This window comes from Crinia signifera, chromosome 9, assembly GCF_055691185.1.
Source record: "Crinia signifera chromosome 9, ASM5569118v1, whole genome shotgun sequence".
NCBI lineage: Eukaryota > Metazoa > Chordata > Amphibia > Anura > Myobatrachidae > Crinia > Crinia signifera.
Window position 1 is genome coordinate 95,336,250 of NC_139225.1, and position 72,089 is coordinate 95,408,338.

Here is a 72,089-nt window from a genome sequence, read left to right on the forward strand (position 1 = left end):
GCACTCCTGGGACCGCTGGAGGCGCCGGAGAGGATGCTGAAGGCCTGCCCTGGACGCCGGAGGACTTGGTAAGTATTAAAAGAGGGTTGGGGGGGGGGGGGGGGGATGAATTTTTCCAAAAAAACACGGTTTTTGGAATAATTCGGATTCTGGATGCCCGGATACGGGATACCCGACCTGTAGTAAAAATAAGCACAATCATAAATACAATAAAAATAATAAAACAATATAGAAGCAAGTGGCCACCTGTAAAAATTATGAAAACGAATCATAACATTATATAGAATCAGAAAAGAAAAAAAATCTAGTTAAAAATTGTTCAACAGATGACTTTTATAGATAGCCTGACCATGTAATTAGTAACCTTTATGCTGTGCCTGATGGCATCTATAATGGTCAAGGAAAAGTCAATGTTTGTATCCTTTTGAATAGCAATTCAGTCAGCTGTTTGAGAAAGCCCCAAGTGGAGCGAAACGCATCAGCGGATTCTATTTCAACTCTTCCTAATCAGCTGTTACCCGATTCAAAGAGATCTAGGATTGCACCACCCAGAAAACCTATCATTCATCCATTCATCTTGCTGGGATTTAGATTTGCATTTAATAGGGAATAATTGTAAACTTAATGGTTATTACAAAACACTTTAATAAAACTATATTAAAGCAGCAGATACAAATAGTTACCTACAGTATAAAAATATTCTAATACTATTGCATACTATCATTTTATTTAAAAGCAATGGCAGCCAGACTGAAGATGCAGATGAACCAATGTCTGTGTATGCAGGGACGATTACAAACATTGATCAATGGATCTTTAACTTAAGTGAAATCATTAAATAAGCCTTCTTCAATTTAAGACTAAAGAATTTTTTTTTTAAATGGCCTTTATTGGTACATAATCTGTTATGATAGAAACATTTTGATACAATGAATAAATATTAAATACACTAGCTTCCTCCTCTATGAACTTGATTTTTTTTATTTTATCTTTTTAAATTGAGAATCTCAAAATCAAGCTTTAAATGATATGCCGGACCAGTTATGTGGTCACTCTGGTCATACAGATGGAGTGTCAGCCATCCTTGGCCGGCACTCGCTGCGCTGGCGAGTGCCGGCGATAGAGACTGGGACGCACGTGCGTCCCAGTATCACGGCGGCTGGGCAGTGTCTCTCTGCCTGTCTCCGCTTCAGGGAGATGCTGCCCAGTTCGGGGGGGGGGGTGTGTCGGAGTGGCGAGGGGGACCAGCGGGGGAGGCGGCGGGGACCGGCGGCAGGCTCCGGTTGCCAAGGGGTGCACAACGCATGCCCCTGGCGGTAGCCGGTCGCTGGCGGGGCTGGCGATAGAATCGCCACCCCCTGCATAGTTGAAGCCGTCTCCTAATCTGTTGTTTTTACTAAATACCGTTTCAGAGCCATTCTCACTGCATAAAAAACGGCTCTGAAACGTGTAGGACTCTGCTTTTTTAACGTTTTGAAATACCGGTTATCGTTAACCGGGAAATCAACTCTGGCGCTTTCCTACTGCAGCCTTAAACATTTTGAAATGGGGAAAAAAACGGCAATATACCGTTTAACAAGTGCGGTGTGAAAGGGGTATTAGTAAATAAACACCTAAGGGGATTATATACTAAGATAGGTGTTCTATTTCAGATGGAATGTTGCTATAGGTAACTAATCAGAATCTATTATTTATTTAGCACTGTCTAGATAATAGATAGATCTGATTAGTTACTCATGGTAACATCCCATCTGAGATAGATCTCCCATCTAAAGGCCCCCATACATTAGGCCGACTTGTCCTTAGGACAAGTCGGACCCAATTCTCCTGTGAGCCGCCCCCGGCAGCTCCCCGGGAGGCTCACATACAATTTGGCACTTGATGAGCCAGTTTTTACATGTGATAAATCGCTTGCGATTTATCACATGTAAAACAAATGGGGAGCTGCAGGGCGGTGAGGAGCAGTTGGGCGGGTGGCGGCTCTCAAATGAGTTCCCGGCGGGTGCCGGGTGCGGCGAGTGATGCTGACCTGGCCGGGCATGCTGTGATCACAAATAGCAGCGCTGCTGCCGCTACGGGACGGGACGCACAGTGGCGGCTATTAGATTTTTAAAATACCTGTCAAATGACCGGCCGTTCTGTGATTGGCTGAGAGAGCTCTCAGCCAATCACAGAACGGCCTGTCATTTGACAGGTATTTTTTAAATCTAATAGCCGCCACTGTGCGTCCCGTCCCGTAGCGGCAGCAGCGCTGCTATTTGTGATCACAGCATACCCGGCCAGGTCAGTGTGTCTGCCCGCCATGCTCCCCAGGTGTCTGCATGCATATGCCTGTCAGGTAGGCAGGCATATGCATAGCATACAGGGAGGTCGGATGATCTTATGTGCTGACCGTCCGACCTCTCTGATCCGGTTCGATGCACACGGGACCGCGCATCGGATCGGATCATATATCACACACCTGCGATTTTGGGGCGATTTCATCCGGTTATCGGCCCAAAGTGCCGAAATCGGATGAAATCGTCCCAAAATCGCATAGTGTATGGGGGCCTTAAGTATATAAACTCCTTAAATATTTACTACACATATGATGCAAATAGTCTTTATTACATCTTCCTCATAAACTTTAAAGAATGTATCACTGGTACTTGCTTTACCCTATAGATAATAAGGTAATCAGTAAACATTTTATTTTTTTCAAATTATTTTTATTTAGGATTGAGCATCATAGTATTAAGGTATATCTGTGTTTGTTACAGCAAAGAGATATGATATAAATTGGATTACAGCAAAATACATAGTAATTTCTATTCTTTCTTTTATCATGTAAACAGATAACAAAAATGTGGATGAACACGGCCCAGAGGCCCAAAAAACCCTGAAACACTTCATGTTGAAAGGTCTATAGGAGCATCTCCCAAGAGATTTCTAGTCTCGTACCATTGTGTAGATTGAAAACATTTGTCAATTTGTGTCTTAAGATCGCTTGATAAGGAATCAATAAAACCCTCCCATATTCGAAAGAAGTTCTCCGTGCGTTCTTCCTTCTGGAGGGATGTCTCTATCCATTCCATCTCTTATATATTTGGCTACATCTGTCACTCAAAGTGTGTCTGACCCTCTAACGCTGGGTGGAGCCTCTGACTCACATGACAGAGAACCAGCCCAGTGAGCCCACAGTCATAGGAGGGACACATTGCTCTGCTCCTGCACTTTCCTTTTAATGTATGATTGCCATCACCTGTGTTGAAGCACCTTTCCTATCAATTAACCTGTTCAACACAGATGGAGGTAATCATACATTAGGAAGAAAGTCCAGCGGCAGAGCATTGTGTCCCTCCTGGCATGGGTCATGTTGGGAGGTATGCACAGTGCCAGACACCCTCTGCCTCCCCATGTTACCCAGCAAAGACACAGCTACTCACTAGACACACCAGGTGAGCGCCCCCCGCCACCCCCCCCTCCCGCGATTCGCGGGGCCCCTTCCATGATTTGCGCGCTCCCCCGCGAACCCCCCTACCGCAATTCGCGGCACCCCCCCCCTACGATTTGCGGCAACCCCAGTCCCCACGACCCCCCCTCCGGCGATTCGGGGCACCCCACCCCCTACGTCCCCCCCTTCTGCGATTCGCTGCAACCCCGCGCCCATCCCCCCCTGCACCTCCCGTGATTCGCGGCACCCCCCCTGACCCCCCCCCTCCCGTGATTCGCAGCAAACCCCCCGGCCCCGCGCCCACCCCTCCCGCAATTCGCAGCACCCACCCCCGCGACCCCCCCTCCCCCAATTCATGGCACACCCCCCCGCCACCCCCCCTCCCGTGGACACCCCCCACCACCCCCCACCCCCAGCCGCCGCGATTCACAGCCACCCCAGGATCAAATTGCACATGCAAAACACTGACATGGCTATGGTCGACGATGAAAAAGGTTGACATGAGTTTTTGAAGATTTATTTTTTATTTTAAGAATGTTTTCATATTCATTTTCATGTGTCGACATGGTCACCAATGAAGTGCCACACTTATGTCAACATTTAATGTGTTGACCTTTCTGTGTTGATTTTTTCTTGTGGCGATTTGTGGCACCCCAGCGACCCCCTCCCGTGATTCGCGGTACCCCCCCCCCACGCGACCCCCCTCCCGCGATTCACTTCACCCACCCCCCACGACCCCCCCTCCCGCAATTCTCGGCACCCCCCGCGCCCCCCCCGTGCAATTCGCAGACACCCCCCACCTCCCCCCCCCCATTCACGGCAACCCCACGATTAAATGGCACATGCAAAACACTGACATGGCTATGGTTGACAATGAAAAAGGTTGACATGAGCTTTTGAAGATTTATTTTTCACTTTTTGAATGTTTTCATATTCATTCTCATGTGTCGACATGAACACCAATGAAGTGCCACACTTATGTCAACATTTACATGTGTTGATTTTTTCTTGTGGCGATTTGCGGCACCCTCCCGCGATTCGCAGCACATCCCCAGCGACTCCCGCGATTCGCGGCCCCACCCCGTGACACCCCCCCCCCTGCGATTCGCCGCACCCTGCGACCCCCCCTCCCACGATTCGCGCCAACCCCCCCGGGCCCCTCCTCCCATCCACCCACAACCCCTCCTCCCGTTATTCGTGGACACCCCTTACCTCCTTCCCCCCGCGCGTGATTCACGGCAACCCCAGGATTAAATGGCACATGCAAAACACTGACACGGCTATGGTCGACAATAAAAAAGGTTGAGTTTTTAGAAGATTTATTTTTCTTTTTTTGAATTTTTCATATTCATTCTCATGTGTCGACATGGACATCAATGAGGTGTCACACCTATGTCAACATTTACATGTGTTGACCTTTCTGTGTTGATTTTTTCTTGTGGCAATTTTTTTCCAGTGACAACTATGTGCACGTCAACCTAGACATCATCAACCAATTCTTTGTATAATATATAACACCTGTTCTGTTTTACTGTAGGTGCTTTAAGTCAGATCTTTTACTGCTACTATTACTGTTTAAGTAAATACATTCTGAATGACAGCAACATCCTACCATCCTTCTACAAGAAAATATAACCAACTAGGTTGATTCATTGCGCCCCGTGCCCCCCCTCCCGCTAATCGCGGACCCCCCGCGCACCCCCCCTCCCGCAATTCACGCCCCCCTCCCACGATTCAAGTCACCCCCGCGCACCCCCCCTCCCGCAATTCGCAACCCCCCCTCGCGCGATTCACGCCCCCTCCCTTTGGGCCGATAAATCGGATGAAATCGGACGAAAATCGCATGTGTTTGACATCTGATCTGATTTTATGCGCGGTCCCGTGCGCATCAGATCGGATCAGGGCGTCGGACCTGCTGAAGATAAGATATATCGGAATCTGGGCACATCTTGGGTGCTTTTTAGCACCCACTATGTTTCAGATCCGATATATCTCCTGGTACCTCCCTCGGGCGCTGTGGACCTCCTCCAGCCCCCAGTGTAGAAGCAGCAGCAGCTGTAACATGTCACAGGAAGTGACAGGCACCACGGGAAAGAAGAGGTCAGAGGGCGGCAGGGAGAATCTTCCATGCTGCTGCTAGATGTCAACTTAGCACACGCAGCAGAGCCCTCAGCCTGGACTTCCCCCCCTGCTCTGCTGATATATGCCAGCACTCCCCCCTCTCCTCTGCTGCTGGATGAAGGCTCGGTTAGCAGAGCCCGGACTCCCACTAGAGTGTGAGGGTCTAGTGATGAGCAGGTTAGACGTTTTTGTTTTTTATCTGTGACTCATTTACTTGTTTGCTCTGTGTGTGTATGTATAATATATATATATATATATATATATATATATATATATATATATATATAATCACAGAGCAAACAAGTAAATGAGTTACAGATAAAAAAAAGTCTCATCACTAGACCCTCACCACACTCTCTGTACCCTATAACTGTGCCCATACATGAATGGGGGGGGGGGGGGGGGAGATAGTGTACCACACTATATGTTCCCTATAACCCGTCACTGGGCCCTAATTCCCATGTACCAAGCCGTATGCCCCCTATACTACATCGCTGAGCTTTTACCCCATGTAGCACACTCTATGCCCCCTATACCCTGTCACTGGGCCCTTATCCCCATGTACCACACTTTATGCTCTTTATTCCCTGTCACTGGGTCCTTACCCCCATGTCCTACACTCTATGCCCCCCATACCCGGTCACTAGGTCCTTAACCCCATATCAGGGCCGGCGCTACCCGCTCAGCACAGCCTGCAAAGCAGGTAGGCGCCGGCCCTTAAAGGCGCTTCCTCCCCTCCTCCAAGTCTGTACACTCAGTAGTGTAACTGCGGGCTGTGGGCTACTCAGTAGTGTAACTGTGGGCTGCTGGCTGCCACAGCCTGCGCCTGTCAAAGTTTATGACAGGCAGCGGCAGGGCAGACACGGAGCGCTGCACAGGGGGAGTGGGGGCATTTAATTAAATTTCGGCACCGACCACGGCACTCTTTGCCGTTTTCAGCCTGCCGCTTAACTCACGCTGTCCCGTGGCTCCCGCCCTGTTGTGTGCTGCTGCCCGGCTCCAGTCCTGCCCGACATCATTATGCTGTGACGGCACGCACGGAACTGGCCCCTCCCACCTCCAGCGCTGGGGAAGGTAGGTAGAGCGATGGAAGCGATTAGGGTTGCAGCTTTCTGATTGGTTATTTCTTCTTTCACTGTGGACACAGTGGTCTGAAAGCTACGTTTCGGTCTATTTAATGACCGTTTTCAAGCTCATATAAACAGTAAATGGTACATACCTAAATAATCTCCACCAACGCCGCGCCCAGGTCGTCAGCTCCCCGCTGCGTGTCCGAGTCCAATGACTTCACCGTCCAGCGATGTATACCTGCCAGTTTGGACAGTGACGTCATTGGACTCGGACATGCAGCGGGGAGCTGACGACCTGTGCTGGTGGAGATTATTTAGGTACTGTTTGTATGAGCTTGAAAACGGTAATTAAATAGACCAAAATTTAGCTTTCAAACCCCTGTGTCTTTTGTGTGATAATGAGCAGAACAGTAATACCTGCAAGGTATAGCACCGTTTAGGCCACTCCCTAGAGCCATCCCATCAGATAAATCTCATGGCACATCCAATTTGTGTCAGATAAATCATGTGATTTATCTGACGCAAATTGGATGAAGAAAATGGCACATCAAGTGTCAAATTGTATGTAGGCCTCCTGGGAAGCTGCTGGGGAAGTTCAGGGGAAATCAGATGCAATTTTACAGGTCAGATAAATCTCATAGTGTATGGGGGCCTTAAGGCATTAGTCTTATCAGTAGGTGAGAGCTGTTTTAGAACTGAACTCGCGTAGTGCTGAGCTTGGTACATGGCGAGAGCCTGCGACCGGGAAGTGTGTATTTGTCAGCTATGTCATGAACCTTCAAGGGAACTGATGCTGCTTCATTTACAAGGGCCTTAAGGTGCATAATTCCTTTCCTTTTTCAAAGGTTGTATCGCCTGACCATCTTGGAATTCTGGGTTCCCATTATTGGTAGAAATAAGGAGTGTTGGCTATTCATATTGTGTTTATTTCTCGTAAAGCGCCAGACCATCCAGGGCGTTAGCAAAAGGGGATTTTGAGCTACTAGAGGTGGTATCTCCTGTTTATGGCAATGTAAAAATGATAATAAGTGTGGATGAGGTAAAAAAGATTGGTCTATGGCCGTATCTGTGTGGTTAGAGGTTTCGTGTATCCAGTCCCTGATGTATCTAAGGATGCATGCCTGGTTATAAGTGCCAGATTAAGGTCTAAATGGGCCTGGAGCTGAAAATTATCATGGCCTATTATGTGCAATACTAGGGGTTGTGGCCAGCACCTAATAATGTGGGGGGCATGACCAGTGTTTATGTGGTCTGCTCATGGGTGTGTCTCTGTATGTGTAAATACTTCCAACTAATTATACATGCCTGGAAAAAGCAGGGGGCTGGCATAGGAAAAATGCAGGGAGATATATTGGCGGTTGCCCTCCAAAGGTGCACCCGCATAATGCCTATGTCCTAAGATACTTGCGGGGTAAGGCGGCACTCCAGTCATAAAAAAAAAATACTGAAAGCCAAAACTTGGTAGACAACATTTCAGCACCTTTTATGTGGTTACCTAAGTTTACCACACCACATACCCCTTATACAAATCATGCAACATAATAGTAACCCCCTTATACTGTACTTCTTACACATTATGCCACATGGAATGAGAAAAAATTCACACCGACTGAGCCAAATTTCACACTATGGCACACAGATTGAGTCAAAATTCACATTATGTCACACAGATTAAGGCAAAATTCACATTTTGCCACATTAATTGAGCCAAAATACACACTATACCAAACAGATTGAGCAATAATGCACAATATACTTCATAAACAGGGGCATTGCGCGCCAAAGGCTTGCATTAAAAATTACACCATAATGCCCATTACATGTTTTTTTTTTTTCCAAAACGTTTTTATTAAAGTTTTGCATGTAAAAGTTGTTGTACATAATTAAACATCAAACTCTTGTTTGAGACATTCAGCAAATAAAGTACATTTCTTTTTGAAAACCATGTATAATTGGTGTTTCTTTCCATGGGTGTTTTCCAGTCAGGTGTAAAACATTTCCTTTCTTCAATCTCTGAAAACTCGCTGTTCTTATTACACCACTTTCCCTTCTCACTATATGACCCCTCTTTCTTACATAGAGGTGTGATCAAAGGAGTAATCCTTTAGTTTCCTCTTCTCTACATACATTCGCCTGATTTCATGTCTAATTCAACTTATTCCTTATACATTTCAACAACTAATCAACTACCCCTCCTACAGTAACTTCCCCCCATCCCCCCTCCCTCCCCTGCCCGCCCACAACTAAGACTCGGTGCGCCTTAACTATCTGTTAGTGATCTAAGCAGGTACCAGGTTGTGCCTTCAAACACTTTCATAACATGTTTCCTTTCATTTTCCTCCATTGACATTATGTATACCCCCCATTTAGCATGGAATTTCTTGACTCCTTCTTCCACCAAAGGCAAAGTGGCTTTCCTATCAAAATACAACAGTTGCGTTAGCGTGGACTTAACATCATGTAGTAATGGGGATGCTGAGGTAGTCCAGTTGCGTAAGATCACTTTCTTCGCAACTGTCACTATCATAGTGAGAAATGGAAGCAATTCTGTTTTCCTGCCGTGGAGGTTCCATTGTGAAAAATTCGCACATAACATAGCCAACGGATCTTTAACTAGGTGTAACCCACATATATTATTTATATACATCATCACCTTGTCCCAAAATTTCCTAACTTTCCCGCATTCCCACAAATGGTGAAAGAACGTTGCATTTGAGCTTTTACATTTAAGACATATCCCCAGTTCTCCCGGGACAAAGTGCTTTCTTTGGGCTTGTGAGATATATGCTCTATGTAGCGTCTTTATGTGCACTTCCTGCAGCATAGCCGACTGCAACACCTTCAATGTTTTTTCCATGTGTTTATGTAATATATCTCCCGAACCCACTCCCGGAATGTCTGCCTGCCACTTAAGCCCCATTGCTTGCCATACTGCTTCAGATGTGGCTGGTATTATATCGCCATATATATATTTAATTCGGAATGGCCCAGTAGAACTTAAAGCAAACACTTGCTGCATTACATCTTGTCTTTCGGTGTCTATCATTGGGTTTCCTTTTGACTGGATAAAATGCCTGATTTGCAAATACATAAAAAAGTCCCTATTTGGTAGAGAGTATTTAGCTGAAAGCTCTTGGAATGAGAGCATATGCCCCCCCCGGGTCGAACACATCCTTAACTGCTAAAATTCCTTGTCTTTTCCATCTTTCATACCCCTTCTCTGTCATCCCGGGAGTGAATCCGGGGTTTCCCCAGAAGGTGTCATATTTTGTGTTTTGGAAGTTTCTGCCCATGCACTTGTTGATTGCCAACCATGCGGAGTATGTATCCCTAACAATAATGTTATCCCGGACCTGCTGTGGCAACTTTGCCCGCAGAACGTGGAGCAATCCCGCTAAAGAATATGGTGAGACAGTTTCCTCCTCCAGAAATCTATGGGTATAGGAGCTAGTTCCCTGGAGCCAGTCCAGGGCGTATCTCATGAAGACTGCCTGGCTGAAGGCCAACACATTTGGCATTCCTAACCCCCCGTCTGCCTTTTTGAGGTATGTTTTAGATCTAGAAATCCGAGGTTTCTTGCCCTGCCACAAAAAAGAGAAGAAGGCCGTATTTATTTTCCCTATATCTTGCCTAGATACCCGGATTGGGAGCATTTGGATGTAGTAGGATAGTTTGGGGAATACTATGGCCTGTAGTACCGCAGTTCTTGGAAAGGAGGGTTTGTGAGGGAAATCTGCACTAGGTGGGGTTAATTAATTTTCAAATATTTTTTAAATGCGGATAGTGGATTGGGAATATAACTGACTATAATTTAGGGAATGCCTTCCACAATTAGCATTACAAACAGGCTGCTGTTTTTAGCTTAGGGCCTGATAAATGTAATGGTCAGTGGTGCACCCCCGAGTTTATTGGAAGTTTAACATGAGAAACAAAAAGAAAAAAGAAACTCGGGTGGGGTGCACTCTTGATATCCCAATCACAAAGTTGTTCAAAAGATACTCTATTAATTTTAATAAAGAAATTTTTTTGTGTGTTTTTTATTATTGCTGAGTGTTTATAATAACCAAACTTATTAAGTAATATTAGAACAAAAAAGTTTTTTAATCAATAACTGATTACTAATTAATAATCAATAAATTTGTCCTGGCGATTTTTTAATTTTTATTTAGGATTTACCTATTATGCGTAAATATACACTGAGAAAGCTGACCATCATATATCCTTTTTGCCTTTATCCAAAAGGCAGTCTCAGTTTAGTCTCAATTTAATATTGAGATAAGGATTGTAATCATAGATCAGCATAACTCAAAATTCTAAAGAGAAACAAAGCATAATAATAATTTTTAAATACGCATAAAAAATCATTCACTTAATGTGCAGTATATCTTAATTTCAATGATTTTATAATTTTTGATTTTTAGTTAGATTCTCTCCCCTGGTTGCTATGCATAATGCAATTTATTAATGCACTTGCTCAGAGCAAGTGCATTAATAAATTGCATTATGCATAGCAACCAGGGGAGAGAATCTAACTAAAAATCAAAAATTATAAAATCATTGAAATTAAGATATACTGCACATTAAGTGAATGATTTTTTATGCGTATTTAAAAATTATTATTATGCTTTGTTTCTCTTTAGAATTTTGAGTTATGCTGATCTATGATTACAATCCTTATCTCAATATTAAATTGAGACTAAACTGAGACTGCCTTTTGGATAAAGGCAAAAAGGATATATGATGGTCAGCTTTCTCAGTGTATATTTACGCATAATAGGTAAATCCTAAATAAAAATTAAAAAATCGCCAGGACAAATTTATTGATTATTAATTAGTAATCAGTTATTGATTAAAAAACTTTTTTGTTCTAATATTACTTAATAAGTTTGGTTATTATAAACACTCAGCAATAATAAAAAACACACAAAAAAATTTCTTTATTAAAATTAATAGAGTATCTTTTGAACAACTTTGTGATTGGGATATCAAGAGTGCACCCCACCCGAGTTTCTTTTTTCTTTTTGTTTCTCATGTACCGCAGTTCTTCCCAGCAATGAGAGTGGCAGTTCCTTCCACCCCTCCAGCAACTTTCTGATATCTTCAATTATAGGAGAGAAATTGATTTTGTATAAGTCTCTAATTTTGCCTGGAATATTTATGCCCAGATATTTAATGGCATCTGTACTAAGCTTGAAGGGAAGGGTATCTTGCGCGGAAAGCTCAACTGTCTGGGGACCTAGCACCTGCAAAATCTCTGACTTATGGAAATTTATCTTATAACCTGCAAAGGACCCGAACTCTTCTATCAGTTTCCTGATGGCAGGCAAGGATTCAGTCAATTTTGATACAAAGAGAAGCATGTCATCAGCAAAGAGACTGACCTTCAGTTCTATTGCTCCCAATGTAATGCCCCTGTAGTGTGTACTCTCTCGTAGAGCTATTGCTAAGGGCTCCAAGGCCAGAGCAAATAGCAACGGCGACAGTGGACACCCTTGTCTCGTCCCTCTTTGGACCAGAAACGGGGGGGATATGTGACCATTACATGACACCTGCGTGTATGGTTGTGCATATAGAGATTGTATAGTTCCGATGAAGGCTGGGGGAAATCCAAACTTCTTCATCGTTTCATATAGATGGTCCCAGGTGACCAGATCGAACGCCTTCTCAGCATCCATAGACAGAACGACCCGGTCACCTGAACCCCCTCCCCTCCCAACTGTTGGATTACGGTCAACAATTTGCGTACATTTACCACCGAGTGCCGACCACTTATCAATCCAGTTTGGTCCTCGGAGATAACTGTAGGCAGGATATGTTTTATTCTTTCGGACAATATTTTTGTGAACAATTTGTAGTCAGTGTTCAACAGTGAAATGGGCCTATACGAGCTCGGCTCTTCTGGGTCCCTACCAGGTTTCGGAAGAACCTTGATTACTGCTGAGTTAAAATACAATGGGGTTGGTTGGCCCTGCAGTATAGCATTAAACACCTGCACTAAAGTGTCTCCCACCCTTGCTTTTAGTATCTTATAAAATTCCCCAGAGTATCCATCTGGCCCCGGGGCTTTAAGGGGTTTAAGCTTAGATATAGCTTGTGTTACTTCCTCTATTGTTATAGGCGCTACAATACGCTCCGCTGCAGAACTAGATATTTTGGGTACTGAAATAGAGGCCCAAAAATTTTCCTTCTTCTCCCGATTAATTTCCCCCTGGGAATACAAGTTTGAGTAGAATCCCCTAAGCGTATCAATGATATCAGATCCCCTATGTACCCTTGCTCCTCCCGGGGTTTTGAGGGATTTAATATATGCTGATGATCTAGTGCCTCTCATTAGATTGGCCAGTAATCTCCCATTTTGATTACCATGTTTATAAAACTGGAAGTTTGTATTGCTTATGCACCGCAGCGTCTGAGATTCTAGCAGTGCCTCGAACTGAGTCTTGGCCTGGAGATATTTCTGTTTATGGACCAAGTTAGGGGATGAGCTATAGGTAGCGTATGTTGTTGTTAGTAGTTCCTGGGCCTTGACTATGTCCTCAGATCTTTCCTTCTGATATTTCTTGACAAACGAGATTATTTCCCCTCTAAGCACCGCTTTAGCCGCCTGCCATTTTAAAAACGGATCTACCTCATGTTCCATGTTGTTATGTTGGTACTCCATCCACTTGGCCTCTAAAGCATCTCTAAAAGTTTTGGAGGACGCCAGATAAGAAGGGAACCGCCACTGACGATGTCCCCCTACATCTAGGGCTGTCTCCACTAGTACCCATATCACAGCATGGTCCGACAAACATATCGGTTCCATACCGGTATCGAGTAACCGGCCGCAGAGACCCGTGGATAGGAGTATGTAATCAATGCGTGACATTGTTCCATGTGCTGCTGAGATACAGGAATATTCCCTGTCTGTGGGGTGTAGCAACCTCCAGCCATCTACCACCTGGAGCTGAGTTGCAATTTCACCTATCCCCAATGCTGGTTTTGCAGGGCTTCTTTTTGGTTTAGAGGATTTATCTAAGGACGGTTGGGCTACCATGTTAAAATCTCCCCCTATGATTAAGCGGGAGTCTGAATATGGCAATAATTTTGTCAATAGGTGGGCAAAATTTTTTTTTGAATATACATTGGGCGCGTACACACTGCACAGAACAAATTGTTCTCCATGTATGGTCATCTCTACTACAACATAGCGTCCCTCCGGGTCCTTGATGGTGTTGCTGACTACCACTCCCAGTGTTTTGCGTGACAGGACTACTACCCCTCTAGCTTTGGAGGTAAAGGAGGCATAAGCCTCAACTTTAAACCCCAAGGCTCCCAATTTAGCATGTTCACTATCAGTGAGGTGAGTCTCTTGAAGTAGAGCTATGTCTGCCTTTTGTTTTCTAAGGTATAAGAGTAGTTTTTTCCTCTTAATCTGGGAATTGATGCCTCCCACGTTCCACGAGCAAAATTTTATATTAGCCATAACACATTAGCACTATGATACTTCCTAGACATTGACGCACCGAGTCCCCATTCCCACCCCCCTTTCCCCCCCCCAACTTCCCCACAAAATATACATAAAACCCTGAAGGACAGGTCCCTGTGCCTTCCCCCCCTCCCTACCAACAATAAGAACAAAAATAACTTTTCCCTTGAGAGAAAAAAAAACTCTCAGATAACACAGCAATATATTCCCTATTCCTGCAGCGAGGAGTAGGCCCCACCAGTGAAGCCCCTCCCTCACCAACACCCCTGTTTTGGTATTTACCTGACTTCCTTTACCTCTACGCCCCTAGATTAAACCAGTTTCCCGGGCGGCGTAGCAGGGACGGCACCCCTATTATCTAATTACAATATACTGTCAAACAGATCACAATCCCCCCAATATTAGTTTTATAACCTTACTATAACTGTATATATTAGTGTTAACTTTTCCACACTCATAACGGCAATAATATCTCCCTGCGGCTGTCTTAAGCTGGTAACATTGATAGGAGCATGCTCCTAAAATACCTATGCAGTCCCGCTGGATAACCTTAGCATGAATCCATCAAGTCATATATATCACATGCATGTTCTCACGGCTGTGCAGTTTCTGTAAACTCCATCCTGAGATATTCTCTCGCATCTGCCGCTGTAGAGAAGTCTCTGAAGGTGTCCCCCTCAAAGACCCTAAGTCTGGCTGGGTAAAGCAGCGCGAATTTCTTCTTTTCTGCGATTAATTTAGAGCAAATGCTGGTGAACTCCTTTCTGGCCCTAGTCACTTCAGCAGAATAGTCCTGAAACAGGTGTAACTTGTGGCCTTCCCACTGTAATGCTCTCTGCTTGCGTGACGCTGTCCATAATATTTCCTTATGCAGGTAGCTCAAGCATTTAAAAATCGTGACTCTAGGTCTCACATTCACCCCCTCCTTTTCAGGTCCCAATCTGTGGGCTCTTTCTATGACCATATCAGTGCAATCACTCTCTACCCCCAACAATGTAGGCAGGGTGTTGCGGACAAAGTGTTGCAGAGCGGGGCCCCGCACTGTCTCTGGGAGTCCCACAAGCCTGAGATTAGATCTTCTCGACCTATTTTCTAGGTCGTCAACCTTGTTGGTGAGGGCATATACAGTTTTCTGGAGGGCGGCATTGTGATCCTTCAATTCTTGTACCTCATGGAAAACCACTCCAACTTGTGACTCGGTACTTCTTTACTTTCACGGCGCCACTAGAAATCGCGGTCATCGCGGGCATTGAATGCACTAAAAAATCGGGTGCGACGCGATGCCCGCGATGCCCGCGATTTCCCATAGGGACCAATGTTAAATTTCTCAATGGACACGATTTTCTGTTCAATGCCTCAATTGACACGATTTTTCCATAGGAAACAATGTTAAATGGCCCACAGAGGCCAAATAGGCACCCTCAAGTGTGAAATGGCCCCCACAATTGTTAACGCCACCCCACGATCAACGTCAACCAGAAGCGTGGCGAGGGCAGCGAGCCCGCGAGGGGCGGCGGTACGCGTCCTCCGACCTTTTCATGCCCTACTATCCACTAGGGCGTGGAGTGAGAATAGAATAGTGTGGCGAGCGCAGCGAGCCACCGAGCCCGAAGCGTGGCGAGCGCACGCGGATACCTTCACAGGTAAACGCGTCCCTTCGCGGGCTTCACAGGTATCCGCGTCCCCTCGCGGGGCTCGCTGCGCTCGCCACGCTTCGGGCTCGGTGGCTCGCTGCGCTCGCCACACTATTCTATTCTCACTCCACGCCCTAGTGGATAGTAGGGCATGAAAAGGTCGGAGGACGCGTACCGCCGCCCCTCGCGGGCTCGCTGCGCTCGCCACGCTTCGGGTTGACGTTGATCGTGGGGTGGCGTTAACAACTTGAGGGTGCCTATTTGGCCTCTGTGGGCCATTTAACATTGTTTCCTATGGAAAAATCGTGTCAATTGAGGCATTGAACAGAAAATCGTGTCCATTGAGAAATTTAACATTGGTCCCTATGGGAAATCGCGGGCATCGCGGGCATCGCGTCGCACCCGATTTTTTAGTGCATTCAATGCCCGCGATGACCGCGATTTCCTATCTGTCCTAATCTAGTGGCGCCGTGAAAGTAAAGAAGTACCTGTGACTCATTATGGGAAACCCTCTGTGAGAGCTGTGAAATGTGTCCCTTCAGGTCATTAAAGCTCACATGAAATGCTGCTGCCTGTTCTTTAAACATAGGCGCAATGGTTGCTTTTATAGCTTTCACCATACTTTGGTATGCTGCAGTGTCCCTGTCTTCCTCCTCTCTGGTTATGTCCCGCAAAAAACATTCAGGGGTACCCTGGAGTGAGTGGGTAAGGGAGTCTGAGGTGCCCAGTACCTGTAGCTGCACTGTCTGTTGCTGGCAGGGTTGTCCGGGCGAGTGCTGTGCCTCAGAGCGCGTTCCTCCTGCTGCATGGGACAGAGGTGTGGCCGCCATCTTGGGCTGCTGTGGCTGCTGCTTCACTGCGGTGCGACGGCTCTGGCGCTTCGGCATGGGAGAGAGAAACCTCTCCATACACTGCGCCCCACTCTCTTAATGCTCTGCCTTCGTGTGAGAAGCAGGGGGACCGCAATCCGGCAAGGTTGGGGTGCCGCCCGTCCCGCCGTCCACGGAGCTCAGCTCTCACGCGGCCGTCCTGTAGCTAGCCGAAACCGAAAGTCCCTCATGCCCATTACATGTTAAGCCGCACACCATAATGTCCATTATGCATTATGCCAAACATCATAATGCCTATTAAAAATTATGCTACATAAGTGCTGCTTACCTATATGCTCATTGCCAGGGATTTCATGCTCATTGCCAGGGGTTCCATGCTCATTGCCATGTGGGATTTCATGCTCATTGCCAAGGGGGGATACATGCTTGCAGTAACTGGGGGACAGCCGCAGTAGGGCAGAAAGACAGCCATTGACAGCCGGGCAGAGAACAGGGGGCTGACCGGCTGTATTCAAAGCAATGCAGGTCCTGGCTATTTAAAATAATACCCCTTTGACACCAGAAAATGCAGGGATTTACCCGGGCTGGCCCCTTTTTTCACCAGTCTAGTCCCTGCATTTTCTGGTATGAGGAGGAGAGAAAACTACCCCCCTCCCTTTAAACAACCAGCTATATTTTTGGAACCAACTGACCCATTTACATGTGGACTTCAAATGATTTTCAAATGATTTTGGTCCTGTGAAACTGGGCCATTTGGTTCCAGAGAAATCCATGCTCAAACAACATGAACAGCCATAAAATTACATTTCAGAAATGAAAAAATCTGTTTACCCTCAATATCTCTAGAACCAATGAACCCATATGGATCAGGCAGGTATCAGATTGAAGGCCCAGCTATTTGTGTTAGACTGAGATAAACTTCGAGCTTTTGTGATGCTGTTGGAACTGGGTGGGGGTCGGAATTAGCGGGTCCCATGTTATCCTATGGGGAAAACGTTCCAGGTTTGCCTGGCGGTATCTCCGGTTCCCGGGGGGCTAGCGATGAGGGGCCGGGCTTGTTGGAAAGCCTATTTGGAGAGTGGGCCTGGAGCTATAGCTCCATCAGGCCCATTGTAAATCCGGCCCTGCTGGTTATAGATGCAAAAATTCGTCGAGATACAGACAGTGGTGCCGAGAGTGGGGAATACTAGTTACCAAATCTGGGTTTGTTGAAAGGGTCCCTTCTCCCCTCTCACCCTCCTCTTCATGACTCTCTCTTGCCCAGCATGGGTTCTGTGCACTGCTGCTGTGAGTTTATGGAACTATGCCTGCAGGGCTGTTAGCGATCAGTGGTGTAACTAGAAATTTTGCTCCCCCTGCCCAAAAAAAAATCTGCCCCCCCACCACAATTTTCCTTACACATTAGACTGCAAGCCGTAATGCCAATTACACCTTACTCCTCATGCCATTTACATATAACACCTTACTCCTCATGCCATTTACACATATATATATATATATATATATATATATATATATATATATATATACCTCTGATGAAAACTGCTGCCATGCAGTTGAAACAGCTGTCAGGTGAACAGCTGTCCGTTTGTGCAATAATGTTTGTACAATGTTTGTACAATAAACCACGTGTGCCGGTTCCCATCCTTTCCTGTAAGAGGGGGTAAGTTACATTTCATTTATGTTCCTGGCACCGGATTATTATCGTCCACCAGCCATCGTGCCATCCTGTGATACATCTCTTTATATATATAGATAGAGATATATATCTATATATATATCTATATATACATATATATAGATATATATATATATATATAGATATATATCTATACAGTTGTAGCAGGATAGCACACCTTTAACATGCAGTAACAACAATAGTAGACTGTATGGACGGCACTCATATGCAGTGGATAATAGCCAATGTTTCAAAGCAATTTATTCTCCTTCCTCTTCAGGACAACATCGAAGCAAAATAAATTGCTTTGAAACAATTGCTTTGAAACATTGGCTATTATCCACTGCATATGAGCTGTTTATTTTGAGTGCCTTCCATACAGACCCGGTCAAAATCCCGAATGGGTCAAAATACCGACAAGGACAAAAACCTGACAAGGTCAAAATCTCGACATTTAAAATCCCGACAAGGAATAAATCCCGACATTTAAAATCCCGACATGGTCAAAATATCGACATATAGAATGTACAGGTGAAACAGTCAACATGACTTTGTGTCGACAGGTCGCGAGGTCGACATGGTTTTTTCCACTGTTTTTTTTACCCGAATGTCGACATGGTCCATATGGACACAGTTGAAAGTTGAAATGCTTCGGGCACGGTGCCTCGCTGCACTCGGCACACTATTTTATTCTCCCACCATGCCCTAGTGGATGGTAGGGCATGAAATACACATGTCGGGTCCAAAAACAGTGAAAAAAAACATGTCGACCTCGCGACTTTGTCGACACAAAGGGGGAGATTCTCTAAACAAGAAATGCGGTAAAAACCCCGTTATCAGGGTTTTTACCGCATTTTGGGATGCTGTAAGCGTTAACCCGGCGGGGGGGCATCGCCAGAAAAATCTGGCGATGCCCCATAGAAGCCAATGGGCTTCTACCGCATCCCCCCGCCGCCCCGTGCCGCCCCCCCGCCGCCCCGCATCGCCCCCTCCCCCCTCACCTGTGTCCGGGCAGCACAGCGCAGTGCTGCCCGGACCTGTGACCTCCTCCCTGCACTGATCCTCTACCGGGTGCAGGGGGGAGGAGAGCCCGGCGCAGCAGCAGCAGCAGCGCCGGGTGTGTGAGGGAGGGGGGAGCCGCCGGGACCTGCTGGGACCCGGCGACTCTCACCGCAAAGGACAGCTCTTAGCGCAAGAGCTGTCCTTTGCCTTAATTATCGCATATGTTAGAACATATGCGATAATTAAGTATGCGATGGGCGGCGAAGGGGGGCGGAGATTCTTAGAGAATCTCCCCCACAGTCATGTTGACTGTTTCACCTGTACATTCAATATATCAGGATTTTAAATGTCGGGATTTTGTCCTTGTCGGGATTTTAAATGTCGGTATTTTGTCCTTGTCTGTATTTTGTCCTTGTCGGTATTTTGACCCATTCGGGATTTTGACTGCATCCCATACTGTGCATGAGTATGTAATGAAGTTAATACAACTGGCAAGTAGGATCTAACGCTTGTGACGTGTGAAGGAGACTTTGGCTTTAGGCTGGTTCTGTAGCACATAAAGCAATGGTTCCATCAGTAAGTTAAATTGACACAGCCACCTGGCAGTCAGCCAAAAGGTGCCCATACACGGTACAATGTTCCTATGCGTTTTGAACTAGATCGCATCGCACGCAAATTGCATGCAATTCGGATCTTGATCAAAAAGCACGGTCTGCACAGACTTTGGGCCTTCTTTCTACATCTTTCGATGGTCTGTGACCTTCAAAATATGTGGGAGGTTCTCCCTGCCCTGTGAATGGATGTTACTGTGTAACATCCATTCGCAAACCCCTGCGAGAGAGTCGCCCTTGCAAATTGGTGGCGTCAGCCAACCATTCGCAAGGCAGAATTTGGTGGACTCACAAGTCTGCGAATTCACAGCCTTATGAATGAACCAGAATAACCCCCCTTATGAGCTGTGCGATGGGATGCCCGCGGGAGCATACATCGCATCGCACAGCACGCTCGCACCTTAAGAACCTCCCACAGTATGTCGGGACAGGTGACAAGGTGACAATAACAAGTATGGATTATATTAGGCCCTAATTTTATCCCTTGGCTGTCTCCTGCATGGTGCCCTCCCCCTCAGTCCTGGTGCCCTAGGCTGCAGCCTGATCAGCCTATTTTTTTTTATGACATTGTAAGACAAAGCAAATTCATATTCCACATAGAACACTTTGATTAGGTTCCATTGGGCTGTTCTCTTCTAAGTACATAAACACGTGCAGAATATCCATATTCATAGAGGTAGCTGACAGCCCTGCAGCATAATTAATTCATAATTGTAATATGATTTGCAACACACAGAACACAGGTATGGCATATATTTTTGGTTTGTGAAGTTCTGCACAGTGAGTAATGTCACCACTGCAATAATAATGCAAAGTGCCCAGACAGCTATTGCTGGTACAGTGATTAATATCATGTGAGGGAGATGCATCTCTTAAGATGGCAAGTGGAGAACTAATCAGATTCAATCTAGCATGTATAGCATGTAATGTGTAAATAATATATAGAATGCGTGGTTGATATATGAGCAATTCTCTGCGTATCCACAGATGCTGCTGCTCCCAGAAATGCATCTGGGTGTAGCCCAGTGCTGCAGGACATATCACACTGCAGCACCCAACTCCTGTCACTGCAGAAGAACCGGCACTTTGGTGTCACCTCTTCTGAGGGTGAAACCCGGGTGAGTGCCCCTCATGACTTGTGATGCCACAGCAGTAGTTCAATCTGCCGATTACCACTGATTATATAAGGGGCTAAGCAGAGGCGTACCTAGATATTCCTAGGCCCCATAGCAAAAGTTTGTAAGGGCCCCCTATTTAGCTACTGATGGTGATAAAGTATGTAAAACATATTAGTTAGACAGCAAAAGATGGGCCCCTTCAGCTCTGGGCCCCATAGCAGCTGCAGCCCTTGTACCTTGGGTCTAAGCATTATCTATGGTGAGAAAGTGTCTGATCCTGCACATATATCTAAGATGGAAAATGTTAGACTGCGAGAGGTACTCAATATGGGGCAGATGTATTAAGCCTTAACAAGAGATAAATGCAAGGGTGATAAGGAGAGATAAATGTTCAGCCAATCAGCTCCTTACTGACTTTTTTCAAACACAGCCTGTAACATGGCAGTAAGCAGGTGATTGGCTGGACGTTTATCTCTCTTTATCACCCTCGCATTTATCTCTTGTTAAGGCTTAATACATCTGCCCCTATGTGTTTTAAAGGGGAGGATTCAAGGATAACTCCAAGGCAATGCATACTTCACAGCATTTAGCATTCCAGGATCGGGACGCCCACGATCCTGGAAGGGGGCGTGGTTTCCTTTAAAAGGCTGTGGCTTCATGGAATGTCCATAATCATGAGCCAAGGCCCCAGTTTCACCATTGGGGGCATGCCCAGAGCTCCTGACCATGCCCCATGTCCCTCCATCGTCTGTAAATAGATGCGTCTATTCACTGCTATGACAGTGGGACTCCCAACTGCCCCCCATCCGCGGGGCACTGCCGGTCCTGCGTGGGATGCAGGACAGTCACCAAAAATTGTTACATCTTTGTTTCATTACCTATACAATTATCAGGCTGATCATGCAATTAATAGCCAAATAATTGTATAGTGTGTACATAGTGGTTGGCAATTGGACAAAGGAGGACACCTGCAGCCCACAAATACTGCACAGCTTTATTATTACACTTATCACAAGTGGAGTTAAGTTAGGATCAGAGACGTAACGTGAAGCCATAGCACCCGGAGCAAGATCATGTCACTGCATTGACCCCACAAAGAAAAAAAACACACACAATAGCCCCCACAGGGAAAAAATTTTTGGGTGGATCATGATCATTAGACTGATGCTGTTCTACAAATGAAAAAATAAATGTCAATAAATGCAATTTCTATACATGGCACTGTATAAGTCTATTTTAAAAATGTTTTCAATACTATGAATGCTTATACTTCTAATAACAACACTATCAAAGCAGCACACAAAGACAAGACAATCACCACCATGTAATAATAACAATGTGTTATTTATGAAGCACTTGTATCTCATAGGACTCAAAGTGCTTTACATTCGCCTTTACAGCAAAAGAACAAAACAAGCTTAGCAGTGGATATTAGTGAAATGCTTGAGAGAATAGGAAAGTCTTGAATCTATTTGTGAAGGAATTCAGAGTGGGTGCCTCTCGCACTGTGCAGGAAAGAGAATTCCAGTTTCAGAGCCTTATACACCATTACACTATTTTTCCTCACAGTAGTGCTCCTTATACACATTATGACACACACACATTAGAGGTCCTTATATACGTTACACCTCACATTAGTGCTCCTTATACACATGATACATACAATGCCATGATGTCAGTGTTTTGCCTCATTTTTGGATCAGAGCCTTGTAGAGAGACCCAAGCTGGGTCTCGTAACCCTTGAGTTTGGGTGTGTTTGCATGGAAACCAATCAGCTTATCTCTATCTGTGGGTAAGAGTCCTGGCATGGTGCCCTCTGAAGTTTTCTGCGCCTGGAGCTTGTGCCCCATGGAACCACCCTTGCCATTCCCATGGATAGGGTGTTAGGATCCATACCCTTAAACTGTCCGCACATTTATATGTGCCTCTTTTGCAGTAAAACAATAAAAGCATACAGGGGTGGCGCATAGGGTTCAGAACAATAAAAGCAGTTATTGCACAGTATTTAAAAGTATTTTAGGCAACCTTTTCCTTACGACATATTCCCAATTGCTCACTTTTTCATTTATAAGTGGAGTTAGATTATACCTGCCTACTTCTGTAAAACTAGTTTTAAGATTATAGTTGGTAATTTAGCATGGCTCACCACTGAGGGAGGCGTGTCATGATCCACCCAAAGGGCGTGTCTAGCTCCATATATGGGTGTATATGTGCTTAAATGCTTGCTGCAAAATATCTCTATAATGCATTATTAACATATATATATATATATATATATATATATATATATATATATATATATATATAATGTTCCGTGATCTCCCTGCACTCCTTCTCCCCCGTGGGGCTCGCTTGCTCCGGTGCCCTTCTCAAGGCACAACACTGTAGCCAATAAATAATCCAATAAAATAGATGGCACTCGGAGGCTTGTAATGAGGTGAAAAAAAAAAAGGTGCTTTTAATCCAGCATGAGCGACGTTTCGGGGACTATGTCCCCTTCATCAGGATACATTTAATAAGTGACACATCATTGCCTTAAATACTAACACTTACCAATCGGCGTCTTCCATTCTCCCGCCCGCGGTTCGTGCCGCTCGTCCGCGGTCCCCGCACTTCCGGTATCTCGGAACATTCAGCCGGCGGAAGTGACGTTTTCCCGGACGTCGGGCCTTCCACATTGACGTGGGGAAGAATTTCACCATGGCAACCTGGATAAACATAAACAAACATACGGTGAATAACGATTGCGTGGTGTAAGAGGGCAAGTTTGCCCATAGATACATTTCAAGTGACGCTTTGCACAGCGTATTATACATTTGATACTGTGTTGGCACTTCTGGTAGCAAATACAAAATAAAAACAGTGAAACAAAAAAATGAAAAAACATGTGACATGCAAACTGTGCTGTAGCCTCGTTGCTGGTGGTAACATGTACTGCATTGGCTCCTTTCATTGTAAAATTTTATGAAAAAAACTGACTTTACGCAGTTAAGCTTCTCTAATATTTGTTTGGTTTAACATGGATATTTGTCCCTGATTATCTGAAAATCCTTGCCATTATACTGTTGTGCGGCTTGGATTATATTATACAAAGTGGATCAACCCCAAAGACTCGTTCAGCCCTTTGGGCTTTAACGTGTCTAAGCGGAAGATCCATCTTGTTTCAAGCTGTAGAAGCTGTTTGGACCTGTCGCCTCCCCTCACATTGTTGGGTACATGGTCTATTGCTTTATATTGAAGGGTGGCCATTCCATCGCGATGTTCTGCGAAGTGTCTGGCTACAGGCTGATCTCCTGTGCCTGATGCCAGTGCCGCCCTAATGGCAGTTCTGTGTTGGGCCATCCGTGTTTTTAGTTGACATTCTGTTTTCCCCACATAGTAGAGTCCGCATGGACATATTATAACATATACAACATACTTGGTACTACATGTGAGGGGCCATTTGATGTCATGCTTTCTGCCGTTGTGTGGGTGAACGATGTAGCTGCCTGTCATAAGATAGTTACATGTTGTGCAGCCTGAACATCGATAGCACCCGTTTTTGCGGCTTAAAAAATGTGTGCTTTTTGCTTTTTTGAAATTGCCAATATCTGTTTTCACAACCAAGTCCCTGAATCAGAGACAAATATCCATGTTAATCCAAACAAATATTAGAGTAGCTTAACTGCGTAAAGTCAGTTTTTTTCATAAAATTTTACAATGACAGGAGCCAATGCATTACATGTTACCACCAGCAACGAGGCTACAGCACAGTTTGCATGTCACATGTTTTTTCATTTTTTTGTTTCACTGTTTTTATTTTTTATTTTGTATTTGCTACCAGAAGTGCCAACACAGTATCAAATGTATAATACGCTGTGCAAAGCGTCACTTGAAATGTATCTATGGGCAAACTTGCTCTCTTACACCACGCAATCGTTATTCACCGTATGTTTGTTTATGTTTATCCAGGTTGCCATGGTGAAATTCTTCCCCACGTCACTGTGGAAGGCCCGACGTCCGGGAAAACGTCACTTCCGCCGGCTGAATGTTCCGAGATACCGGAAGTGCGGGGACCGCGGACGAGCGGCGCGAACCACGGGCGGGAGAATGGAAGACGCCGATTGGTAAGTGTTAGTATTTAAGGCAATGATGTGTCACTTATTAAATGTATCCTGATGAAGGGGACATAGTCCCCGAAACGTAGCTCATGCTGGATTAAAAGCACCTTTTTTTCTTCACCTCATTACAAGCCTCCGAGTGCCATCTATTTTATTGGATTATATATATATATATATATATATAATTTATATATATATATTGGTAAATTTATATATAATATTGTATAAAACAAGATTGAGTTGCATGTTCAGATGACGGGGTGTATTTGTCTGGCATTAACGATGCGCAGGAGCGTGCATCCTTAATGATATGGAGCACACACACACCTCATAAAACCTCACTGATGCGAATATCAGTGGTGGAAAGCACCCAGTGGGGGTGGGGGCGGCATCGACAGACGCATACACACTTGCTGCGACAGCTGTCCTGCCACATAAACGGTGTTGCACTATTTAGAGTTTTTTTTCCCATTATTATATATGCATTGGAAGAGTTGGTTTTGTAATTGAGGTGGAACCCACATCGGACAAGATGACCTACAGTAGGACAAAATTCTGCCATTGCCCTCTCCATCTTAAGCTTTGTATATTACAGACATACACTATGGGATATTCTTCCTTTATGTTTGGAGTATTTTCAGCTACTATATTTATTTTATTTTATATGTAATCCTGACTGTAGCGCCTGAAAACCAATGTGTAAACCCTTGTTTTTTCACGATTTACTGGTGAAGTGCTGGTGACACTTTTTACTACTGGTCCACAGCTGCTTCTTAGGCGCACGGGTTTACTCCATCACTATTTGATTATACAAAAAAATGAAAGGCCTAGTACAGTACGCCTGTTTTTTTTTTGCTAACATCCACTGGATCCATCAGAGCTCCCACATTGCATTACTCGCTCCTCATATATATGTTAAAATAGTTGGCAGGTGCTGATGCCAATTCTCCAGGGCTTCCATATTTGTGAAAATAACGGGGCATCAACCGAGAAATGTGATATATGACCATTACAGCCACCATGGACCGTGCAAGACCTGACAAACAACACATCCACTTTCAATTCTATTTTGTTTTTATATGTACACATTGGAGTTAATATTCAAATATTAGTAGTCAATTAAATACATTGGTAATTTGAATGTGTGAAACATACTTGCAGGGTGTCAGTATCCTGTGTATTTTCAGTAATATTTTAAACCTCTTTTATAAGGTAACAGAATGCATAGGAATGGTGATTTACCTCTTCTTATGTTTACTCATCTAACTGTACTTTCAGCTCCCCTCCAGTTTCAGTATCATTATTTGGGGGTCCTGACAGGCATTCACCCGACGTCGGGATCCCGACTGTCAAAACACTGACAGCCGGGTTCCCGACGGCTGTCGGCTATTTTCCCTCACGGGGGTCCACGACCCCCATAGAGGGAGAATAGAATAGTTGGCTCGCGTAGCGAGCCACAGTGCCCGCAAGGGGCTTTGTTGCGCTCGCCATGCTGTCTGGGTTCGGTCAGTTGGGATCCTGACGTCGGGATAATGACTGTCGGGATCCCGACTGTCGGACCCCTATACCACACCCATTATTTGGTATGGCTCATCCCCGGAAATCATTTTTCAGCCCAGTTATAGGGTGAGCTTGGAAACTATTTTGTATCAAGCCAGTCATAGCAAGATCACGGCAATGATACAAGGGAAGATGTACTACGCCTTGGAGAATGATAAAGTGGAGAGAAATAAAGTATCAACCAATCTGCTCTTAAATACCATGTTTTGGTCTGATTATATCACCATGAACTCCCATGAATTTGACAATCCATGGCCGTTTTGGACAAAATAGAACCGACGAGTTTCAAAGTCAGATCTGTTTTGTTGGAGTCTGCCTTCAATGCTGTTGGCAGCATTGAATAGGCAGTGGCCGCTATTTCCCCTGTAGGAAATAGCGGCCATGATTAAATACCCGCCACAATCTTACGTGACTATCCAACTAGCGACGTAAGATTATGGAGGGTATTCAATCATGGTCGCTATTTCCGACAGGGGAAATAGCGGCCACTGCCTTTTCAATGCTGCCAACAGCATTTATCAAAATGGGCAAAGCAAAAAGCCTCGATTGCGAGTAATTGAATACCATCCTGTATTTGAAAATATGAATTACTGTAGGAGCGGATTGGTTGGTACATTGGGGTCTATTTGCTAAGCATTGGACAGAAATAAATGAGCAGCCAACCAGCTCCTTACATGTTGCAGTCTGTGTTTGAAAATGTCATGAGCTGGTTGGTTTGTACTTTAGCTCTCTCCAAGGCTTATTACATCTTCCCCACAGTATATTACACAAGATTGCATAACTGTTTGTCTGTTTTGAACTTATGCAAACAGCCTTTGTTTGCTTCTTGTGACAATAATCCTAGTGCAAACATGACTCATACACCAGCATGGAGGTTTTCCTGTGCTTCCTGAAATGTTCTTCCATACAAACTTGTTTATTCAACGCGCAAAGTACACAAAGTATATGTGGAGAATTTTTTTTTTTTTGTAAATGAAAACAAATCTCTGATAAAAGGAAATAAATATAGCAGCTAACAACCTTTTTTTCTTCATTTTTTTTTTTACAAGGAATCATAAAAGCAGGAAAAATGGCGATGAAAAAATAAATTATTACATATATAGGATGATCACAAATCTGTACAAGTCTGTAAAAACTCAGATTTTGTATAACAAAACTTTATCAAAATGGGATGCTCAAAAACAAAATATCTGTATACTGCATCTCTTAGAAAAGGCATCCAGGTTTTGCACTCATCAATTGAAACAAAAAGCAATAAAAAAAAAAATAAAATAATTGTAAATAAGTTAATTGGTAGGACTGAGCCTAGTAATAGGACATACATTTCTGGCACGTATAAAATGTATGCACATGATGGAATGGATTGAGCATGATGGCTTTATTTTCTACGTGAATGACACATAAAGAGCAGGACACGTCGAATGCTTGTCAAGCGATCTTTCAGCGATGTCATAGCGAGGAATGGCAGCTGTGCCCTGCTCTCAAGAGGAAGAACGGCTAGAATCCACCAGCACCAGGCAGGACCATTGGGGTTTACCTAGAAGATACAACGGCTGATGAATATTTGCATAATCCTGACTATGCAATGTTAACAATATAATTAGACACACATCAGGTCCAGCAGAGTATTGTAGGAAAAGAAACCTTTCCCCGGCTCAGTAAAATATTGCTATTCTCAGCTCTGAGAGGAAACACAATCTGTGTTTAGCTATAATTGCTGTTTGCTTGTATTCTACAGAAGATTCCCATTTTTCACTGTATATGCGGAGTTAGAGAGGTTCTGCCTGGAGTGGGTAAAGTAAGGTCATCAATATAGACGGGAAAACAAGTGGTCGGTGTAGTAGACTTTATTAATTGTTTTGAACCTCATATAACAGTGGTTCCCAAACTTTTCGAATCATGGCACCCTACAGTATAAGAATGTTTTTCACGGCACCCCTAAGCTAAAACTTGTTACTGAGAATTTCAGAAAAAAAAATATTAAACGAAATAAGTTGTGATTAAATTTTATCCTTAGGTCCAGTTATGTGGTGAGGAACACGATTCACTTCTGTTTACCCACATAATTTATAATTGGAAGCCACAAGCACTGATTTTGCCTATTTCATTGACCATAAATTATTTGAATTGGTTCTGGACCACCAACCTGAGGCACCCCTGCAAGTGCTCCGAGGCACCCCAGGGAGCCTAGGCGCACAGTTTAGGAACCACTGTCCTTTAATATTATTGGTTTATATTTATTTGTACATCATAATTGGGGTGCAGCATTCTAACAACCAAAGCCTGCCTAAAAATATAGAGTATGCCTATATGGCTAAACTGTACAAAATTCAGCTACCTGAGGTCAAGTGTCGGGATCATTTACTACACAGACACAGGACCCCTTACTGCGGTCAGATGGCGGCACACTCTTCTCTATAAAAGGTGGAAATAGACACTAACCCATTAAGTTCCTGGCACTGTGATTGGTGAACATCTAAGGGTTAGCTAGTATACTGCTGCTGGGCTAAATGTGGTAGTAATGTACAACATTATTAATACAATGCAGTTGAATACACATAGAGAATAAGCTTATTATAGCAGTTCACCTGTAAATCAGACTCCTTAGCAGGCATCGGTCCAAAGTGATTCAGAATGCGACCTTTTAATGCTGGTTTCAGAGTGCTAAACCAGGTGTGAGCCTGGTCGTACACAGAATCATGTAACATGAGAAGATCTGCATAACTGTCTCCCTGTACCTGCAAGGCAAGACATGCATGTCATTTCACACGCTGGTCTAACAGACAGGACATTCACATTCAGAAGTTATCCTAATAGTCCGGACATGTCTGCCATTCTGCATACCATCTTACTGGAGCCTAGGGCAGCTATTGCGTCATTTAGTATTTTGTCGGTTACAGAGAGCTCTTTATTCTCATCCAAACAGGTCATCTACGTACATTGTGAAGACATCAATTTCAGCCCAAGTTGAACATGGGAGCCCCTGGGCTAGCAGACCTAAATTGGCTCAGACCACTGTCCACATGGACATCTATTGGGAGTAGTAACCTTTGACAAGCAGAGAGAGCACCTAGCCCAAAGTGTGGCAAGGGAAGCAAGCTCCCGAGGGTATGCATTGTGAACAAGTTAAATGATGTTCTGAAGCAGTTTAGTTATCATAATCCAGGGGTTCCATGTTCCGAACCTGAACTATAAATTTAAATATTCAGTTATGTAAAAAAAAAAAAAAAGCTGTTGTGGGACCTTTACACTAGTTCTGACATGCAAAGATCAACGCACAATAAATTTACAGTTTGCCAAGTGTCATGTGACTACCGTGGCAACCAGTCACATGGTGTCTGATGTAGTTTTCACAGCACAATCCCTTTGCCTTCTGCTGCTATCATGCACATTCAGGGATGGCTCTGACTTATAGATCACTAGTAAGTCCGCTCAAAGCAAATGCTTTGAAAGCTAGTCTGCTACCTTGCGATTGCCTCTGTGTTTGTGCATGTGCGAGAGAGAGAAAGAGATGTACCGTAGTTTCACGCTCTGCCAACAGATGGTAGTGTTTTGGAGACACACAATCAGACACTAGATGATATGACCTTCTCCTTGAGAAACCGCAATGAATTAACTTGGCTGTATTTATTTATACTAACAGAACAGTCCCTGTGAGCGGCGCTGGCATGTTTAGCGGATATTTTGAGGATCTCTCACAGCGACATTGGCACTCAAAGGGTTAAATAAAAAAAAAAAGCGTATGTGAAATTAGCTCTTAATGTATATATTTACCTTTTCATCCTCAATGTATTCAATATCAGCTGTGTTATAGCCATCTCGCTGGCTGTGCTGAATAACTTTAAATCTCCTCTTTCCAATACTGTCTACAACTGAACGACCGTCTGCGAAGAACTCTACATTCCGGATCTCCAACATGCAGCCATAATCTGCAAATCTGCAATGGGGAAAAATAGTCAAGTATAAGTGGCATATTCATTAAAAAGAAGTAAATAGTTTAAAACGTAATAATTGGTCACAAAACTGATTTTTTTTTTACGGGCAACCAATCACAATCTACTTTTTATTTATTTATTTATCTATCTAAAAGATAGTATCTGAAAAGAGAACTCCCATCTTAGTAATTCTCCCCCCCCCCCCAGACTCTTTCTTTTTGTGTGGCACTACAAGTCTCTGCATGGTAGCACCTCTTATTACATGTCCTTAGGGTGTGCAGTCTATGAACAGTATTTGTTTTCAGCATGACATGTTAGATTACTCTATCGCACCCTGCAGTCGCTGATGGAGAGTCCAGTCACCCGTCGCCTCAGCTAGCTACACATCGTTTGGTGTGTAGCCGACTTTAGTCCTCATCTGTAAACCAGGGTCACTGGCCTGATAGCAGCTACATTTAAGTGACGGTTCACAGGGGAAGCTGCGATTACTAACAAAACTAATTTAAATTGTTTTAGCATTCTCCGTCATGCCCATTGCCCTTCACCTTAGATGGGTAATATATAGTTGTTGTTCTAGTGCTGGGTGACCATTCCTTTTTAGTGCTGTTGCACCCAAATGGACTGAGTTTAGCTGCGGAAACTATTGGGTACACCAGGGAAAATGTCTGAAAACTTTTCGCACATTTCTACTATGCAGTAATAATGGGCGTAGTAATAATGGGCGACTGCAGTATTTCTGCCCAGGCAGAGTACCAATCACAGTGCTCCATCATCAAGATTATGATCCACATAAATGTAATACAGAAAATCACTTTACTCACCCTTTCAAAGAGTCTCCGATACACATGCCAAACTGCTTTGTTCCTGTTTCCATGCATCTCCGAATCATCAAGCGATAGCAAGGCTCAAATATGTGCAGTGGGCATGGGACAGTGGGATAGGCCATTGTACACACAAATATGGGGACATTTTTGTTCAAGCTTAAAAGAGAAGAAAAACAGAATAAATTAATATATCTTCAAGACTAGGTGGCTCAACTTTAATATGAAAGTGGCTAGCTCTGCATGGAATAACTGAGCTTGGCCTTATTGCGGTATTTAACACAAAGTACCTTATTCTGGTCCACACGCAATGATGTGAATTTCACAGCGTTGCGTGTGGACCAAACGCCGCCGCTCCCCACCACGATCCCCCGCATAATCATCCATTCGCAGCCGGGGAGAAGTCATTCGATGTTCGGCAACCATCAAATGATTTCTCCATCGCTCTTAGATCAGACACCTCTATCCATTGATGTCAGCTGCCCACCCCCCGCACCAGCATCACCGGGTGATTACCATGGGAACGCCCATTAAACGCTGGCCATTCCCATGGGCTATGCCCCCGCTGTCTCCCCACGCCTCCACTGCTAGGTGCGAGCGGTTAGGTGAACATGTAGATCATACACCTGCGCAGGTATATGTAATCAATATCTCTGAAATCTATTATCATGTAGTGTTCAATTGGTTACTAATTACTAGTTACTAATACCATTCAGTGAGCTGGGGGAAACAATGTCTTTTTTCACTTACTCAGTATTAACCCCTCCATGCACCTCATTGGTATTACTGAACTAATTGAGCATCTACCACTATCCATATGTATGTAGTTCGCCATGCCCGCTCACACCGTGTGTCTACACAAGTGCAGAAATGTGCAAATGCTAAACATTGGAGCGCGCGGGGGACCGAAGTAATCAGAATAACCCCCAATATGCGAAAAGGCTAGGCAACAGTGGGTAAATCCTGGCAAATGAGTCTATAGAGATGAGGGGCGAGATGTACTATGTCTTGAAAAGCAATAAAGTGGAGAATGATAAACTACCAGCCAATCAATGTCTAACTGACACAATACAGACTGGGTTTGAAAAATGACAGTTAGGGACTGATTGGTTGGTTCTTTATCACTCTCCATTTTATCCCTTTTCAAAGCTTGAGTACATTTGGCTCGCACTCTCTTATTACATGTAAGGGGGCTGGTACGTATGGCTGGCTGTAGCCATATAGGTCTATGTTTGTGCATGTAACTTACTTAGAGAGTTCTGCTTGCTCCTCTTCATAGATTATTCTCCTTTCTTTAAGCTCCTCTGGGAAGAAGATGGATGTCAGCTCCTCCATCAGCTCTGTTTTACAAAAGTTCCTCATGGCCAGATACTGAAAGCACACAAACAAAAATCTTACGATAAATGGGCTGTAGACACTTTAGCTGGAAGAGTAGAAATATTTAAAATATTAATATAACACTCAATGTGCATCCTTGTGTTGATGTTTGGCTGGGTACACAGTGATGTTCGGCTGGGTTCACATTGTCTAATGCAGGCATGTCCAATCTGCGGCCCTCCAGCTATTGTGAAACTACAAGTCCCATCATGCCTTGCCACAGTTTTGCTATTAGGGAATGCTAAAACTATGACAAGGCTTGCTGGGATGTGTAGTTTCACAACAAGGGGAGGGCCACAGGTTGGACATGCCTGGTCTAATGTATACCCTGCTTCACTAAATAACTGCAGCAGAAAAGAGACATACCATGCTTGACAAAGGTAACCTGTGTCTCCTTCCCTGTAATTTCCAGCTAAAATGTTATAGACCATTATATAGATTAGCTGTAGGTATGCGCTGCCCTGTGACATGAAACTTTAACAAGCACTCAGCAGCCTTGCACACTGCCTACAGTTTGATAATGACTCCGTTATCATGAGTGTGGGGAGCACCCTACTTTCAGTAGAAGGACCATTACTAATGACTATGGGCATCATTCAGACCCGATCGCTTGGCTCTGAAAACTCGCAGCCCAGCAATCGGGTCTGAATCAGGCCCTATGCTTGTGGCCAGAAGATAGCTTCATGCAGGCTTGTTAAATAGTGAATTAAGAAGAAAGTATACATATAACTGCTGTGCTGCTGCTCTAATAACCTGCACGTATCGGATATGCTTTCTCATGCAGTTACTGCATTATCTGCAATGTGTAGTGACATCACAACTAGAGGTAACCATGGTGCAGTGTCTATAATACAGTATCTTCTGAGGGAATAGTACACAGTAGCATGAGAACCGCTATAGAATTCCAATACTAACCCACCTCACACAGGTCTTCTTTGCATAATGGACACTTGGGGTTGTGGTCCAGACATCGTTCCAGACACTTCAGGCAATACATGTGTCCACAGGGAGTGGTGACTGGTTCATAGAGTAACCTGAGCACAAGAAGAGTAAATAACAATATCTTACAACAAGAAATGTACTTAGTAGATCCTCTCTGACCCTGCAGAAGGGTTATCCCTGTCTGAATTGTAATCCTATACATATTGGACATTGTAAATGAATGTTTGGTGTGTCAATAATACCTATTCCATCCAGGTTATCTACTCTCTCTTTTATATAATATACAATAGCAATTTGGGGTATAAATACATGGGTACCAATCACTACATTGGCACACAGACCACCAGTTACAATTATACCTAAAATCTCTTCTGAATGTTAATGTATTGCCTGTACTGTAGAACTGGGTTAATTCCAGCTGGAAAATGAGTTATTGGGTTAATCTAGAGACTACATGAGTATATAACCCGTCTTCTGTCAGACTCATAGTTCATCCATTAAATACACCCTTGGTTTTTACAACTAGAACTATTGTACAGAGGTGTAAGGTCATATGAAAGCCTACAGGTCTATCACTTTCATTTCCCATGTTTCACTAGAACGCTCATTCATGGCTTAAATCCCTTTTAAGAGTGATGGGCATGGGACAATTTGATTTGTGAGTGAATCTTTTACTATACATTCCTGGAAATGTGGATTTTATTTAAAAACAAGAAACAGAAATCCTGTCAGCTCTGAGCTGCTGCAAACTCCAGGCACTTTTGTTGAGTGAAAAAAAAACCTTGTGCCCCCTGGGCTTTAGCAATGGCCTTATATTTCATTCAATAACCCTGCTGTGCAAAAAAAATATGTTGTTTCTGCAGTACTCTGTTAGGTATCAGCACTAGGTATTCCCCATTGTTATCCTGGAATATTCTATATAGGCTGGGTAACCCAACATACCTAAGCAGCTCCCCATTCCACACCCAATCCCCCACACCTTGACCTCTTATTCCAGGCTTCAGGGAAGCACAGTCTACAAATGTTTTACAGATATGTACAGTATGTACATATAAATACATTTATGTCATTGCGGATGTATAGTCGGATAAGAGGCTAATATATGTGCGGGTCTCAGCAGAAGAAAGCAGTAGCTAACATGATGCATTGTCTTTCCCATTTATAGCTTTATAACATCAGTTGTATGGTTCTGGGTATATAAACACCCACTGACTCCCAATATTGGTCTTTTGGCTAATAAATTTATAGCAGTATTCAACCTCATCAGTAATATTATTATTATTAAATGTTTTAGCGTTTTGTAGTTGATACATTGTTCTATACATGTGTACCTTCAATATGACATACCGCAGAGATGTGTAATGCCCATTATGTTATGAATGAAGGAATTAATACCTCATACACAGAGAACAGTCCAGGTCAGATGGGTCCACGTATGTGGACACTTTGCAGGTATCCTCAGCTGCGGATGTATCTGTTACAATAAAAAAAAAAAAAAAGATGGAATTTGAAATATTCTCCTTTGCTAGTATGGCGTACTATTCTCATATGCAAAGTGTATATGAATTCTCCCACTGAGCTTATCTCTGCATCACAAAAACCATAAAGACAGCATTTGTGCTGGGACAGTTCTACATGTGTGTACTCCCCGGCTGCTGGGTCCTCACCTCTCTTCAGGATTTTGCTTCTTAACTCGCTTGTTTCATCTGAGCACAACATTCTCTTCAGCATATTGCACTTCCGAGGGATATTCAATGATACTTCAGGGGCCTCTTTATTTTCCACGTCATCTTTACTATCTGGAGCTTGTGATAATTTCCATAAAGTGCTGCATCTTGTGAGGTCATTTTGCGTAGGAAGTTTTTGGTTTTTTTTATATTCCACATTAACCTGGCAGATAAACAGGAAATATTAGTTTATTATCTTTGAACGTTAATTGTTATTATAGTTATTTCTGCGGAAACTCTACTTGACATTCCTTTATGGCTTCCTGTTGTGACTCTTGTTTACTTCCTGCCCTTCTTACAATCATTCACTGCAGCCAATCATGTTTACCGTAATCATCCTCCTTCCTTTCTGCCACTGTTCCTTATTACCAGTACTACTGGCAACACTATTAGAAATTCCACCAAATAATCAATATTTAGCTTACCCTGCAGAACCGCTGTGCGTTACTGCTGGGGTTGGAGTTGCTTACTGAGTTCGTCAGACATCCCTTTACCCTGGAGAGATGTGGCATCATTTTCAGAATATCTGGGAAGTCTCCCTGATTGTGTCCCGGATGTAGCAGGTCAAGCAACAACTGTAGGTACAATAAAAGAAAATCAGTGCTTCAGTATAATAGGGCAGAGCTGTTCCAGTTTTTAATAGGCAGCAGATACCTCCGTAATACAAAATACATACCCAGGGTTAAGAATTCTACCCTGCTAAGCAATTATATGTTTTTTTTCTTAAGGATAGACCAGGTGCAATGAATAGGCCTTACTTGTATTAAATGCTAATTACTATTTTTGACAGATATCGCCCAAGTGAAGTGGGACGCTATACAGAACAGCATATGAATGTCTCACAGACAATAATATACTGCCCTCTGCTGCACCGAACACTTCAACTTCTTCCAGACTCATGGCTACGTGAGGGTTTAGAAACAGCAATTGCATTAACTGGAAGAGTAGTGTGCAGTCACCGTAATGCCAAAGTATTATGTATATAGGAAACCAATACTTTGAAATGGCCTTATGGCTTGCACCTTCATTAACATAAAGGGGGTGATTCAGGTTGGTTTACAAAGCACATTTGGTTTACAAATGGTGAAACCATGTGCACTGCAGGTGGGGCTGATGTGTGTGTACTTCCAACTGATATCTATATTGCAGTGTAAACATAAAGCTGCCAGTATTTACTATGCACAGAAACAAAATAACACCCAAATGTAACTCTCTGCACTTTACATATGCCACACCTGGTGCCCATGGTTTTGTTCAAACCAAGTGGGTTAATCTAGTTTACTCAGTCCTCTGCGCGTTTACACGGGGGACTAATGTTTTTGTAATGAGTATGCGCATTTCTGTGCATGTGCATAGGCTGGTTGCGAGCGGGTACGGTGAACTGCTAGTTCGCTATCCCATTCCCATCCACCAGTGCGGGGGGTGGGAGCAGTGTCATAGGGGATGCGCTCATGGGAACATCCAGCATTTCATGGGTGTTCCCATGAAAACACTGGCTGTTCCCATGGAATTTAGGCAGTTATGCAGCTGCTGGGGACAGGTGGCTGACATCACCGCATGTCAGCTGTCCGCCCGGTTCCCGTACAGGGAATACGCAAGGATAAGGCACCTGAGTGTCTTCATTTTGCATGTACGGTACAAATGATTCGATGGTCGGCAATCATTAAATGATTTGGTCTCTGCATCCAAGGCTGCGAATGGATGATTATGCTGGGCTGTACGAGAGGCGTTAACACCACACGCAGCGCTACGAAATTCATAGTGCTGCATGTGAACTAGAATAACCTCCTAGATGTGCTTTGCAAACCAACCTGAATCACCCCCATAGTTCTGTTCTCCGTGACATGGTGCTACATTTGTGAATCTGCTGAATGGATAGTTATTATTGTAGACTATAAAGCATGGGTCTTCAAACTGCGGCCCTCCAGATGTTGTGAAACTACAAATCCCAGCATGCCTTGCCACAGTTTTGCTATAAGGGAGTGTTAAAACTGGCAAGGCATGCTGGGATTTGTAGTTTCACAACATCTGGAGGGCCACAGTTTGAAGACCCTGGCTATAAAACATGGTTGCATCAGACACAGACTACATCACAATTGCTCACGTTACCTTCTGTGCTTCTGATTTTGCAGTCTTATTGTCTGAGTCAAGTACAAGACAGAAAATAAATTCTTTTAAAGCTTCTTCAGTTCTTCCCACTTTTGCCAATGCTTGCGCCTTCCTCAGATGCCCCTACAAAAAAATAAAGTGCCACATTGAAACACTATGATCTGCCAAATAAATGCCCATTTCTACTTTCCAGTTCTGTTATACCCCTTTTAGACCAAAACGCCGGGTCGCACCCGGCTTTTTGGACCCTGGTTGAAGCCGGGTGCGACCCGGCGTTTAGGGGCATTTACACCGGACGGGCTTAAACGCCCGCACCCCCCTCCCCGGCGCTTGAAGATGACAGCGCGATGTCATCTTAAAGCGCCGATCGACGCCGCCGTACCCGGAACGCTGCTGGGGGCAGCCCAGCACTAAGGTAAGCTGCTAGGCTGCCCCCAGTCCCCGCGCGCACCCCCCCGCCATTGGACAGGAGGTGAATGGATGCCGCACACAGGCATCCGTTCACCTCCCTCCCCCCGCCGCCGCTGCTGTCTGCAGAGTATAGCAGACAGCAGCGCCGGCTGTCAGTGTCAGACTGACAATCCGTCCAACCTGCGGACGCTGCGGTCCACAGGTTGGACGTTCCCCATTCATGTAAATAGGAGCCGGGTCATCCGACCCGGCGTTCCCATTTACACCGCCCTCTACCCAGGTCCTAGCCGTGTTCTACCCAGGTCAGGACCTGGGTAGAAGTCCCGTGTAAAGGGACACGGCGTTAGGGATTTACACCGCCGAAGATCCGGGTCTGACCCGCCGCTGACCCGGATTTTTCGGCGGTGTAAAAGGGGTATTAGACTCTCCCAAACGTCTGAAAACCATGCCAATTCTACAATATATTATTATATTACACAATATTAAAAATTCTCACTTTTAACCAATATGGCTGTAGCTTGCAAGCATTGTCCGCATCCTCTAGTGCCAATTCATAAGACTTTAGGCTGAGGTGAATCATAGATCGGTTGCTATACAGTACATGGTCCAGTGACACTGAAATATAAACAAGATACAAATTAAGACATGTTAAAGAAAGTGTACATGAATATAAGGGGCAGATGTACTAAGCTTTGGAGAGAGATTAAGTGGAGAGAGATAATCTACCAACCAATCAGCTCCTAACTGCCATGTTGCAGGATATGTTTGAAAAATGACAGGAGCTGATTGGTTGGTCATTTATATTTCTCTCCACTTTCTCAATTTCATTTGCCAGGGTCACTGTAAATGATGTATAGCCTGAAGTAACTTTCTATCTACATAAAGTGTAACCAGTCAATTTGAAAGCTGAATGAACATTCCTGACAGTGGAACATATCACCTTACATGGAAATAGTGACATCACATGAGAGACAGTGCTATCATTCTCAAAGCGAATTGATACATTGCATTCTCTGTGTGTACGATGGAAAAAGCAGATCAGAATACACCATTCTTATGCTTGCACAAACAAAATTATTTCTTTGAATGCATTAAAACCATTAACAGATGTAAAATTGTTCATTTATTATTAGATTTATCCTCAATATCTAAACCACTATCAGAAATGACAGCTAGAAAATTGGATCGTAGCCCCGATGGTCCGTCTACGCATTTCTGCGCAAGAGCAAACCCCGGCACTGAACGGCTTTGGCGAGTTACACATTCGCTGGGCCATTTGTTGCGGTAGGGAGGGCTGCAAACGGAGCTGGACCATGTGAACCCCAGCGTTTTATGGGCATCCTCATGGGAACACCAGCAGCTGGCGTCACAGGACATCAGCGCCCACCCCCTTTTCGGCAGACACCGATGGAAATAAAAAGTAATTTCAGGCTGACTTTTATTTCCGAAGAGGAGAGATATCATTCGATGGTCACCGACCATCGAATGATTTTTCTCCCCTTTGGCCACATTTCAGGGGATGTATTCGCGTGCATTCTTTTGCATGCTATCGAGGGGATTCAGCAGCAGGTGACGTTCGGCCAGACGATGTTTCAGGGCAACCTCTGCTTAGCGATCCTTGGTCAATTTGGCCCTCAGCCTTATTCCGGCCTGAGCCAGTGCCCTGATCTGTCGATCTGTCTAATCACCTGACTCCTACAAGATATTGGTGCTACCCACAGACTATTAAATTAGAATATAAATACATTTATGTCAATATCTGCCTTTATCATCAGAAGCAGAATTTCACTAGAAATGCTGTATATTTGTCATGTAAACAAGCCAACTTTACCATGTGTTTTGGATAGGACTGGTTAAAATATACTTCATCTGGTATTTGGTAGCTCAACAACTACAATACACAACAATTGTAGCATTAGAGTTTGTTTGAAAGAGCTGTGCCAGTGCCAGATCTCTGTATACTGCAAAACAATCCACTGTACCCTGCATGGCTTACTGACTTGGAGACTGGCGAGGGGCGTTACAGTAGTTACCTGACAGTTTAAACCTCTCAGATGTCCACTTATGTAAGCTTGTTTACTCGCCTATGGCTCCTCTGATTACATTCCCACAACATCGCCGCAGGACAAAAACTGTTGAATTAATGTCAGGTATTTTACTGAACATACTTAAGATGCTTTTACCATGTTTTAAGATAGGAAGGGCGCAGTTTATATATTTCCATGGGCCACTTCCAGTCTATCCCGTTCCATTTGGATCTCCCCCACCGATGGCAAAAATATTCTGCATCGGTCTTAAACCATCAATGATTTTGAATCATGGATGGTCGATGGCCATCCCTACTAGCAGTAACATATCTAACATCAACCTACCAGTATGTTCATGGACTGTAGGGTAAAATCCAGGCTGATATGCAGAGATTGGGCCTAATTCAGCATGGGTTACTAATTAGAGAAAACACAGTGGACTTCGAGCAGAAAGCCACTGCCAGACAGCAAGAAAAAAAAGGTACGTGTGTAGTTTCACGGCGGCAGTTATGCAGTTAGCGTAGCATCCCTGTCAGAATCAGCGTAGTGTTCCCGCAGCCAGCGTAGGCAGCATAGTCAGCGTCCCTGTCAGAATCAGCGTAGTGTTCCCGCCTGTTCGCGGCCAGCCGGAGCTTATGTAGTTAGCGTAGTCAGTCAGCGCTTATTACATTGTGTGGGACCATTGACCATATTAACCTGCCTGACATGTGTGAATGTGTTCCTGAAACACCCTCACTATCAACATCGGCGTGGAGTTGATTTTATAGTGTGGCAAGCGCAGCAGAATACACATCAACTAATCTGCATGTGCTCGCCACGCTTCGGGCTCGGTGGCTCGCTGCACTCGCCACACTTCAACTCTACGCCGACGTGGATAGTGGGGGTATGAAAAGGTCGGGAGGACGAGTACCACATCCGCTTGCCACGCTAAGGGCTGGTGTGGATAGTGGGGGTTTGAAATGGAGGCATTTGCCAGTTGGTAACATGGCCTACTGTCAAATGCGTCCTTTATTGTGCATGAGACGCACTTGCACACCGCCCCCCCCCCCCCCTTTTGTGCAGGAGACGCACATGCTACCGAACCCCTAACCCTGTCGGTCTCCCTGAAGCAGACACAGGCAGGATTGCTGTACCCTGCCACAATTATTACTGAGATGCTGCGTCTCAGACAGATGGAGCACTTCTTCACCGGTGCCCACATGATCCCCTCCCTGCCGGCGTCCGCCAGCAAAGGGGATCTGGCTATTACCAGCGCTGTATGAGAGGCGCTCACTAGGCTTACCAGGGATGCCGGGGACAGAGTTGCAGCTTCCGGGGACAGTACGGTGACTAGCTGCCTGGCGGGGACACTACGCTGACTACGCATGGCTGCCGCGGAGTCACTACGCTGGCTACGTTGGGCTACGCTGACAACGTAGCTTAGCCTACGCTGAAAATGTTGCGTATCCTGCCGCTGTGAAACTACACAAGTACAAAAAAAAGCCCCTTCCAAAATTGCAAATACATCGCAAATAGCGATGTATATGCAAAAAAGTGTTTCCTCCTTCTGCTCCAGTCAAGGACTTCCACTAATCTGCTCTAGAATCAACTGGAAGTGGTCATCGCTGATGTCAGAGACCATCCCCTTATGCGGGTTATTTGGCTAGATTACCAAACTGACCTGCATGTTCAGTAGATATCACTCATCATTAACGACGCTCAAAAGCACTCATTGTTAACTATATTGAGTGTCCACACTAGACAATATTACAAACAATATCGTATAGAACCCCCCTCAGAAGCATGTATGGGGCTTTACTCAGGTGTGCTGGCGATGTGGATCTGGAGCCAAATCTTCAGGAGATCACAGAAGACAGTGGGCATATTTTTACAGCTTTTGTATATTTCACACATCCCCAGTATACAAAGAAGCTGCAGCGGTACCATTAGTGTCATGTTTGAATCAGCCCCTGTATACTGACCCTAGAAAAAGTAAACCTATGGCGCCAAAGCAATGGGGCCAACAATACCAGCCATTCTACATATATCTGAAACTCTTTTAGTAGGAACACTATGAGGCTTACTGACAGAACAAGACATAAATGAAAGGGCATTATGTGTTTACCGCTGAGAATCCACTGGACCATTTACATAAAATGTTAACCAGAAAAGTGCTCTCATGTGGTCTGTATAGTTTATATTTAATACTTGTACACGTTAATGAGGTTATGCTTGTAATGGTATTAATAAGAGAGATGCTCATTAAATTCTAATGTTCCCATTACTGTATGTATTTCAGCTGAATAGTCACCTGTGCAGTGAATATCCATTTATATAATTAAGTAGCTTAGTTCCAGCGAGCAATGTAACAGAGAGGTAGCCCAGTGTTCTAAGTACCATTCTAGAAAATGGGAAATCAGGACTTTTCGATGCTCATTCTAAGTTACCCGAACAGCAATACTTGGGCTGTTTCTGCACAGCTTAAGCAATCTATTAGCAAAATAGTTAGTCATGGTCAGGGCCGCCGAGACGTATGCCGGGCCCCGGCAAAATGGGGGGGGGGCCTAATCTAATCGCGGGAGGCGTGGCTGCGAGTGTAGGCAGCCTAGCCAACATGTCTGAATTAGACCAAAGCTGAACAAAGCTGAGGTTATTTTTAAAACGTGTTGCACGAGTATCATACAACCTAATTACTATGCCATTAATTGCACTACGAGCTTATACAATCTCTATAGTAACATGTGTAATTTGAAAGGAACATTAACATGAACTGTGAAGAATTCTGTTGGCAGTGTAATTTCACACACAACCGCGCACGTTACCATGGTATCCAGAGCTCCATTGATAGAACAAAACAGCGCAGCATTTAATAGTAACGTGTTGGTAAGGGTGTCCTTCACTTTACCTCAACATCATTTTCCTTGATAGTAAAAGAATGAAATGCGTGGTAAACAAAACCATTGATGCAAATAAATCAGTACTCAAGGATATACTACTTGAAGAACTGGTGTAAAGGAAAAGGTTGCTGTATTGATGTTGCCTATAACGAGGAATCAGATTGAACTTTGGTTTTGACATTGAAGTTTAGAAGATTGGACAGTATTAAGGCACAAGTGCGATTTTGGCGCGCTTTCACCTGATTCCGACAGATCAGGCCGAGAAATCTGTTGAAAATCGAGCCAAATCGCATGTGTTTGACATCCATTCCGACCCAATGTACCATATATATATATCGTGGGTTTTTGAACCGGCACTCAATTTAATGAGCAAATGCCCCGGGTGCCTGCAGTGGGATGCAGATATTTGGGAAGTATCTGAGTCACTCCAGGGGTCTTGGTATAAAGGATAACTGTTTTAATTCAGTCTGATAGGCATATGCAAACAGGTCGACGTTTCAATTCACAAAGGAATTTTTTTCAAGACAGCATATGCACGCGTGAACTGACCCGCACGGCGGCGGGGATACATATGTACACATGTATCCCCGCCGCCGTGCGGGTCAGTTCACGCGTGCATATGCTGTCTTGAAAAAAATTCCTTTGTGAATTGAAACGTCGACCTGTTTGCATATGCCTATCAGACTGAATTAAAACAGTTATCCTTTATACCAAGACCCCTGGAGTGACTCAGATACTTCCCAAATATATATATATAGCCTATTTTAGCTCGCGCACCCCATTCCGACTGAGCTCCTCACTGCAGTCTGCCGCCTCCCGGTCGCTGTTCGCCGGTCCCTACCGCCTCCCCCCCCTAACCCTACCTGTCTACCTGAAGCTGAGACGGGCAGGGTTCGCGTCCCCAGCCGCACAAAAACTGGGACGTGTGTGCGTGTGAGACACTCGCGCGTCCCAGTCAGATGGAGCGTCACTCCATCTGTATGTGGGTGGGTGCATGTATATACACATACATACTGTATGCAATTACACACATAATGTTCCTTATCCATGAACTATAATAGATTTAAAATGTTTTTAGGTACTTGTGTATTTTGGCGGCGCCCATCACATCGTATACCATTACGCATGCGATGGTATGCGATGCGACGCGATTTCGTTGGTTAGTGTACGATGGCATACAATTTTCAAATTGTATGCCATTGTACATGGCATACAATGCCATACGATGCGATGCGATTAAACATTGTATAAGCACCCTAATGGGTGCTTATACAAAGTTAAGCACCCTAATGGGTGCTTACAATGTTAAATGCACCCCCACGCCACCCCCCACTATAAACGTGAACCCGAAGCGTGGTGAGCACAGCGAGCCCGCGAGGGGCGGCGGTACGCATCCTACGACCTTTTCATACCCCCACTATCCACGTTGGCGTGGAGTTGAGAATAGATTAGTGTGGCGAGCGCAGCGAGCCACCGAGCCCGAAGCGTGGCGAGCGGACGCGGATACCTGTGAAGCCTGCGAAGGGAAGCGTTTACCTGTGAAGGTATCCGCGTCCCCTCGCCACGCTTCAGGCTCGGTGGCTCGCTGCGCTCGCCACACTAATCTATTCTCAACTCCACGCCGACGTGAATAGTGGGGGTATGAAAAGGTCGTAGGACGCGTACCGCCGCCCCTCGCCGGCTCGCTGCGCTCGCCACGCTTCGGGTTCACGTTTATAGTGGGGGGGTGGCGTGGGGGTGCATTTAACATTGTAAGCACCCATTAGGGTGCTCAAAAGCACCCTTTAGGGTGCTTATACGATTTTTCATCGTATAGGGGGTCAAAATCGCGTCGCATCGCATGCCATCGGGTACATGGCATGCGATGTGATGCGATACATTCATCGAACGATGCTGAAATCGGGCGCCGCCAAAATACACAAGTACCTGTTTTTATTAAAGAAGTTGGGTCGGGCTAATGGTGGACTACAGTGGTCGGGAAGTGTGAGCCCGCTAGTTTGTAATTAACATGGTAGTCACTTCTTACAGCATATTTGGCTGCCTGCACAAGCAATGGTGGAATTCCTGCATGCCCCCTGTCTACAGAAGCTGGTTTTACATGTACATCTTAGGAGAACTGTGACAGCAAGGGCCAAAAAATGCTTTTGGTACATATGACCAGCCTCTAATTCAGCGCAGATGGGGCTTTAGCCAAGCACAATGGAATATGCTGCCCTATATAAGGAACTGTTAATAATAATACACCCCAACCACGATCAACACTGTCCGGGGCCCCCTCTCCTGATGTTAATATGCAGCCTCACTGTCAGTTATACTATACATATTTATATAACACTATATCTAATCTACTCAATTAACAGCACATAGCAGCTAGCCAGTGGCTCTCCACCTATTGTAGAACTACAAATCCCAGCATACCAGCTATGCTGAGGCCAGTAGTCAGTTTGCCTAAGCCTTCTCGCTAAGGGGCCCATTAATTATGGATCACATGTACATTGTAATATGCAATCCTATCACAGTGATGTATCATGGGTCCGTCCCTGTGATGCGCTCAGCCGGGTGCTTGGGGGTCTGCACATGCACAGTTAGCGCTGACCCCCCACTGACAGTATGTGGTCTGTAGCCCATAGGCTACAATGGACTACCGCCATCCCAGGTAGCCCCAGGACTCAATGCGATGCTGCCCAATGTTGATAAGTTGGGTAGCATTGCATCCCCATGGGGGTGCAGCCGGCGGCAGTGCAGTAGGGATTGCAGTAGCAGGGATGAGAGATTCCTGCTGCGGTACCTCCTGATACATTGAAGCGATACTTAATATTTGCAGCTTACCCCTGAAAGGTGTTTTCGGGGATTTAGCCGCAAGTATTAAATGATTAAAGGACCCACAGGAAAGTGCAGCCAGAGCTGACATACAGAAAGCTCCAAACTTCCTTAGCAGAAGATAAGAGTAATACTGTGTTTTATAATATACAGTGAAAGCTACCAAACTTAGTTTTCCAATGTCTGAGTACAAGTTATAATGACACTCTGTCCATACTGTACAATATAATGCAATTATCTTTTTAAAAATGAAGCTATTGTTGGAAAAGGCTCCAAATATTTGACCCAGTTCTGTGTTACCTCAGTGGTTATACAAGCGTAGAAGGGAGAGGAGGGGGCAGTGAGGACTGGCAGACAGTTTATTCTTTATGGTTATGCAACTCTGCTCTCCTGACCTACTTTATCAACATAGCTACACTTACAAGGAACAAACGGTAAAGGGCAAGTTGTGCAGTACAGTATTATAGTATTATGTAGTACAATAGATAGGCAAAGTGTCTTTGTGCACAACAATAAAATAATAATCTGATATTAACGGATCTCCAGATACAGAATAATCTAGAATGGGAAATCTAACCCATTATGGAACTGTATAGACTTACTGGTTACACAACAATTACAATATCTATTAGACCTTCTGTTTAACTAGGGTATCTCTACCATTCTACTGTGCCTGGGGGGGAAATGGCCAATACCCCTTTCCCACACAAATCCCATGTCATAGACATTTGCATCTATTCATACCCCTTTCACACTGAGGCAAGGACCCAAGAAAACCCAAGGCGTGTGTCGGTGTGATGGTTCATCCTGAGTCCATGGCCTTGGTCATGAACTGGGTCACTGACCCAGGTCACATAATCTGGGATGAACCCTTCACACACGATCTGGGTTATTCCCAGGTGCTTGCCTCAGGGCGAAAGTTGTATTTCACTGGAGCATATTTAGCAAAATGATGGAACCGCTTCAATAATTTGCTCAGAAACACAATGGTACAGTACTGACGTGTACCGTTATTTGGCTAAAAAAGGAGACTTTATCAAAGTTCTTAGAAAGAGAAAATTGTGAAAGATAAAGTACCAGCCAATTAGCTTCTTCCTTACATTTTACCGACTGTGCCGAACGCTGGGAACACACTGGGCAATATGTACTTAACGATATGGACAATATCAATATCATTAACAATATTGGGCCAGATGTATCAAGCTTCAAAAAGTGATAAAGTGGAGAGTGACAAACAATCAGCACCAACCTGTCATTTTTCAAACCCAGCTTGTAACATAACAGTTGGAAGCTGATTGGCCGGTTATTTTATCACTCTCAATTTTATCACTTTTTGAAGCTTGATACTGTACATCTGGCCCATTGTGTGCACATCATCGAGTGTGTATGGTCAATTTAGTTGAATAAGCAATGATATTGGCTGAACTCCTGGGCAAATGCTATAGTGCATACACACCGAAAAATATTGTTCAGTGATGTTACCTGGCCCCTATTTGAACATGCAGTTGTTGCAGATGTAGACAACACTGACCTGCATGAACAGATGACAGTAGGTATCGTTAAGACACGCGGGAGGGTATATCATTAATGATATTTAGTGTACATACTAGACTATATAAATGATATATCATTACTATAAATATCGTTCATATCATTAACAATATATCGTCTATTGTGTATAGGGGCTTAACTGTGTATATTCACCCCGTGCGTGCCCTGGTTTTATCCCACATTCCAAAAATAGACTGGTAGGTTAAAAGGCTTTGTTCAAAATAAACCCTAGCATGAACGTGTGTGTAACAATTAACTTGTGATAATATATTACCCATAACCATGTCGTTGCCTATTCATATATATATATATATATATATATATATATATATATATATATATATATATATATATATATATATATATACATACATATATAAATATACATATAACAGAGGTAAAGCGGATGAGCTGTGCTTATTGTGCCGAATACAAATTGCACATACATCATGAACCATGTTCAAGTGAGAATGACTCCTACAATTATTTGTGTCCTGCAATCACATCAGCACAATTATTACGGTTTACAGATATTTATCTATGACATGTAATACTCTGTACCAGAATGCCATAGCAAGCTTAGCTGGTAAAGCCCTTTTGTGCCCAGTCTTCTGCACTCTGTGGGTACTGTGTACAGGTGCACCAAGTAAGGATCACACTGTCCTCACACATTACAATACCATACAAAGGGACAGGGCATGGAGAGTCCTCACCACCTATGCCCCATGGTGCCCAGTATCAGGCAGGCACAGTGACATACCATCAGTACCAGCACGGTGAGGGGTGGGGAATGGCATAGCAGCGCAGTGTCACTGCTGCTACATGTGTGTTACCTAATGTGATGGCTTCATTGTATTTGTCCAGCGCTTCTTCCCACTTGTTGTCCTTGAAGAGGGCATTGCCTTCGTGCCTCAGTCGCAGAGCTTGCGCCTCGCACGGGAACCACTTGCTGATGATGTTGCTCAGGACCACGTTGACCCTGCAGTGATGCCCGGTGCCCCCCTCCTGGGCCAGGCTACACACCTTGCAGCGGCTGCTTCTCTCCACGCACCGCTTGCAGAACGTGTGGCCGCACAGCAGGGTGACAGGCTCGCACAACCAGCCCTGGCACTCCTGACAGCTGAGGATCCCCGGCGTGGCTGCTGCATCCTGTGCCGGCGGCAGCGCCTCCCTGCTCCGCAGCTGCTGTGCCAGGCAGGAGAGCACGGTGCCCAGCTGCTCCGCGCACAGCTTCTCCTGGGCAGCGGCTGTCCGGTACACATCTAGGGCGTCCTGTAGCCGGCCAGAGCATGCCAGGCAGTCTGCCCTCCGGAGCAGCAGCGCCCAGTCCACCACCCCCGCCTCTTGCGCCTGCCGCTCATAGATCTCACACGCCAGCTGGAAGTTCCTGGCTTGGAAGGCTTCTGCTGCAAACTCAAGCATCAGGTTGCTGTCCGACCCTTGGGGCTCCATGTTACCTCAGTATGACCGTGAATAAGCGGAGGGACTGGGCTCACTTCACCCCCGGGTGGCTGCTATACTCCATCATTCTGGTAGTACGAGACTAATAACAGCCCCCGTGCCAACCCGTGTTATATAAAGCGGCGTCACCTGACCGCCAGCGCCGTCTCTCATTGGTCGCACGCCTTGTCACTGTTATACAACCTCGCTGGGTTCCACAGGCTGCTGCTGCTGCTGCTCTGTATATGTGTCACTGTGATGTGGGAATGTCAGGCAGTGGGTGAAAACCCATCATCATCATCATCACTATGAGTAACATGGCCTTACCCAACAGGTGTCATATGTAACGTGCACTGACACACTGTATACTACTCACTACACTCTCTCTCTCTCTCTCTCTCTCTCTCTCTCTCTCTCTCTCTCTCTCTCTCTCTCTCTCACCTTTAGGTGGATGGTGTAGCCAGGGTGCCTTTCTCCAAATTCAGATAGGCGACACTCCACAGACTTTAAATGTGCAAAAACATTTTTTTACTGTGCCATATCAATGTTTCATAGCTACAATAGAGCTTTTTCATCAGGATAGTTATCTGTTCAATCTCTCAGGGGGTGGATGGACTTTTACAACCCGGGATCTACTTTTTGTACACTTACTTAGCGGGGATCTACTGGCATCTCCCCCTATGTAAAATATACCCCTATGAATGCAATACATCACTTACACAGGGATGCAGTTAAAATCCCGGCGGTCGGGATCCCGGCGTTCAGAATCCCGACGCCGGAATCCCGACCGCCGAAATCCCGACACTTTCTCCCTCCGTGGGTGTCCACGACACCCCTGGAGGGAGAATAAATTAGCGTGCCGAGCGTATCGAGGCACCGGGTCCGCTGCATGGTGAGTGCAGCGAGCCCGCAAGGGGGGGGGCGATCCACGTTGGGATTTCGGCGGTCGGGATTCCGGCGTCGGGATTTTGAATGCCGGGATCCCGACCGCCGGGATTTAATACTGAATCCCTTACACATTATGCCACACAAACTGAGACAAACTTCACATTACACCAGTGGTTCCCAAACTTTTTTGAATCACGGCACCCCAGAGTATCTTTTTTTTTTTTCACGGCACCCCTAGGATAAAAAAGTTTTGTATTGATAAATTTAGAAAACAATATTAAATTATATAAATTGTATTTATATGTCATCCTTAGGTTGACTTATGTGGTGAGGGACAGGATTCACTTATGTTTGTTCACATAGTTTATGATTTACAGCCGCGAGCACTGGTTTTGTCTATTTCAATAACTATAAATAATTAGCATTGCTCCTGAACCACTAACTCGAGGAACCCCTGTAAGGGTCCCGAGGCACACAGTTTGGGAACCACTGCATTACACTATTACAGTATGCCACACATGATGAGCTAAAATTCACATTCTGACACAGGGAATGAGCCGAAATTCACATTTTGACACAGGGAATGTGCCCGAAATTCAAATTCTGACACAGAAAATGAGCTCGAAATTCACATTCTGACACAGGGAATGAGCCAAAATTTATATTCTGGCACAGGGAATGAGCCGAAATTCACATCCTGACACACCTAATGTGCCGAAATTCACATTCTGACACAGGGAATGAGCTAAAATTCACATTCTGACACAGGGAATGTGCCCGAAATTCAAATTCTGACACAGGGAATGTGCCCTAAATTCACATTCTGACACACGGAATATGCCAGAAATTCACATTTTGACAATGAGAATGGGCCCGACATTCACATCTTGACACGGAATGAGCCCGACATTCACATCCTGACACAGGGAATGTGCCCGAAATTCAAATTCTGACACTGGGAATGTGCCCGAAAATCACATTCTGACACAGGGAATGAGCTCGGAATTCACATTCTGATGCGGAATGAGCCGAAATTCACATTCTGATACAGGAAATGAGCCCGAAATTCACATTCTGACACGGAATGAGCCCGAAATTCACATTCTGACACAGGGAATGAGACGAAATTCCCATTCTGACACAGGGAATGAGCTCGAAATTCACATTCTGACACAGGGAATGAGCTCGAAATTCACATTCTGACACAGGGAATGAGTCCGAAATTCACATTCTGACACAGGGAATGAGCCTAAATTCACATTCGAAAGACACACACATAGTTATACATACACACACTGCTGACAAAATGGGCGAAAAAAATCTCATGTAGCGAAAGCACATGCATAAAACACAGTATAAAGTGGCGGATGCAAAAGGGAATGACTGGGGGTAATTACCAGATGGTAATGAACTGTTGGCAAACACAGTTCAAACACAGCCTGCAAGATAACAGGTAATGTTCCAGGTAACACACGAGTATCAGCTCTGCTGCGGTACACTCTGGAACAGGTTCCCGTTGCTCCACCTCCACCGACACGTTTCAAACCCGGTCTGGGTTCTTTTTCAAGGTGTGTCCATAGTGCATGGCTCAATCCTATTTGTGTGCTACATAATCCATTCAAAAAACAAATTACTTTACTCCAGTCCCGGCGGCATGACGTGGCAGACAGACCCAGATCGGGTTTGAAACGCGTCGGTATTTCAACCAACAAGGGACTGGGATACCCTTAAGGGACAAGCAGCACCTGTGACTAGTCTAGTATGACATACAAGCTGAGCGCAGTTGTGTAAATTTTCTCCATAGGAAGAACCTTCAACCTCAGAAAATGAGGAAACCTGTGCACAAAAGAATGTCAATCGAGGATACAGGATTAATTATACTCCCAGGAAATCTCACCCCAAAAATAGATATCGATCACAAAAACCCCAATACCAACAAAGAGTACACTTTAAACAAAATTGGAGAGATAGGAAGGAGGCAAATAATTACGAATAAAAATTTAAATCCCAAAAATTTGAACAAAATAAGGGAGCCGTGAGATATAATAATTATGAACATTTTAAAAGGATGGATCATTTTAGAAGTGAAACAACAGAAGGATATAAAAATAGGAGGAGCTCCCACTCAGATAGAGAACAGGAAATAATTCCTTCAGATGAAGTCCATAAAAATAACAGATATCTCCCATTATTGAGAGATACACATACCCCACATTTTTCAGAGAGACGACGGGGGTATTATCTCAAATAGAAAAGAGATCCCACAGAGGAACCAGAGGAGGAATAAAAATACATTAAAAAAGAAAAAGGAACCACAAAAAGAAAATGCATAATACAGACAGATGAGGATACAAACCTGGAATCCCTTGGAATCAGGGAATTAGAAAATATAAGTTACTATGGCCCTTATTCTGATCGGTGCGTACTTTCCCGAATTCTTACGTAGCGGGCCGCACGCCCCACTGTGCGGACATCGTCCGTAGAAACGCCCACCGGTCCTCCGCATTCGGACGGACTCACTCTTTAAGAAGAGGGCGTGTTTACGGAGGACATCCAAACCATGCGTGTGCGGTGGACACATACAGATTCTGCACGGTCTTACAGCGTATGCACGGTCTTACCGCGTCAGAACGGATGGGAACCTGCCCGTACGCACCAATGCGGTGTATTTACGCACAAATCACCACCACTCTTATCTGAATCCCCAAATCGATCACATGACACACTTAGGCAATTAGCCAACCTCATTGAAAAGGGATTGTTTATCCTGGTCATCTATTATTTATCTAATTGATAATTAAACACTTAAAACCACTTTACATTAACCCTAACATTACCTTTAAATCACTGCTATGCAATAAAAACATCTATGTACTGTATATACCTTTTGCACCTAACATAACTAAACATCAATATTTTTACTTATTTCCGTATATTTATACTTAAACTGTAAAATAATAAAATAACACACAGACCACTTCGTACTTTAACTGAAAAATATATTTACATAAAAAAATAACAAAAAAATTAAATTACTCCAGCAGGAGGTCGCACAGGTCCTGTACGTGGGCCGCCATTCGCATGAGGTCCTGCCGCAGCCTCATGAGGGCCCCTCTTACACCCTGGCCTTCTTCCGGGTCATCTGTGGGCATGTGAAAGGGGGTTCAACATTAATTATGCTACTCAGGTACACCTTGTACAGTCAATCCTAAGTACCTACAGCATGAGAAATCATACATACAAACAATTACATAGCCAATACTGTATCTAAAGGCAGAAAATATATGATGCTGCCACACACACACACACACACACACACACACACACACACACACACACACACACACACACACACACACACACACACACACACACACACACACACACACACACACACACACACACACTGGCTTACACAACAGAATATGTGACTCATAAACTTCACAATGAATCTATCAAAATCACAACAACACTTGAGCCTCACTCACACTTCTCCTGCCAAAACACTCACCAATCTACTAGAAAGCTACACCCACTACAACATGCCACATTTAGCCATACATATATACCTGCATGTCACTGCTTAATAGCTAAACTGCATGATAGATAGATACATGGATAGATAGATCGATAGAGAGAGAGATAGAGAGAGAGATAGATAGATAGAGAGAGAGATAGATAGAGAGAGATAGAGAGAGAGATAGAGAGAGAATAGATATCACATTAAAAGGCTAGGCTAGTCCCTCTACCCATTACTTCATGATTCCTTGTCACATTGCCAGATAGGTGAAAGTGCAGCACTAATCCGCTTCCATACACCAAACAATTTCTAAGGGCAATCCATCCTACATAATACCTTTCAAAAATACATGGCAACAACACGGGCCCACTGGCTAGAGGGGGGCCCAGGGGAACTGGACACTTGGGACTCCATTATAAATCAGGGCTGCCCATATTCCATTGATGTTTTATTGTTGCTTCTATACAAAGACCCTCCAGAAATAAACACTCATCACCTACATGAGCCTCCACATTGCACGTTTGCAGCATGGCCCTATAAGGCCAAAGTGTGTCTGTTGTTTTCCATTTGTTTGGACTACTCTTTACTATATTCTAGCAAAATGTCATCAGCTGTGCGACATAACAAACTGTACCTAAGTCAGTAATGAGGCATTACGTCTACTTACCCCTGCCAGGCAGCTCCACCAGCTATTCTTCCTCCAGATTTGGAGGTGGTGGGAAATCCGGGAGGGGTAGGCCGAGCTCCTCCTCTTGGTACACGGGGGGGGGGGGGGGGGAGGTAGACAGTGGAGGTTGGTGAGTGGCTAGGGGGAGGGGTGTGTGTAGGGGTGGTGGAGGTGAGGTATTCCACCTCATGGCGGCCCTCAACCTCCTCCATCTCCACCTGTCCCGCATCCTCCACCTCCACCTGGCCCTCCACATCTATCTCCTGGGCCTCCTCTGTGGCCTCCTCCTGGGCCTCCTCTGTGGCCTCCTCCTGGCCCTCCTCTCTGGCCTCCTCCTGGCCCTCCTCACGGGCCTGTCTGGCTCTCTCCCGCGCTGTGGGTTAAACAAACAAAATGGTTGAGTGTCATTTGGAACAAGAAAAAAAAGACGGGAGAGCTAGTTCTATGGATGCACACCAGAGAACAATTTTTTCTAATATAAACCACCAATTTCCTAGGTGGTTTATGGGAGTAGATTCTCAAAAAGCGGAGTATCCCCTATAATCTTTATTAATATCCGGATATGGGATACACCACCAATAAATGCGAAATTCAAGAGGTTAAAAGGTATTAGGACTTACAACATACATATATACATTTAAGTGAAAAAGAATGGAAAATATAATGTGAAATAGATTTAAAAATGTGTAGGCAGGGGGGGCTGGGCTGAGTAGTATCTATAAGACACTGGGATTGTGTCCTCAGTCTGTGGAGTTGTTATAAAGATATATCAATGTAATCGTGCCTATATTGGCTTTTTTGATATATATTAGCAGGGTATATATCTTGGGGTTAGTGTAAGCTTGTATGACCCTCTATGTTTGTGGGTTCATATAAATTTTTTTATGTGTTTTGGTACACTGTTATTCCCAGTTTACCTTCTCAGGCAGTATATTAAGAGATGGTCGTATCCTGATTTCTCAATTAGTGATGGGGGAATGGTTCACCTTTTTTAACATATGTAGTTCTCTAATTTCATGAGAACTTATATATGCCTCCTGTACCTAATATAAATTCCAGGTACAGTGGTGGAAAGGTGGTTCACCTTTTGTATTGCTCTGCAATTATATATGGGTTTATGTACACCCCTTACACCTTTTGTGATCTTGGCTTTTTTAATAGCCTATGCACTCCATTGGGCTTATACACTTCATTTATAGTTGGTCTTAGGCTTATTAAGTGTTATATACACGTTAGGCCTTATCGGTCGGCGGTTAGAGTCAAAATGAAAGAGTCATATACTGGCTTATTTAGTGTTTTATAATAATACACATTTTGCCTTACAGGTAAGTTTGGACATATATATGTATATTTATTAGGCCTTTTAATACTATATTCAAAGTATAGGCATATGTTGGCTTATTTAGTGTTATTTTCTTACACGATTTGCCATTTGGGTTTAGTCAATCATTTGACTGATTTTATGTGATTTTGACAGATTTTTGCCATATTATGGGTACATATAGTAGATGTTACAAAGGTGTGTACAATATTGCCAAGTTAGATTCTGTGTTAACAGTGCATTTGCCAGCTAGCTGGTCTCAGCTGCATTCAGAGCTCCCTCATATAATTGCTGTTGAGAGATTGGATACAATTTCTATGTTGCCAAGTAATCTGGCATGCTGCCCAGAGGTATAATAATTACACTGTTGCAGAATGTATTACTGAGCTATGGGTGATGATTCTTCACTAATGCTCTACTGCCACCCAGTGGTATGTCCAGTGCTATTATCAAGGGAAATTTCCCAAGTTCAAACTAATGAACTTGCACTGTGGATCAATATCGCTCAGTCTGCACAGTGAAGGTCTATACACAGATATATACTCCTGCTTTCAGACTGAATAACTACTCAGTAGGATTAATAAGACATATTTATAGATAATACATTTCTATTCTGCCTATGTCCCCAGCCCCCTAACTGGCACTACAATGACAGTTAGGACACGTGTTTCGCAGTTGTTGCTTCTTCAAGCTAACCCAGAGACTGTCCTCCGATCACTGTATTTATTACCATGTTCCGCCAATCAAATCGCGTAAATGCGACATGTGGTACAAATAAGCCAATGCCGGTATCTGTTGTCCGGCATTTGGTTCAGAGGACTTCCGCCCTCTTCTAAGCGTCTGCGTGTCATTCGTCATCACGCAGGACACGTAGCTGACGTTCCGCATCACGTGCGGTGTCACGTGGTCCATGCGGACCAATCATGGGACCCGCTATTGTTATTCAGGAAGTACCCTGCACCGATCATAGCCCTGTACTGGGCATACGTTATAACGTCTCAAGTTTATTTTGTTTATATCTTCGTGCCTGCTAGGCACGAAGATATAAACAAAATAAACTTGAGACGTTATAACGTATGCCCAGTACAGGGCTATGATCGGTGCAGGGTACTTCCTGAATAACAATAGCGGGTCCCATGATTGGTCCGCATGGACCACGTGACACCGCACGTGATGCGGAACGTCAGCTACGTGTCCTGCGTGATGACGAATGACACGCAGACGCTTAGAAGAGGGCGGAAGTCCTCTGAACCAAATGCCGGACAACAGATACCGGCATTGGCTTATTTGTACCACATGTCGCATTTACGCGATTTGATTGGCGGAACATGGTAATAAATACAGTGATCGGAGGACAGTCTCTGGGTTAGCTTGAAGAAGCAACAACTGCGAAACACGTGTCCTAACTGTCATTGTAGTGCCAGTTAGGGGGCTGGGGACATAGGCAGAATAGAAATGTATTATCTATAAATATGTCTTATTAATCCTACTGAGTAGTTATTCAGTCTGAAAGCAGGAGTATATATCTGTGTATAGACCTTCACTGTGCAGACTGAGCGATATTGATCCACAGTGCAAGTTCATTAGTTTGAACTTGGGAAATTTCCCTTGATAATAGCACTGGACATACCACTGGGTGGCAGTAGAGCATTAGTGAAGAATCATCACCCATAGCTCAGTAATACATTCTGCAACAGTGTAATTATTATACCTCTGGGCAGCATGCCAGATTACTTGGCAACATAGAAATTGTATCCAATCTCTCAACAGCAATTATATGAGGGAGCTCTGAATGCAGCTGAGACCAGCTAGCTGGCAAATGCACTGTTAACACAGAATCTAACTTGGCAATATTGTACACACCTTTGTAACATCTACTATATGTACCCATAATATGGCAAAAATCTGTCAAAATCACATAAAATCAGTCAAATGATTGACTAAACCCAAATGGCAAATCGTGTAAGAAAATAACACTAAATAAGCCAACATATGCCTATACTTTGAATATAGTATTAAAAGGCCTAATAAATATACATATATATGTCCAAACTTACCTGTAAGGCAAAATGTGTATTATTATAAAACACTAAATAAGCCAGTATATGACTCTTTCATTTTGACTCTAACCGCCGACCGATAAGGCCTAACGTGTATATAACACTTAATAAGCCTAAGACCAACTATAAATGAAGTGTATAAGCCCAATGGAGTGCATAGGCTATTAAAAAAGCCAAGATCACAAAAGGTGTAAGGGGTGTACATAAACCCATATATAATTGCAGAGCAATACAAAAGGTGAACCACCTTTCCACCACTGTACCTGGAATTTATATTAGGTACAGGAGGCATATATAAGTTCTCATGAAATTAGAGAACTACATATGTTAAAAAAGGTGAACCATTCCCCCATCACTAATTGAGAAATCAGGATACGACCATCTCTTAATATACTGCCTGAGAAGGTAAACTGGGAATAACAGTGTACCAAAACACATAAAAAAATTTATATGAACCCACAAACATAGAGGGTCATACAAGCTTACACTAACCCCAAGATATATACCCTGCTAATATATATCAAAAAAGCCAATATAGGCACGATTACATTGATATATCTTTATAACAACTCCACAGACTGAGGACACAATCCCAGTGTCTTATAGATACTACTCAGCCCAGCCCCCCCTGCCTACACATTTTTAAATCTATTTCACATTATATTTTCCATTCTTTTTCACTTAAATGTATATATGTATGTTGTAAGTCCTAATACCTTTTAACCTCTTGAATTTCGCATTTATTGGTGGTGTATCCCATATCCGGATATTAATAAAGATTATAGGGGATACTCCGCTTTTTGAGAATCTACTCCCATAAACCACCTAGGAAATTGGTGGTTTATATTAGAAAAAATTGTTCTCTGGTGTGCATCCATAGAACTAGCTCTCCCGTCTTTTTTTTCTTGTTCTGAATATATTTAGTTTACAGGATAGCACCCCCGCTAAAAGAATATTAATTACAATTAAGCGGATCAGACCCGTAAAAATTAGGGTCCCATTTATTGTGTGCAGATTTCAACCCAACCCATCTCCCTTCAAACCTATTGAGTGTCATTTGACATTCTAATCACTATAACAAGTACATATCATAACCACAAATTATATGTGTTATATATCTATATAATAAGTTGAAGAGTCTGTGTGCGTGTGTGTGTGTGTGTGTGCGTGTCCGTCGCATTGCGGACACACCGTGGCACTCAGAGACACCAAATTTGGCAACAAGATACCTCTGGACCCGGTGGTGTGCACCTCGAAGCCGTTTTTGGGAAATTTCACTTAGAATTTTAAAAAACACCAAGTTTTAATTTTCCTTCATTGATGATCTGGGGAAAAGATCGACGATCTAGGAAACCGTGGACGAAGGAACAACTCCACACCTGATTTCATTGCTGTCATTGAGTATGACAGACACATTCTAACATTATGGTGAAGGCTTTAAACAATTAGGAAATAATTGAGGATATACATAGACCACACATAACACACACACACGTACACATTGTACACGCACACACACACAGTACACCACATACGCACACATAGCACACAACACACACATTTATACGTAGAGCACCTCACACACTTAAGCTGTGTACACACGGGGGAGATAGGGGCTGAAATCGCTGGAAACACACCGCATGCAGTACAATACAAATCCATACACACTACAACACACACCCAAAAACAGTACAACAAACACACAACTCCTGGCTTCAATCAATTCTATGGAGACGGACCACGATAAAATGGCTGCCCCATAAAGCAGACAGTTCTCTGAAACTGTTTGCGGTATGGGGGCGGCCATTTTATCGTGGTCCGTCTGCATAGAATTATTAATTGAAGCCAGGAGGGGAGCCGGGACGCGCAGACAGGTAAGCCTGCGGCGATGGGGGGGTGGCACCGGCGGCCGGGGTGGGGAGGGGGGGAGGCGCCCCCCCCATTAACGGCGGGGGTGGGGAGGCCGGCGGGGAGGGGGGGGAGGTGCCCCCCCATTAACGGCGGGGGGGGGCACCCCAAACCAAGCTACGTCACTGAGAACAAACACACTTAAACATTGCCAGGATATGCACAGCACACTACACACACATATATACGTAGCGCACCTCACAAACTTACACATTCGGTAGATATACACACAACACAACACAACACACACACACATAACTCACAGTACAACACACACCAACATTCACTACAACACACACCCAAAAACAGTACAATACACAGAACACACACTTAAACATTGCACAGATACACACACATAACATACCTCTAACAGCACAACACACACCCACATTCACCACACACACCCAAAAAACAGTACAACACACACAAAACACACATTTAAACTTTGCACAGATACACAAAGACACAACACACACATACTGTATATACATAGCACACCTCACACACTTACGCATTGGACAGATACATACAATATAACACACAAAACCACATACATTACAACACACACACAAAAACAGTACAACACACACAAACACACAGAACACATAAAAATTAATTTGCCATTTATTTAACAGTCTGTACCGGCAAATAAAAACTCTACCTACTGTACCATTTCTACTTTGTTCCCCATATCCGTCTCTCCAGTCCTCCAGTTGCACTGAGAAATCTTTGTCCTGGCCAATGCACCCATTGATCAATACAAAGTGGGTACACTGCACTCACCCTGTTAGTCAGTTGGATATCAGGCACTGCTCTGCCTTAAGGGTTTCCCAGACTCTTTTGGTTCATAGATAATGTTTGGTCGATGGGCATGAGCGCTGCATGCATTTTTTTGAATGTTATGAGTGTAAGAAGTTGAAGAATAAGACTGAGATGAAGATTTGTCATGTTATAGTGTACAATTTACTCAATGAATCGTGAAAAAAATATGTGTACATAGAAGTACAATCAAGAAATGAAAGTAGGATTAAAAAATAAATTATGATTCAAACTGATAATTGTTTGGATGGCGGTGGGTTGCGAAACAAATCTATAGGTGGAGGGGGGTATGGATATTGTGGGCATAATTGGTGTTTGGTACACCTACAGGGGGTCCCCAGTTGATGCGAAATTTTCACTACAGTGTCACCGTAGGGGGATATCCAATTGGGGTTCTGGTGGTCTTTTAGGGACCCCTTTACAATCCCGTTGGTCTCTTCTCCTGGAGCCTACGGTCTCTCTCAGTGATTGACTATCATTAAGGGAGACTGTAGGCTCAAGGAGAAGAGACCTATGGGATTGTAAAGGGTTCCTAAAAGACCACCTGGACCACAATTGGGAATCCCCTTATGGTGACACTGTGACCATGACACTGTAGTGAAAATTACATCAATTGAGGACCCCCTGTAGGTGTACCAAACACCAATTATGCCCACAATATCCATACCCCCCTCCACCTATATATATGAAATTTTCACTACAGTGTCACCATAGGGGGATTTTCAATTGGGGTTCAGGTGGTCTTTTAGGGACCCCTCTGCAATCCCGTTGGTCTCTTCTCCTGGAGCCTACGGTCTCCCTCAGTGATTGACCATCATTAAGGGAGACCGTAAGCTCAAGGAGAAGAGACCTACAGAATTGTAAAGGGTCCCTAAAAGACCACCTGGACCCCAATTGGAAATCCCCCTATGGTGACACTGTAGTGAAAATTTCTCATCAACTGGGTACCCCCTGTAGGTGTACCAAACACCAATTATGCCCACAATATCCATACCCCCTCCACCTATAGATTTGTTTTGCAACCCACCGCCATCCAAACAATTATCAGTTTGAATCAGAATTTATTTTTTAATCCTACTTTCATTTCTTGACATCATTTGGCCAGGCCCGCGGACCTGCTCCCACACTCAGGGGCTGCCCCAACTGTTTGGTAGATGGCCGGTGCATGTGCTTTACAGATCCCCAGACCTCAGAGACTGCTGCAGGCAGGATCGGTGAGGGGAGCGGCAGTGGCAGGGAGCAGTGAATTTTAATTAATTATGGCACAGTAAGTAACGCCCACCCCGGTCCCCACGTACTCAGCACCTGTAATTACACACCCTAGAAACTGTACCATTTGAAAGTATAGAAATGGAGGTGTGGCCACGTCCCTTTCTGATTTTGTACCGATTTCTGACCCTCAGATGTTGAAGGATATGTCATACAGTAGGTGCTAAATCTCAGGAGTGGATGTGGAATTCATCAACACATACAAGTTATCAACTCAGGAGTGTTGTGTTTCAAACAACAACACCACACCTGATTTAATTGCCATCATTGAGTATCAATGCAAACACATTCTAACATCATGGTGGAATTTATAACAAATTACAATCTTAGGTCTTTGGCACAGCATACTGTAAGATGACATTTTTCAGCAATTTTGGAAATAAAGAAACCCCAAGGTTTTCCCGGGCAACGCCGGGCGGGTCAGCTAGTCACACATATAGTAGATGGCATTTCTATGTCATCAACACCCAATTGACCTCATGTAATATTAATATAAAAATAATGTGAAAATGATAACATTCACTGGGCTAGATGCACTAAGCTTCAAAAGTGATACAATGGAGAGTGATAAACAGCAGCCAATCAGCTCATACCTGCCATGTCACGGACTGTATTTGAAAAATGTCAGGTAGGAGCTGATTGGCTGGCTGTTTATCACTCTCCATTTTATCACTTTATGAAGCTTGATTCATCTGGCCCTTAATGTTAATGATGAATAAATTGCGAAAAAACTTACAGCGTTCAATTCTGCGTCTGAGCTGCTGTAGCAGCTCCGGCTGCCGCCTCCTTAGGTCGGACCATCGCCGCTCTAATTGGGCGACGGTCCTCCGCACATTGGTGCGGGCGAGTATCCTGCGCCGGGCAGCAAAGTATGCCCGGCGCTTATCTCTATTAGTGATGAAGGGGCCTGCCTGCCCCAGCCTCCTCTCCATCACAGCCACAAGTGCCAGCAGCTCCGCGGTGCTGAAAGGCTGTGCTCTCTGGTAAGATGCCATTTTCGCAATGGCGCATGAGAAATTATCATGTCCTGTGATTGGTTGGTAAGGTCACTATTTGGTATTAACTTTATTATCCATATTGACATGAACATTGTGTATGCGCCCAACAATCGGCGAAAACATCGCACCGCCAAGCAACACGTGCTATAGCTTGGCATCGCATAGCTGGACTTCGCATTAATTACTGTATGCATTTATGTGTATGCGTACATTTATGAGAAAAAACACATACACATACTAGCAGTTCTCCTGACTATACCATTATATTGGACACCTGCCTGCCTGCCTGGCTGCCTGGCTGCCTAGCTCCTACTGCAAATATATTTAAAAATAAACACCCCAAAAAAAATATATATATATATATATGTGATAATAAATATTACATCTACAAATAAAATAATCACCCACACATCCCACACATACATGGTGAAAAAAGAATTAAATTCAATCTAATCACCAGACATGGATGATAAGGTCAGCTAAAATAATGGAAACATAAAATACATTTTTAAATCTATGTACAAGGTATAAGTGTGACCTGCAATATTGGTCTTAAACCAATACACCTCAAACATAATACGTAGTGCTATTGCTATTGGCATTAAGAGGCCATGCTGCCTAATGTTTAATTAGGAGGACACAAAATTTAAATCATTTTCAACCTTGATGGGGATAATTGCTCTGAAATTGGGTTGGTCTGTGCAACATTCAAAAATGTACCTGAAGAATCTCTGGACCACCGAGTCCCGCAGCTGGTATCCACGTCTGCTTTCGGGGGAGCGGGATGAGCGCAGGGGCGGATCTTGCGGCTCAGATGGAACCTCCCACTCATCAAAGGGTATCTCACGCCGCACAGCTATGTTGTGAAAGCATACACACAAGCCCACAATCCTCGACACCATTTCAGGCGCATACTGTATGTCACCACCAGTGCGGTGGAGAACTCTAAATCGATCCTTTAACAGGCCAATTGAGCGCACCACCACTTGCCTGGTGGCAACATGCGCCCTATTGAATGCCTCCTGTGGGCCTGGTGCTGGGGAGCTGTACGGCGTAAGTAGCCAGGGCGTACATGGATAACCGGAGTCACCCAGAACCCACGCATCACGGCCTTTAAGCTCTTGGAGTCTCTGCCAAATCCCGGTTTGTCGGATAACATGAGAGTCATGGGCACTTCCGGGAAACTTCGAGTTGAAGAAGAGAATTTCCATGGATGGGCCACATACCACCATCACGTTCAGTGAGTGGAACAATTTTCGGTTCCTATAGATCTTCTCACTTCTTGATGGAGGCACAAATGGTACATGGGTGCCATCCACAGCCCCTATCACATTAGGGAAGCCAGCAATTTGATGGAATGCCTGCTGGCTTCGGTGAAGGGTCTCTTGGGCAAAAGACATGGCCACGAAGTGCCCCTTGCGCCTAAACATGGCTGACGTCACACGCCTCAGGATTCGGCTGAAAACCGGCTGAGATATTCCAGCAAGTACTGCCACTACTTGTTGGAATGATCCTGATGCGCAGAAATGCAAAACCGCCAGCAGCTGAGTGTGAGGCGGAATTGCTGTCGTGAGCCCATGAAGAGGTTCTAGATCACTCTCAATTAAAGAGAGTATATCTAGAATTACATGTGGGGATAACCTGTACCTAGTAAGTACCTCATCATCGGGCATCCCAAAGAGTGTTACCTTAGACCCTGGCCCAATACAGCTCTGGAGACAAATGAACCAAGCAGCAAACCACTATTTATAGGCCTAGCACATGTGTTGTGCATGACATCAGTGATCACTATTGCATGACTTCTGGCCCGGATTTTCAAATGGATTGGGTTACTTACTTTTTATGCACAATCTCAACAATAGCACAGTACTACTGCACATTTACAGATAGCATTTAACATTTCATAACGTTGTAGGTGTCCATTATAGCAAATCTTACAACAGTTCACCTAAATTACACTTTGAAGGGTTGCCAGGTTTTCAACAAACGAATTGCCGCTACTATGGGCGTGGCCTATGCGCCGCACAAACAGCACAGTGTACGCTGCCGTACGTGACGCTGCCACACGGAACGCTGCCGCACGGAACGCAGGGTGTCGCTGATGTACGCCAATTACAGAAATAGTATTTAAAGTTGTGCTAGAAAGGCAAAAAGTTGTTGCAAACATGGCTGGATCTTCATCTGAGGAAGAGCAGGTGTGCCAGGACCTGTTGGCCCGCATGGACTCCAACACCACCTATGTCCCCCTCAACCCAGACCAGCCAGTGGGAGAAGAGCAGCCAGCTGGGCCATCTACATCAGGCCAATCGGCAGCTGGCCCATCTTCAGCCTCAGCAGAATCATTGGGAACAGAACAGGTGGCTTCCCAACAGAGTAGCCTGGCCAGCACTTCGAGTACAGCGACAGGTGGCCGTGGCCATGGGCGTGGCCGAAAGAGGCCAACAGAGGAACCAAGCAGCAGAAACATGGCTTACGAAGCGCAGGAGCTTGCCATCCTGGTACCCCGCGCACGGGATTGGATTGAGTGTCCACAGGACAGGTTGACACACACAAGGAGATGGAAGATTTGGGAGGACATAACGGCGGAAATTAATGCGGTAGCTCCACAAGTTCGTGAGGCGGAGCACGTTAAGAAGAGGCAAGTTCATGTGTGTTACATTTGAGAAGTACAAGACCACTAATGGTTACATTACATGTTAGATGGAGTTGGGCAATGGCTGGTCACGTTGGCTGGAGCCACGGACATGATTGCCATGTCATTTAATCAATAGTTATTGTAGGGTGAGTGTGAGTGTATCTTCGAAGGGTTTTTTTTCCATTTATCTATTATGTAAGTTTGGTGTGATGAAGCACATGTTGTAATCAGATGCAGATTGCACTGGGTGCTACAGCAAACATGAGGAGTGACATGTAGTAATATGCAAACTTTGATTGCAGGTGGCACGACTTCAAAACCAACCTCAAGAAGAAATTGACCAAGCGGTGGGAACACAGCCACACCTCTGGGGCTGGCCACATGCCAGCAAAACTGAAGCTCACCCCCCTGGAGGAGATGGCAGAGTGCTGCATTGCAGTAGAGGAGGTCCGGGGGGTGAGCACCATGGATAGCGAGGCCCCAGCTGAAGTCTTTGCTGCTTTTGTTGAAGGTAATTATTTGGCATGCCATAAGTAGTTGGTACTAATTAGTTGGTACTAATTTTCTTGGAATGTGTTGTAATTGAAATTTTCTCTTTCACCAGCATCCCCACCGCTTGGTGAAGAATGTCTTGAGGAGGTGGAGGAGTCTGTGCCACCTGCCACCAGTGCCAGGCATGTGCAGCAGCAGCAGCCACCGGACAACCCCGATTACGACAGGTGGGGGCAGGTGCTTGGCCACATTCACCAGCAGGGAGACTTGGCATCAGAGCGGATGCGTAGGACCAAGGAGGTCATGCAGGGTTTGGTCACCACCCAGCAGACAATAGCTGGGAGCCTGCAGGCTATGGCTGAGGCACATCAGGCCATGGCTGCAAGCCTGCAGGTGCTGGCAGATCAAGCCCTGCGGCAAAATGACCTCCTCCTCCACCATAATGAGCTAATGGTGGAGCTAGTTTCCAGCAATAGGGTCCTAATGTCATTCGTTTCTGGTGCATTCCCACCAGCAGCACTCCCTGCTGGCAGAGGGGGAACACCATCCCCCCCCCTCACCAGCATCTGCTCCACCTGGGCCACCATCCAAACGTGGCCGTGGCCGAAGAGCTGCTGCACGTGGCAAGGAGCCTACCAGGGCCAAACGTGCCCGCAAATGAACTTGTGTCCGCATTAATCTCCACCCTTATGTCTTCCCAAATCTTTCATTGAGCTGTGTGTGTCAGCTTCCTGTGTCCAATCCCGTGCAGAGGGTACCCACATTTGCCCTCATTTCGAATGTGTTGTTTGGTTCCCCTGTTGGCCTCTTTCGGCTACCATTACTGTCTGCTGTACTTGAAGTGTTGGTGCTATACTTTTGTTGTGAAGCCACCTGATGTTTTCCTAATGATTCTGCTGTGGTTCTGTATGTCACAATTTCATTTATTTAATATATATTATTTTTGTACATTCGTGGCATGGTACCTTTTATTTTGTTACGGTTTCCATTTTATTTTTGAATTTATTGTAATAAATGTATATTTGTATCCCCAAATGTGTGGTTAAATTGGTAAATGTAGAAGTGACATGTCTATTTCTATTATTGATAGTAAGTTCTATCCATTGGTTGCAGTGTAAAAGTGTGTGAAAACTGCAGCATATATGTGTGTGTTTAGTAATGGTCCATTTAAGCTGCAATGGTTCCAATTGAAGCACTGACAAGCGTGTAATTAATGAGTAATGAGTAAAGGAGTGGATTGTATTGTGTTCAGCTGACATTGGTTGAGGTGCGGCCGTCCTGATTAGGCGTAGCGATTGCCTAGCGCATGAACGAGTGGTGTCCGCAAAGCAATACTTGATGAACACCGCATATTTCTAGCCTTTTTGTTCGCGTGCATTCGGTGTGCTGTCCGAATGCACGCCTACCAGAATTCGTGCACTCCCTTGTGTCCGCCCATGTTTACACCCAGTTTAGCCCACTTTGAAACTACGCCCCTGTGTATTTCCGAATGACGCCCATAATACGCCCATATTTCCCGAGTGATTGCGGTGCACATTTCTGTACGGTATTGGCAAGTACAAGTACAGAGACCATGCGTGGCACATGCGCATAGCGTTCCCCACGCATGCGCAGACAGCTAAAAAACGCCATCCGTAAGAATTCGGGAAAGTACGCACAGACCAGAATAAGGCCCTATGTGAACCATCCCCCCTTATCCTACTATGGAATAATAAATCTTTTGAACAGGGGCAGGCAACAGCTATAGCAGCAAAGTGGATTACCATAGAAATAATATTTTCAGCAGATATCCTCCAAGGGGGAAAGTGTAAAGGCCGCCATACACTATGCGATTTGGCCCTTATTTCACCCGATCCAGATGGATCGGGCAGTGAAATTGGATCAAATTGCAGGTTTTGACACCCGGTCCGACCCGATGCGCGGTCCCGTGCGCATCGGGTCAGAGTTGGGACGTCTGACCGGCTGCACATAAGATAAATCTTATGTGCAGCCGTGGGGACTCTGAGGACGCCGGCGAGGGAGGGGGGCAGGAGACGCCGGCGAGGGAGGGGGGCGGGAGACGCCGGCGAGGGTGGGGGGCAGCAGGGGGAGCCGGAGCCGGGAGCTGTCATGCTCCGTCCGGGTGTGGGGGGGGGGACACGCCGCTAGTAGTGCGGACGCTGCGTGGGACACAGGCGGCAGTGACATAGAGCCGGGCGGGGGGAGACGGGAGCTGTCAGCACTGAAAAAAAAAGCCCATACAATGAATGGGCAGCCTGTGATTGTCTGAGCGCTCTCAGCCTGTCAGCAATTGGCTGAGAGAGCGCTCAGCCAATCACAGGCTGCCCATTCATTGTATGGGCTTTTTTTTCAGTACTGACAGCTCCCGGCTCCCCCCGGCCGGCTCTATGTCACTGCCACCTGTGTCCCCCGCAGCGTCCGCACTACTAGTAGCGTGTGTCCGTCCCCCCAGCCGCCTTGCAGCATCCCCTGCCCGCCACCTCGATGTCCCCGGCCCCCCTGCTCGCTCCACATTGCAGCTCCCCGGGAGTTGCAAATGATACATCGCATGCGATGTATCATTTGCAAAACTTGGCACATCAAGTGCCAAATCGTGTGTCCCCCTCCCGGGGAGCTGCAGGGGGAAATCAGGTCCGACTTGTCCTTAGGACAAGTCTGAAATTGGGTTGGTCTGTGCAACATTCAAAAATGTACCTGAAGAATCTCTGGACCACCGAGTCCCGCAGCTGGTATCCACGTCTGCTTTCGGGGGAGCGGGATGAGCGCAGGGGCGGATCTTGCGGCTCAGATGGAACCTCCCACTCATCAAAGGGTATCTCACGCCGCACAGCTATGTTGTGAAAGCATACACACAAGCCCACAATCCTCGACACCATTTCAGGCGCATACTGTATGTCACCACCAGTGCGGTGGAGCACTCTAAATCGATCCTTTAACAGGCCAATTGAGCGCACCACCACTTTCCTGGTGGCAACATGCGCCCTATTTAAATGCCTCCTGTGGGCCTGGTGCTGGGGAGCTGTACGGCGTAAGTAGCCAGGGCGTACATGGGTAACCGGAGTCACCCAGAACCCACGCATCACGGCCTTCAAGCTCTTGGAGTCTCTGCCAAATCCCGGTTTGTCGGATAACATGAGAGTCATGGGCACTTCCGGGAAACTTCGAGTTGAAGGAGAGAATTTCCATGGATGGGCCACATACCACCATCACGTTCAGTGAGTGGAACAATTTTCGGTTCCTATAGATCTTCTCACTTCCTGATGGAGGCACAAATGGTACATGGGTGCCATCCACAGCCCCTATCACATTAGGGAAGCCAGCAATTTGATGGAATGCCTGCTGGCTTCGGTGAAGGGTCTCTTGGGCAAAAGACATGGCCACGAAGTGCCCCTTGCGCCTAAACATGGCTGACGTCACACGCCTCAGGATTCGGCTGAAAGCCGGCTGAGATATTCCAGCAAGTACTGCCACTACTTGTTGGAATGATCCTGATGCGCAGAAATGCAAGACTGCCAGCAGCTGAGTGTGAGGCGGAATTGCTGTCGTGAGCCCATGAAGAGGTTCTAGATCACTCTCAATTAAAGAGAGTATATCTAGAATTACATGTGGGGGTAACCTGTACCTAGTAAGTACCTCATCATCGGGCATCCCAAAGAGTGTTACCTTAGACCCTGGCCCAATACAGCTCTGGAGACAAATGAACCAAGCAGCAAACCACTATTTATAGGCCTAGCACATGTGTTGTGCATGACATCAGTGATCACTATTGCATGACTTCTGGCCCGGATTTTCAAATGGATTGGGTTACTTACTTTTTATGCACAATCTCAACAATAGCACAGTACTACTGCACATTTACAGATAGCATTTAACATTTCATAACGTTGTAGGTGTCCATTATAGCAAATCTTACAACAGTTCACCTAAATTACACTTTGAAGGGTTGCCAGGTTTTCAACAAACGAATTGCCGCTACTATGGGCGTGGCCTATGCGCCGCACAAACAGCACAGTGTACGCTGCCGTACGTGATGCTGCCGCACGGAACGCTGCCGCACGGAGCGCAGGGTGTCGCTGATGTACGCCAATTACAGAAATAGTATTTAAAGTTGTGCTAGAAAGGCAAAAAGTTGTTGCAAACATGGCTGGATCTTCATCTGAGGAAGAGCAGGTGTGCCAGGACCTGTTGGCCCGCATGGACTCCAACACCACCTATGTCCCCCTCAACCCAGACCAGCCAGTGGGAGAAGAGCAGCCAGCTGGGCCATCTACATCAGGCCAATCGGCAGCTGGCCCATCTTCAGCCTCAGCAGAATCATTGGGAACAGAACAGGTGGCTTCCCAACAGAGTAGCCTGGCCAGCACTTCGAGTACAGCGACAGGTGGCCGTGGCCGTGGGCGTGGCCGAAAGAGGCCAACAGAGGAACCAAGCAGCAGAAACATGGCATACGAAGCGCAGGAGCTTGCCATCCTGGTACCCCGCGCACGGGATTGGATTGAGTGTCCACAGGACAGGTTGACACACACAAGGAGATGGAAGATTTGGGAGGACATAACGGCGGAAATTAATGCGGTAGCTCCACAAGTTCGTGAGGCGGAGCACGTTATGAAGAGGCAAGTTCATGTGTGTTACATTTGAGAAGTACAAGACCACTAATGGTTACATTACATGTTAGATGGAGTTGGGCAATGGCTGGTCACGTTGGCTGGAGCCACGGACATGATTGCCATGTCATTTAATCGATAGTTATTGTAGGGTGAGTGTGAGTGTATCTTCGAAGGGTTGGTTTTCCATTTAACTATTATGTAAGTTTGGTGTGATGAAGCACATGTTGTAATCAGATGCAGATTGCACTGGGTGCTACAGCAAACATGAGGAGTGACATGTAGTAATATGCAAACTTTGATTGCAGGTGGCACGACTTCAAAACCAACCTCAAGAAGAAATTGACCAAGCGGTGGGAACACAGCCACACCTCTGGGGCTGGCCACATGCCAGCAAAACTGAAGCTCACCCCCCTGGAGGAGATGGCAGAGTGCTGCATTGCAATAGAGGAGGTTCGGGGGGTGAGCACCATGGATAGCGAGGCCCCAGCTGAAGTCTTTGCTGCTTTTGTTGAAGGTAATTATTTGGCATGCCATAAGTAGTTGGTACTAATTAGTTGGTACTAATTTTCTTGGAATGTGTTGTAATTGAAATTTTCTCTTTCACCAGCATCCCCACCGCATGGTGAAGAATGTCTTGAGGAGGTGGAGGAGTCTGTGCCACCTGCCACCAGTGCCAGGCACGTGCAGCAGCAGCCACCGGACAACCCCGATTACGACAGGTGGGGGCAGGTGCTTGGCCACATTCACCAGCAGGGAGACTTGGCATCAGAGCGGATGCGTAGGACCAAGGAGGTCATGCAGGGTTTGGTCACCACCCAGCAGACAATAGCTGGGAGCCTGCAGGCTATGGCTGAGGCCCATCAGGCCATGGCTGCAAGCCTGCAGGTGCTGGCAGATCAAGCCCTGCGGCAAAATGACCTCCTCCTCCACCATAATGAGCTAATGGTGGAGCTAGTTTCCAGCAATAGGGTCCTAATGTCATCCGTTTCTGGTGCATTCCCACCAGCAGCACTCCCTGCTGGCAGAGGGGGAACACCACCCCCCCCCCCCCTCACCAGCATCTGCTCCACCTGGGCCACCATCCGAACGTGGCCGTGGCCGAAGAGCTGCTGCACGTGGCAAGGAGCCTACCAGGGCCAAACGTGCCCGCAAATGAACTTGTGTCCGCATTAATCTCCACCCTTATGTCTTCCCAAATCTTTCATTGAGCTGTGTGTGTCAGCTTCCTGTGTCCAATCCCGTGCAGAGGGTACCCACATTTGCCCTCATTTCGAATGTGTTGTTTGGTTCCCCTGTTGTCCTCTTTCGGCTACCATTACTGTCTGCTGTACTTGAAGTGTTGGTGCTATACTTTTGTTGTGAAGCCACCTGATGTTTTCCTAATGATTCTGCTGTGGTTCTGTATGTCACAATTTCATTTATTTAATATATATTATTTTTGTACATTCGTGGCATGGTACCTTTTATTTTGTTACGGTTTCCATTTTATTTTTGAATTTATTGTAATAAATGTATATTTGTATCCCCAAATGTGTGGTTAAATTGGTAAATGTAGAAGTGACATGTCTATTTCTATTATTGATAGTAAGTTCTATCCATTGGTTGCAGTGTAAAAGTGTGTGAAAAGTGCAGCATATATGTGTGTGTTTAGTAATGGTCCATTTAAGCTGCAATGGTTCCAATTGAAGCACTGACAAGCGTGTAATTAATGAGTAATGAGTAAAGGAGTGGATTGTATTGTGTTCAGCTGACATTGGTTGAGGTGCGGCCGTCCTGATTAGGCGTAGCGATTGCCTAGCGCATGAACGAGTGGTGTCCGCAAAGCAATACTTGCTTATGAACACCGCATATTTCTAGCCTTTTTGTTCGCGTGCATTCGGTGTGCTGTCCGAATGCACGCCTACCAGAATTCGTGCACTCCCTTGTGTCCGCCCATGTTTACGCCCAGTTTAGCCCACTTTGAAACTACGCCCCTGTGTATTTCCGAATGACGCCCATAATACACCCATATTTCCCGAGTGATTCCGGTGCACATTTCTGTACGGTATTGGCAAGTACAAGTACAGAGACCATGCGTGGCACATGCGCATAGCGTTCCCCACGCATGCGCAGACAGCTAAAAAACGCCATCCGTAAGAATTCGGGAAAGTACGCACAGACCAGAATAAGGCCCTATGTGAACCATCCCCCCTTATCCTACTATGGAATAATAAATCTTTTGAACAGGGGCAGGCAACAGCTATA

The 72,089-nt window shown here is 44.9% G+C and overlaps 1 protein-coding gene across 1 annotated transcript; it reads right to left on the reverse strand.

Annotated features, from left to right (window-relative positions):
* Positions 1–27,983: 27,983 nt before the first annotated feature.
* LONRF3 (LON peptidase N-terminal domain and ring finger 3) lies at positions 27,984–48,805 on the reverse strand. The gene is made up of 12 exons (XM_083159420.1): positions 48,055–48,805; positions 38,444–38,562; positions 37,537–37,659; positions 35,853–36,002; positions 35,368–35,590; positions 35,096–35,174; positions 33,678–33,792; positions 32,631–32,752; positions 31,382–31,540; positions 30,400–30,562; positions 29,214–29,363; positions 27,984–28,162 (listed from the first exon to the last, which is right to left on the reverse strand). The coding sequence occupies exons 1-12, from the start codon at positions 48,671–48,673 to the stop codon at positions 28,004–28,006; spliced, it is 2,181 nt and encodes a 726-aa protein (XP_083015546.1). The 5' UTR covers positions 48,674–48,805; the 3' UTR covers positions 27,984–28,003.
* Positions 48,806–72,089: the final 23,284 nt, after the last annotated feature.

What these genes read in the sequence shown, in the direction of transcription:
- LONRF3 (XM_083159420.1), bottom strand. Translation starts at nt 48,673, where the DNA reads ATGGAGCCCCAAGGGTCGGACAGCAACCTGATGCTTGAGTTTGCAGCA. An exon ending in GAGCAAGCAGAACTCTCTAA is followed by an intron (nt 31,541 to 32,630) that starts GTAAGTTACATG and finishes TTCTCTTTTAAG; the next exon opens with CTTGAACAAAAATGTCCCCA. An exon ending in AATACATTGAGGATGAAAAG is followed by an intron (nt 29,364 to 30,399) that starts GTAAATATATAC and finishes CTTGCCTTGCAG; the next exon opens with GTACAGGGAGACAGTTATGC.